Here is a 72,089-nt window from a genome sequence, read left to right as displayed (position 1 = left end):
TGGCTTATTAAAGAATTAAGGAAAAAAAGCTAGTCAACCATATTGTGTATGGAACTGGTTAAAAAGAAAAGAGATAGACTCCCTAAAAATTGTCTACGACCTCATCTCAAGGACGGGTAGAACGATTTAAAAGTAAGAAGAAATAATAAGCTAGATATAAACGAAAATGTGCGAGATAATCGGATCGATTGGAAGCACTTTAATTAAAAAAAATATATATATATTTCTGCAAGTTTATCTGAATAGGCCTTTACATAAATGTTATATCACATTGATAGATTTGCAATAAAGTTGGTACGACTTTGTCATTACAAAGTTGGCACGACTGAGTACTAGTAGGAATTAAGCGCCAAGCAGCACAAATTGGCGCCAATGCGAAGTGAGAGAATAATGGCGATTGCTGAATATTGCATAAAGCTAAAGCCAAAGATTGAATATATAGTGTTTATTTAATACGGTTATAGTGTTAATTTCAGTTCGGACTGTGTTCTCGCGAAGCTTATAACCAGGTTATAAGTTTATTGAATTATCAAGATTTTTATTACGTGCCGCCAGATATACGGTAATTTCGATATTGTGTCACGTGGCCATTATTTGCCGAATAATCGAGAAAGTTTCTATGTAAGTGTAACAATTAATTATAAGTAAATATGTCTACGCACACACACATACACACACATGCATATTTACATTTATGTGAAATCCAAATCTCAATACATGCATTTATATACAAGTGTTCTTATATATAGAATTTATATGTTCCAGTGCTCTACAATATTTATACTGCAGTCGCTACGTTGCATCTACTCTCTGCTGTGGACTATTAGAGACATCCCATTAATACATATTAATATCACGCCCATTCAGTCCTAATAATTCAACGAAAGCTATTCAACAGTGTCGACATCCTTTCTGTAAGAGTAACAATTATTAGTAAATATATACACATACATAAATACATAAACACAAATACATACACATATATACATTATACACATGCACGTGCATATTTACACTAACACACACATACACAGTAAATACAATTATAGTTAATGATAAATATTTTTATAACTTTCTAATATTAAATTCCGTAACATTATTTAAAGTTTACATATATAAAAAAATGCCGAAAGACATATGTAATTTGTCGAAACGGAGAAAAAATCAACTAATTCGTTCAAGAATTAATTTTTACAAAGAAAATATTAAATATAATAACGCTACTTCAATTACATGTCAAAAAGAGAACTCAAATAATAGAAAAGTGTTGCGTCGTCTCGATTGCACGATTCCTTTCTTCCACGGAACTTTAACACTAATCGTCTACACTACGACACTCACTAGAGCATACTGCCTCAACGACTCTCGCAGAGTCGTGGTAACAACCGAGCGCGCGATAACAACTTGTTATCATAAAAAACGGAAAAGGGCAGTACGACTCTAATCTATTAGAAAATTATAATAATGCACTTAATACCAAAGTGTTACAACTTAATGGATTAAACAAATATTTATTATACAAGAAGCACACATTGTGACTGTTACAAAAAGACAAAAAGTATTCAAAAGTATAAGTGACTCGGCAGTAATCGTTCACAAATAACGACAAGGAAGAAGTAACTATATCTAGAGAAGAAACAACATAACAAAAAAAAAAGACTTCGTAGTTTTAACACTGCCATCTAACTTAATTGTAGAGTAACATATCTATACTTCACAACAGGCTCCCTTACTCTTAATTAATTAGATTACATACGAATCAACTTTAAACAATATTTAAATCTTGGACCAGGAAGCGGCTTCGTTAGAATGTCTGCTAATTGTTCTTCCGTCGCCAAATATTGCACATTGATTATCTCATTCTGCTGCATATCCCGAATATAATGGTAGCGTACGTCTATATGTTTTGTTCTTTGGTGGTTTGTTGGATTCTGTATAATCTTTAAAGCTCCCTGATTGTCACAATTAATTTGAATTGCATTTTGATTCTGATTCAGATCAGCTAATAATTGTCTAAGCCACATAGATTGTTTTGCGGCTTCAGCCAACGAGATGTACTCAGCCTCCGTTGTTGATAAGGCTGTAATCCTTTGTAGTTTAGAACTCCAAGAAACTGCACCTCCATTCAGCATAAAAATAAAACCTGAGGTTGCCTTCCTTGTTTCTTGATCTCCAGCATAGAATCACAAAAACCTTGCAACTTATTTGTTCCATCTCCTCGGTAAGTAATTCCAAGGTCTAAAGTTTCCTTTAGATATCTTAAAATGTGTTTCACAGCAGTCCAATGGGTCTTATCATAGGCATCCATGAATTGACTCAATCTACCAACTGAGTAAGCTATGTCTGGACGACTACCAATCATTAAATAAATTAGACTGCCAACTGCTTCCTTATACGGATAATCCTTTTCATCTATTGATTCTTCAGTTGATTTAACTAATCTTGCATTAACATCCATCGGAGTTGATACTGTTTTACAATCTTCCATGTTGTACCTTTCCAATATCTTCTCTAAATAAGATCTATGATGTATCTTTAAGGTGTTGTTGGTAGTATCTTGTTCAATTTGAAGACCGACAAAACAATTCGCTTCTTCTATAGAGATTTCAAAATGTTTTTCTAAGTATTCCAGAATTTCTTTTGTCGCATCTTCGGAATTACTGCAAAGAAGTCCATCATCTACGTAGATTCCAAGGATAATAATAATTCCATCAGCCTCCATAAAGTAAACACATGGATCAGAGTTTATTCGCCGTAAACCAAAATCTTCCAGGAATTTATTTAGCTTTTTATTCCAAGATCTTGATGATTGCTTCAGACTGTAAAGTCCTTTCTTCAGTCTGCAAACTCGATCTGTACCATCATTGAAGCCTTCAGGTTGCATTAAATATAGTTTTTCCTTTAATTCCCTATATAAAAATGCAGTTTTAACGTCAAAATGTATTATATTTAGATTGTACTTAATCACAATGGATAGAATAATTCTGATAGAATCCATCTTCATTACAGGAACAAATGTCTCTCCATAGTCAATACCAGGTTTTTGAGCAAAACCCTTCGCCACTAATCCGGCTTGTATTTTGGACTTGTACAATTTGGACGTTCTTTTATAGTAAAAACCCATTTGCATTTTATTGGAGTTCGTCCTTGGGGTAGTTCCATCATTATCCAAGTTTCGTTACGTAACAGGCTCTCATATTCTTCTTTCATGGCATTTATCCAATGCTCTGAATCTTTTGATTTAATTGCTTCAGTATAATTTAATAGTGACGATTTGACCATAAAACATTGTTCACCATATCTCTTGGGAGCATTGAGTTTTGAACGATCACGTAATTTTCTTTAATCTTTTTCATATTTCTTGTTTTTTGATCCTATTGGTCTTCCAGCTTTTTGTGGTTGGATGTCAGTATCTTCATCATTTTCTTTATTTTCATTATCCTCTTCGTTTTCATACTTTTTTTCATCTAAATTTTCTTTTTCTTCTTGAAGATAAAATTTTGATAGTTTTTTATTTGAAGGTCCAGGATAATGAAGCAAATCTTCCTTATTTGGTATGTCTAGTGAAAAATTTGTTGTATTATTCAGTTTCGAAATGTCATCAAATTTAATATCTCTGTAGATATCAACACGTCCTTTTTCTTCATCCCAAATTCGAAAATTCTTGTCAGTGTCCGTGTAGCCTACTAGTTTACCTTTCTTTGATTTGGGTTCCCACTTCTTTCTTAATTGTTTCGGGATAAGGGTATAGCAAGTTGTTCGAAAAACTCTCATATGTTTTATTGAAGGCTTTTTACCAAACCATTTCTCATATGGCGTTTTATCTTCTTCTGTTACAGGTATTCGATTCAGGGTATAAACTGCTGTATTTACAGCCTCCGCCCATAATCCTTTTGGCAATGCCTTTGCATATAGCATACATCTCGATCAACTAAAGTCCTATTTTCTCTCTCTGCTCGACCATTTTGTTGTGGATTATAAGCAGCACTCATAACATGTTTAATTCCATGTTGCAAGAGAAAACGTTTAATCTTTTCATTATCAAACTCAGTTCCTCTGTTAGTAAAGAAGGTTTTCATTATCTTTCCAGTCTCAGATCGTTGATCAGCTACAAATTGTTTTAATTTCTCAAGCACTTGATCCTTCGTCCGTAAGAAATATATTTTAGTGTATCCACTAGCTTCGTCTTTTAATTCCAGGTAGTATAATGATCGGCTTAATGATTCAACTTCCATCTTGCCACATACGTCTGCATGAATCACAGCTCCAACTTCTTCAGTCTTGGTTAGTTTTGATTTGTATGGCTGTTTATGCATTTTTCCCATGGCGCATTCATCACAAAAATAGTTTTCATTTAGATCGATTTTTTTTAATCCATCAACTATATTTGATTTAACCATTTTTCCAATTGTCTTTGGAGATACATGGGCAAGGCGTTCATGCCATAATTTTAGGCTTTCTTTAGCAATATGGGCTACTTCATTGCTTACTTTAATCTTTAGGCTGTATAAATTATTAGGACCACGAACTCCAACTAAAATTATTTGATCCCCGTCAAATACGCTGAGCTTTCTTCTTTCCAATTCAACCTTGAATCCTCACTCAGTAAGTACTCCCAGACTGATCAAACCTTCCTCACATAAGTTCGGCACCCATAATACATTTAGTATTACCCTTTGAGTCCAGACTGCTCCATTGAATAATTCAGCAACAATAGTCCCGCGTCCTTTTGCTTCCATTTTTGAGTTATCTCCAACAGTCACATTCATCGCATGATCAAATTCAACCAGATCTGCAAACGAACTTTTATCTTTACACATGTGGCTTGAGCTTCCTGAATCGCCTTTCCATGATTTTTTACAATATTCGTCTACTTGCATTAAGAGCCCTTTTTGTTCATTACCTTTATTTTGTTTATTGAATTTACTTCTACAATTTACCTTTAATCCCTGTTTTCCACATAACCAGCACTTACGTTTTTCTGTATCAATATTTTTCTTTTCAGTTTGCTTCTTCGTTCTAGCTACTTTATTAATCAAAGCTTCTTCTGCTTCAATAGGATTTCCACGTTTATTATTAACATCCTGTTCAATTACCTGTAACTGTGCTTCAATATTGCATAAGATTAATACAGTTCCCGCAGCAGCAGCGATGCGATACGATTGTCTAAAGAAATCATAATCTTTTGGCAAATCATTAATTACTTTAGCAATAAGCGCAGCATCTGTAATCTTTTCTCCTATAGATTCTAATTTCTGTTTAATTATTAGAAGTCCAGAAAAATAACTCGACACAGTCATGCTTAAATCAAAACGATATTGATGAAACTCTTGATTCGCTAAATATTTGTTCGTTTCTGTATTTTGTTCACGTAGACTTACGATCGTATCCCATATCTGTTTTAAGGTTAAACAGGATCTTATCGCCGCATGATGTTCAGCATCCAGGCTTGATGATATTATTAAACGTGCTTTGGCATCACTCTTTTTCCATGCATTTACCATATCAATATTTAAGCTGTCTTCTTGAAGAACGGGACAAACTGCAGATCCATCGACGATTTCTAGAACTTCTATCGATTCTAATGTCGCTCGCATATCAAATTTCCATCTTTGATACGTGTCCTTTGTCAATATTGGCAAATTGAACAGCATTTTATCTGCCATCTTTGTCTCAAAAAGTCCACAAATTTAGTCACTTCGATTTGTCGAATATGTAATTCTACTTGGTTATCACGTATTTACCTCTCTGGGCCCATAACCTGTTACAACTTAATGGATTAAACAAATATTTATTATACAAAAAGCACACGTTGTGACTGTTACAAAAAGACAAAAAGTATTCAAAAGTATAAGTGACTCGGCAGTAATCGTTCACAAGTAACGACAAGGAAGAAGTAACTGTATATCTAGAGAGGAAACAACATAACACAAAAAAAAGACTTCGTAGTTTTAACACTGCCATCTAACTTAATTGTAGAGTAACATATCTATACTTCACAACACTAAGTCCTCTCACAAAATTATGAACGCGCGATAACAACTTGTTATCATAAAAAACGGTAAAGGGCAGAACGATTCTAATCTATTGAGAAATTATAATAATGCACTTAATACCAAAGTCCAAGTCCTCTCACAAAATCATGAATCACATCCTTTTCCATATGATTTCCAAATGCACCGGAAGCACGAAAAAACAGGAAACGGGTTCCTGACAACGTTAGAGGATTTTCTAATTGGAACCGATAGAACTATCAGCAGAGAACATACAAAATAATATGACTCAGAATCACATGAGCATAGAAAATAATATGACTCAAAATCACAAGAGCGATAATCTTGCTCCAAAAACCATATAAAAGAAGGGTTTTTGGAAGAAAAACAACACAAGCTCTTTCATCAGTCTATCTTAACCCGTCATTCTGTGAAAGTGAACGGTAAAAGTTTATCGGTGAACCACCAGGACCGATGAATCAACGACAACACTCCGACGGCAGTTGGATCACGGAGGATTTTCCAGACTCGCAGACGAAACCAACGCCATTCTGTTTGAACCCTGATCGCTCAATAGTAAGTCCACATTCATTTTATTTACTCTTCCTCTGTTGCTCTTTCCGTTTCTTTTCCTCCCCTATCTTTCCCTCATTTACTTATTATTTCTTGTATTTAAATTTGCATAGTGTCCAAACCTATAATTCGCCGGTCGTTATGCCTTAAAAGGCGGAAATATTTAAACCGTTGGAAGAAGTCAGTACCCAGGCGTCGGTCCCCGCGACTTATCAAACAATCAAAAAGGGTGAATAAATCGCAACCCTTGCGCCCTCGAACACACAAAATTCCCTGTCGAACACCTTCTCCTTCGCAACCTCCATCACTCCTACGTTTTCCATCATTGACGTCCATATCCTCAGAAGACCTTTGGAATATCGTCACGGAAATGTTCGAAGACTTTCATCTTCCTGCATATCCTTAAGATTACTAGGAATCTTCAATGTTTCCTTCGCCACACACTACACACACACACACACTCACACGCCCACGCACACGCACACACACACACACACACACGCGCACACACACACACACGGACAAAACCACACGACTCACGCGAACTTAAAATAGAATGATTATAATTTAATGTATACACATATTATATACACATATTTATAACCAAACTTAGCAATAATTTGATGTAATATATTTTCAAATTATGAATAAATTTATGTAATATTAAAACTCAATTCTCTCCGTGACTTCTAACCCCTCTATCAGTTGAAAGATCGCACTTGGTCCTATCCCGCGTAATAAGGATTAATTTCTTTTACCAAAAAGGATGAGTGGGAGTCATTTGACCACGTTGTTATTGACCACAAATACTTTTGACCATGTTGCATTTGACCACGTTGCTTTTAACCACGTTGCATTTGACCACGTTACGATTGACCACGCGTTGCATTTGACCACGTTGCGATTGATCACGCGTTGCAATTGACCACGTTGCAATTGACCACGTTGCTATTGACCACGTGTTGCGATTGACCACGTAAATATTGACGACACACACACACGGGGGGTGCAAGGGGGGCCTCCGGCCCTCCCCCTCCCGCACCCATCCCGTCCACTTCGTTTCGCGTAGAAAGTTGCAAACCCATGTGGTAAATCGCGACGTGGTCAATCGCGACGTGGTCAATCGCAACGTGGTCAATTGCGACGCGTGGTCAATTGCTACGTGGTCAATTGCGACGCGTGGTCAATCGCAACGTGGTCAATAGTAACATGGTCAATCACGACGTGGTCAATCGCGACGTGGTCAATTGTAAAGTGGTCAATTGCGGCGCGTGATCAATTGCAACATGGTCAATCGTAACGTGGTCAAATGCAACGTGGTCAACAACAACGTGGTCAAATGAGACACTCCTGAGGTCCGCTAAAGGACCTTTCGACGAATGTCCGAATAACAAATAATAGCAATATTCATTATCGTTGACTTGTTTTTGAACCTGATAATTCGTTCGACTCGAAACCTACATCCTGACCCGTACGGTTTCGAGAGCTGGCTGTTACGCCCTTCTTTTTAACTCATCCTTCTCGAGTCTGGACATAACAAAAAGCAACTTCTGCATTTTCGGAATACATTTTTCTAAACTGCCCACCAAATATAGAAGAGAATTGTCAAGAAAATCCATTAATTAATATTGAATAGGATGCTGTTTTTTTAAATTAAAGTTTTTCGGAAAATAAAAATTATGAAAATTATTTTTATAGTTATTTTTATAGTATGAAAATAGTACTTCACATAATTTAAGTAGTAAATTGCAATCGTGGATGATTGAAGAACAAATACCTCATAAATCTGGTAATGCCTTATTAAAAATACTTCGCGATTGTAATCATAATTCGCTATCTAAAGACACTTAAACGTTAATGCAAATACAGAGAAATGTTACGCAAGAAATTAAAGAAATGGATAATGGTTTTTATGTTCATTTCTGTCTTTTAAACGGTTTGCAACGTTCAATGGAAAGATATTTTGATGAATGTTCAGATTCTATTAAATTATTAATTGTGATGGCATGTCATTAACAAAAAGTTCTGGTAGCCAGTTTTGGCCTATTTTAGCATCAATATATACGGATATTCGTACAGAACCTTTTCTCGTCGGTGTATATCATGGTTTGTCGAAGCCGAAAAATGCAAATAATTATTTAAGTTCTTTTATAAATGAGATAACAGAGATTCTCAGAAATGGCGTTTTGTATAATAATAAGATGTATAAAGTATCGTTTGTGATGCCCTTGCAAGGACTTTTATTACATATACAAAGAGCCATTCTTTTAGTTATTTTAGTTGTAATAAATGCACTCAGGTAAGAGAATACATTAATTCTGTCGTTTTTCCGGATGTAAAATTTACATTGAGGACTAACGAATCATTTCGTAACAAAGAACAAGAAGAACATCATATAGGTGTATCTTCTTTGGAAAAATTAAAAATTGATATGGTTAATCAAATTGCATTAGACTATATACATCTTGTTTGTTTGGGAATAATGAAACGACTTCTCCTATTCTGGATAAAAGGTTCAAAGAATGTTCGTTTAAACACGGAAAAGCAAAAATATATTTCTAATGCATTATTAGCAGTAAGATCTGCAATTCCAGCAGAATTTGTACAATTGCCATGAACTTTAAATGAATTAGAAAAATGGAAAGCAACAGAATTTTATCTACTTTGACTATACCATATATAGGACCTGTTATTTTAAAATCAACAATGTCTAATGACTATTATATCCATTTCCTTACGCTTAGTATTGCTATAAGAATTTTATGTGATCCTGAGTTATGTATAACAATGAATAATTATGCCCATAATTTGTTGGTTTATTTTGTAGGTAATTTTAAAAATCTATATGGCTTAGAATACATGTCTTATAACGTTCACAATTTATTACATCTAACAAATGATGTTAAAAATTTCGGATTTTTGGACAAATTTTTTTTTTCTTTTGAGAACTGTTTACGAAATATAAGGGGAAAAATTAAACATTCAGGAAAACCTCTGGAACAATTATTTAATAGAATAAATGAAGAAAATAAACTTCCTGTCAAAAAGAAATCTGAAGAATTATATCCACGTGTTTATTATTCAAAATCAGGAAAAATTAAACACGTGGAATTTAAAGATTTTATTATTACAAAAAAAATCCGAATAATTGTTGTCTACTAAAAGATTATTCGGTTTTGATTGTAAAACAAATAATTTTTGTAAACAAACTATTGCATATTGTTGGTGATCAATTTATTAAAATTGAACCATTATTTCTATTTCCTTGCAATTCATCTAAATTGCAAATATTTGTAATAGATAAATATACTAAAAATGTTACTGTTTCAGTTTTGGAAATAAAAAATATATAAAAATAGCATACTTTGGATGCATAAAACCTATAATTGTACCATTAATTCATTACAATTAGTTGATTAAAATTAACTGTGAATAATTGATTATAACAATCAATTATGTAATTCAAAAAATAATTGTAAATAATTGTAAATAACGTGTAAATAGATTGTAAATGTAAATAAATAAATGTAAATAATTGACATTAATATAATTCTTTATTTCCATAACATATAAATGCATATTTATTGTATATATTACTTATATTTATTTTATTCTTATAATTTTTATTTAAAAAAGTTAGTGATTCTAAAATAAAAAAATATATGGTATTTAATTACCTATTATTTTGTTCTACATTAAAATAATTACAACAATTAAAGAATTACAATCAAAATACAAATAATTTATATTTTCCTATTTTAGATTTTCCACGGAAAATCTATTGCAACTATTAAAGGATTTTTAACAACTATTTTAAAATATACTTTAGATAAAGAGTTTAAAAAAGGTTTATATCATATATATTTTATATTTAGAATAAACAAACTGAATTTAATTTTTTTGTTATACCTATTTTAATTTTTTTCAAATAACATGTTTTATTATTAATAATAATGTAATATATTTATAAAAAGAAGATCTAAATTATTAACATAATATTAATTATATATAATATTAATTCTTATTTTAATTGTCAAAGTTCATATATGTTTGTTTTTCTTCAGATCATGGCTTATGCAGTAGTTTATTTTATTAATGATGATCTTACATCAGAGATTCCAACAAACTGGTTACATAAAGATGGAACTAACTATATGTGTTGGTAGCCACCACAAAATACAAAAAATACACAATCACTTATAGTGAAACGTGCAGAACCTGATGTAACAACTTGGATGTTACTTTCAGTAAAAGTAGAAAAATATTGTGGTAAAAATATTTTACATTTATCTTTTAATACATAATATGTATGGGTGTGTGTATATATATATATATACACCCTCTGTCCGGAAAATAACCAGAATAGATAAAGAAAAACCATAAATAATTAATTAATTTTGACAAAAATCATTTTATTTATTCGAAATACTCTCCCTCAACTGAAACACATCGATTTGCACGTTTAACAAGTGCACCAAATGACTTTTGTATGTCGCTGATTGGAATGTTGAGCGAAATGTGTATGGCGGTCGTTGACTGCTTAATGTCTTCAATTGATACAAAACAGTTTCCTTTCAACGCCAAATGAAGCTTAGGGAATAGAAAATAGTTACAGGGAGCTAAATCTGGCGAATACGGCGAATGTTCAAGCAAAAAAATTTGATTTTTAGTCAAAAAATCAGTGATAATTGCCGCACGATGAGAAGGTGCATTATCGTGAAATAATCGCCAACTGCATGGTTCTCGATATTCAGGACGAACACGACGAATACGACTTAGCAAATGCAAACTTTCAACTTTCTTGCAAACTTTCACGAAATCACGCACTTTTTGGATGTTTTCCTAATTTTCACGAACTCAACAACGATCAAAACAAGGCGGAGAAAAGATACCTTCGGACCAATCTCAATACGTGGTCCCGCTCAACACGCCTCAGAAAAATTATATAAAAAGGAAGAGTTTCGAGAACGCTGAGGAACATTATTCTTAACACTCTTCAAACTCTTAGAACTTTTCAAGTCAATCATCTCAGAAATTCGGGGACGATAGTCAGTAGTGTTATACCAGTAATTTCTCTCGGAAACTTGACTTTCGTTCGGGCTCTTCTTTTAACGCAAATTCAGTGCGTGATCCACGAGCACAATTCTCAACGCTCAGCTGCAGAACAACACCGAGACGAAGGGAACGAGACTACCGAATGTAAGACTTCATCAAAATAGTAAGGCGAGCTTAATTAGATAGAATTAGAAACGAACCCGAAACACACACACAGTTTTTCTTATTACAACAAAAATAAAATATGTAAACTTTCCACCCAGAACATAAAACTTTTGACTCTCACTTTCCCTCTCATTATTCTGGGTGATGACCTCCGTACTTATGTAACATCCGCGATTAACACACACGTACTCACGCGAACATAAATTAGAGAATGATTATAATTCAATTACAAACACATGTATGCACATATTATATACACACATTTATAACCAAACTTAACAATAATTTGATGTAATATACTTTCAAAACTATGAATAAATTTATGTACATAATATTAAAACTCAATTCTCTCCGTGACTTCTGACCCCTCTATCGATTGAAAGATCGCACTTGGTCCTATCCCGCGTAATAAGGATTAATTTCCTTTACCAAAAAGGACCTTTCGACGAATGTCCGAATCTTTTCAACTTACTCAGCTGTGTCTATTGTTCGGTTACAGAAGAGATTGATAATTTGTCGTTGGTCCCTTCTGTATTCGTTTAGAAATCATGCCTAAATATTTGAGTTACTGTGTGGCAAGAACGGTCTATTTATCACGCGACTTTTCCTTATTACTAATTGGGCGGTTATCATTTAATCTACGTAGTGACGAACATCGAACTGTAATGTATTTTTATCGTGTATTCATTGGGAAATCGTGTTGAAATGTTTAAGGTGTTGTGTAACAAGAACGGTCTATTTATCGCGCGACTTTTCCTTATTACTAATAGAGCGATTATCATCTAATCCTACGTAGTGACGAACCGTAATGTGTTTTATCATCGAGCCCTTCCGTATTCATTGAGAAATCGTGTTGTAATGTTTAAAGTGTTATTTGACAAGAACGGTCTGTTTGTCGAGTGACTTCTCTTAATTTATGTTAGAGGAAGAAACGTGGAGCCGACAGGACGTAACAATATTAAATATAAATATATATAACATATATATATAATTAATTCTAATTACATATACATTATCAGTTATTTTGCAGTTATATAATAAGAATTGATACTCATATATAACCGCAATATAATATGATATATTACATGTTACATCTATGAGTGAGAAATAATAACATTACAGTAACATATCAATAACTTTTATGCAATATTATCTGTTATAATCATTCCTATTGCAGTTATATAACATTGATGTACTGTGATGAACTGTGTTTGCTGGGATATGCATAGGACAATTCGGAACAACTCTTAGTTTTGCCAGAACAAATTTTTAAAAAACACTTTACTCCTGGAGGTAAACACATTTTTTGCTTTTTTTTGTCATTAAAAAATCATGATCGATTTCATACAATCGCCATCTTTTAAAAGACACGCGGTATACTCGTTTTCCGACGAACAAGAAAACGCCAATTAAACAAATAATTTTGCGACAACTAACACTCAAAATTAGACAGAAACGCGATATTGACTGTCGGCGGCTAATTAGAGAGCGAGAATCTATGCCCAATAACGACGGAACGATAGCCCCTCGCTAATCTCAAAACGGTACGGTATCTGCGGCCTTTGCACGTAACCGGAATATCTAATATTTCCTTTATTTTTGCAACAACTAATCTAAAACAATAACTCAGACAGGGCAACGTCCACCCAAATCGCACCAAATTACCGGGTTGGCGGCCTTACAATTCCCGCGACATCTGTCTTACCGGTGTATCCTCTCGATCATTTTGACAATAGTTCACATAAATCCTCACATTAGTAGATATCAGATTGAAAGGGAGACGGGTATACCTAGGCGTACTGTCCTAAGAATCTTAAAAAAACCGACATTATCACCCTATTACATTATTACATTAACGCAAGCCATCACACCAAATGATATGAGGATGTGTATGCAGTTTTGCCAATGGGCACAACAAATGATTAAAAATGATCCAGCTTTCTTTCGTTATGTTATGTTCTCGGATGAAGCTACGTTTAAGAATAATGGAGAGCTTAACAGACACAATTGTCATTATTGGTTAGATACTAATCCCTGTTGACATAGACAAATAGACAACCAACATCGTTAAAACATCAACGTGTGGTATAGTATCATCAATGGTTATCATATTGGTCCATACATTTTTTAAGAAAGTGTAAACGGAGAGAACTTCTTAGCTTTCCTGAAAGATGAACTTTCTGTATTACACGAAGAAGTTGATTTGTATACAAGACTAAGAATGTGGATTCAATTAGACGAAGCTGCACTACACTATTTCAGACATGTCAGAGCTTACCTAAATAGGCGCTTCAATGGATTCAAGTGGATTCGACGGGGTGGACCTGCTGCATGACCGACAAGATCTCCTGACATTACTTCTCCTGACTTTTATTTAGAGGGTTATTTGAAAAATGCTGCATTCGAACGAGCACCAACCACTAGAGAAGACATGGTAGAAAGAATTAAAACTGCTTGCAGAAACATACCACGAGCTGTATTATTGAAAACTATCAAACATTTTCATCAAAGGATACAATTATATATTCAAAAAAATGAAAACATTTTTGAGCATTTGTTGTAAGAATGTTTCTGACAATTCGTGAGAGACAAAGAGACTCACGTTAATCAAGCACCCCGAATCGTAAGAGGCAAGGGGACTCACGTTAATCAAGCAGCGCAAAAGGAACAGAATTCTATTACGTTCACGTCGTTGTTCCTGGATAGCGCTAAAAGTAGGATGATTTGAATTTTTTGAAACATGCATAACTACAGAGATTTGGGTGAAAAATTGATTTGATTTTGGAATGATCCCTAAGGGTCAACTTGACCCGCTAATATGCCAATAACATGATATCATATTTTAAGGTCAAAATATTGCTTTGAAGGTTTATAATTCGAAAAGTACACGAAAAAACATTTGATCATAGTGTTTTGGAAAGGTCTCGAAGTCAGCTACAAGAATATTCAATAAAAAGTATAGTGTTCCGTTTAAAAAATTAAATGTGACCTTCAAATAACTCTTCAAGGTCAAACCAATAGTATCCTCCAATGGCCCCCTCGAAACCATACAACTTTTGTCTAAAACATTTTTGTTTTAAACTTATAGGTTTTGAGATATTTCAATAGATAGATTAAAATGGCCTACCCTGTATATGTATATTTGAAATTTGAATGCTTTTCTTTGCTCTATATTTAATGTTTGAGCTCTGTGACTCTTTTTTTAGACTTTCATTACTTAATGTATCCTCGCTTTACTTTTATATTTATTCTTACTCAATTTTCCTTTATTATTATTCGGTCGAGTTACGACACATCCTTAAAAACTTTATTTCTAATTGGGAAGGTCCCGTTAGCACACATTCCGATAGCACACAACTCATATTGACCGATGCCTAGGGTAACCACAGGCAGTAATCTGTACTTCTTAACGACAAATGTCGGAATCGTTAATTGTACTTATCGATCTTTGATGGTATATACTTTTAGATCTGACCAATCAAGGATCGATAAGTACAGTTAATGATAGCGACATTCGTCGTTAAGATGTATAGAATACTGCTCCAGCACAGTTAACCCAGCAGAAGGTTCTAATGTTCACTGGCCAATTAGCATTGTATGCTATCGGATCCCGTCCTTCCTAGGCTGCGGTCCGAAATATGCTCACCGTATCATTAATGCTTACAACGCTCATGATTGATCTGAATCATAAACGTGCTAAGAGCGCTAACAACGCTTTCGTTTGTGGATAATCTAACATCTAATATCTAACATAACCTGCGTGTTATTGTGATCGAATATCAGTGAAATATAATATATGAATATTCAACGTAAGGCACTGTTATTATTGCAACTAATAGACTTGGCTTTTGAAAGTTCAGAAGACGAGAATAATAAATATATGAACTTCGTAATTCGTTCATCTTTATTGTAGTAGCTTCAAGTGGCGATGAAGAAAACAAGGCAATAATGCATACAATTTTAAATATAAATAAATCTAGAAAATTAAATAAAATACCTCGACTTGAAGGCTTTGTGGAAAGAGTTGTTCCCATATATACTGCGCAAGAATTCAAAAAATATTTTCAGTATGTTATTTTTATTTTGATTAATATACAACTTATCGCAATAAATATTTAGAAAATTTTTCTAATTACCTCTTTTAAAATAGATTGCTCCTGATAACCTTTGAATTTATTTTGGGGATAATAGGACCAAATTTGGATTCCACAAACTCAATAAGTAGAAAACATATTCCAGCAGAAAAACAATTACTTATGGCTCTATGGAGGATGGGCACACCAGATTCATATAGGTTTGCAGATTAGAATCATATTAGATTTTATTAGATACTTTTTTTCATGATTATTGGATGAAAACATTGAAACAAATCATGTCTTTCAGATCTGTATGAAATTTGACATAGGAAAAGCAACAGCAATTCATGCTATGAGGCGAGTTACATATGCCTTACATAGCATAGCTTCTCGATTCATTCAATGGCCTGACGGGGAAAGGGCTGTTGAAGTAATAGCAGCATTTCAGTGTGCAAGCGCATTTCCAGGTGTGATAACCAGGTGAGGAGCCATAGATGGCACCCATGTAAAAATACGATCTTCTAAAGATGATGAACATCAAGCGTATATAAACAGAAAGGGATATGCATCAGTACATTTCTCTCATGAAAATTTGTTAAGTGCAACATAAATAATCTATAGATTTATAATAAGACTCTCAATTTTGTTTTCAGACTGTATGTACCCATGACTTATTGTTTACAAGTGTGTTTGTCGGAAATGCTGGGTCTGTGCATGATGCTCGAGTTTTTAGAATCTCACCAGTAGCTCGCTATATTGAGGATCTAGAGACCTTTTTTCCAAATGATAGTCATCTTGTTGGTGATGCTACCTACGATATTCATCCAACTATAATGATTCCATTTAAGAACAATGGACATTTGAGTCCTAGACAAAGAAACTTCAATTTTTGCCAGTCTTCAGCCAGAATTGTTATTGAAAGGGCCTTTGGTGTCTGGAAAGTGCGTTGGAGAAGTATTTTGGATTATTTTCCAATGACTACCTTAGAGAAAATATCGGAATATGTAGTAGCAATTATGGTCTTGCATAATGTTTGCATTTTAAATGGAGATTTAATTGATGATAATATACCAAATCAACATGGGATCAATATCATCGAACGTGGTAGATTAACTCCAGGTAGAGTAGAGGAAGGCAATTCAAAAAGACAAAGAATAATGAAAGATTTAATTATTAACAATTGATTGACAAAATGTAATTTTTTTATCAAATGTATATTTTTTAAATAAACATACATAAATATTTTTATTAAACTAAATTTTAACTCCCAAAAGTTTTATTTTTACATACTAGTTTAATAATAAAGCGCTTATATTAAGTACAACATTTTAAAAATATAAACATTACATTTAAATAAATTTAATAATCATATCACTATGTTGTTTACGTATTCAGTCTAATAAAATAATGATGACTATTACATTTATAAAGAGTAATAGAATCACAATAAAACTAATGAAATTGTAATGAGTTAGTACAACAATCACTGAACAGTTTAACATTGTATGTATAAAAATTAAAATTAAAATTAGCTATTTGATAATGCAACTGAATATAAAGTAATATAATTCTTTTTATGACTCATTTACAAAGAAAAGAAGTAGATTCTTTTCAAAATAATATATGTTTATATTTTATATATACATATATACTCATTACACTACTTATATTGCTCGTTTAACTTTGTTGATAACAATAAATAAACAAAAAAATAACATAGAATATAATACACACATATATAGGGACTCAACATAAATTAAATTTGTAATTTCAAGCTAAATGAGTATCACATGTAAATAATAACAAAAAAAAATCTTTTATGATGAGGAAAGTTACAGTTTAGAACAACAATGAAAATAATTAATCAAATAATTTCTTGCCTGCAATGGCTTCACAAAATTTTTTCATGATGTCCATTTTTTCCTGATGATGTTTCTTTTTCTGATTCTTCAATTGTTGTAATGCAACTAGTTTTTCTTCTTCTCTTATTTTTTATTTCTCTTGCCTATCTTGTTTCATTTGTGCCAGAAACTCATGTAAAGCTCTTTCAGTTTTTAATTTCTTAGTGAATGGTTCTTTATCCTTGTTATTTTCTTTATCTGAATTAGAATTTTCAGAAGATAAAGGCTCAGCTTCTGATGCAAGTGCTTTTGGATTTGCTCATTTATTTGCCAAATATTTCGTGCATTCTCTAAAAGTAGAAAAATATAATTTACATATGTATATCTATTCGTATATAAAAGAAGACTTTCAAGCAAATATATGTATTATCGATATATCATATATATATGAATATACCTCAAAATATGGTCACAACTTTCGATCATTTTCAGAAATGTTATTATGACCTAAAACTTTTTTGTACATTTTTTTAAGACATTCAATTTTGACTGACCCTGCGTGCCTGTCACTGCAACCTGAGTAACCTTATTCATGTCACTTGCAATATTATCCCAAATTTTTGAGTGACGTTTAGAGAAGAGAACTCTGTGATTCGTTCCTCATAATTTTATAACAGTAAATATACAGGGTGTCCGGTAATAATCGCCCCATTTAGGGCAAATAGAGCAGGCCAAACTGAATATGAAAGTCGTCTACCATTTTGCGACCATTTCTCGATAATAATTATCGAGAAATTAATTAACAAAGATTGACAAATCCGGGCGAGTACAAACGCGCGGCGAGAAGGCCCATCCTATTGCTACGCGGTTCCTAAGCGCTCATTGAATGATAGGAGGAGCGGTCTATGACTGGAAATGGATGCGTATGAGTAGCGCGCCTAGTAACCGCGTAGCAGTGGGATGGGCCTTCTCACCGCGCGCTTATACTATACGCGGATTTGTCAATCTTTGTTAATTAATTTCTCGATAATTATTACGAAGATCGCAAAATGGTAAACGACTTTTATATTCAGTTTGGCCTGCTCTATCTGGCCTAGAGAGGTGGGGCAATTATTACCGGACACCCTGTACACATTTTGAAGGTCATATAAATTTATCACTCTCTGTAAGAAATTCAAGAAATTATTTGGTTAGAAATAATAACAATGACAACAAAATTTCTTAACATTAATAGTTGCATTTATTGAGTCGTCAATACCTGAATTTGCAGATGATTCCGTAATCGTAAATGATGCAACAGGAGATGAAACTTCTTTAATTGTAGTTTGTGCCTTATTTTGCTTTGCGTATTCTCTTTGAACGAGATTTGATGCAAATGCATCGTCTATATTTTTCAATGAAAAAAAGCAAAAATGAAATAATAAGGTCTGACTTTTTTATTTTGGTTACTTTACACACAAATTAATGTTAAATTACTTGTGCAAAAATAATTAAACTTAAAAATCAGTGCTTATCTTATTTTTTCTTACCTTCAGCTGCTCTTATAGCTTATGCTGGTGTTACAAGAATTTTTAATATTTCCCCAGCACTTCAATATAAATTTCTTGATGTTCTTTAGTTAAGTTGGATATTTTGAAAGATATTTTTGTTTTCGGCTACGGTTCAAAATATGCTAATAGTGCTTTCGTCTTTCACGCCCGACTTAACCTAACGCTCACCACTGCTCATAGTGACCCATCTTCGGATTATGGTTACAGTGAACACGTCTCGGGCATGGATTCATGACGTCATATTGCTCACGAAAAACGCTCACGAAGTAATTCGGATCGACCGTGAACGCGCTAATAGCGCTGTGAGCATATTTCGAACCGCAGCCCTAGTTCAATGATCTTTACTAACTCCAAAAGTGTCTTGAACACTTTGTTCTTTCCTAATTTTGGACATTTTCTTAATTATATCATATACCTAATCAGACCAAACTGTTAGAAATTGAAAAGGTCGGATTTTTCACACTCATTTGGATCCCCGCTTATTGTGGAATCTTAGGCAATGAAACTACTAACCGATTAGCTAATGGCGCGGTCCCATGGTGCGGAACGTATGCGCAATGCGAAATTGGCGGAACAAAGTTCATCCAATCGCAGACATTCCGTCAATTGCATTCCGCTGAAATATATTTTCTAATGTCCCATGGAGCGGAACTCGCGAAAACGCAATTGGCGCTTGCCAATCAGAAGATTCTTTCCTATAGATCCCTTTGTTGTATCTATCGGAACAGTGTATATGATTGGCACGCGCAGATTACGCTTCTATGTTTTCCGCTGCATGGGACAGTAGAAACACAAATTTATGCGGATTGGAATCACACATATGCACTAGTCAAAAAATTCGTACATAACCTTCAAAGCTGATAACAATTGTTGATATTCATAATATTGGTTTAGAAAAATTGTTTGTCATTATTTGCGGGTTATTAAATAAATTAATTCAAAGTTGGTGTATATTTCAAAAAAATGAATTACGCCGCAAGATTGAAAAATTATATTCGTTGTATATTATTATAAAAAAAAAATATTAAAAAAAGACGAAAATATTGGGTGCGGCCTATATTTAGTATAGAAAAAAAATTTCAACAAGAAGTAAGTGAGAATCTTATGAAGGAAATGCTGGCCGAAGACACAGAAAAATGCTTGGATTATTTTAGAATAGCACTTCAATTATTTGACGCATTATTAGCATTGGTTGGACCATTCATCATTAATGAATATGTTGTTAGCAAACAAATTTCCCCTGACACTCGGCTCCAGATTTACACTGCGTTTTCTAGCATCAGGAGATAGTGTTACGTCAAGCGGGGTCGCAGCTCCTAAGAGTGCTCGGACCTTTCGCCTGACCGGTCGCTTATTTTCAGAAGCTAAGTGTTAGAACTTTGTACAAGTATCAAAATGAAAAATAAATGCTTATAAATCAACTATCTATTTAAATGTGAACGCAAATAGGATTTATGGTATTCCTTATTTAACTTGTTTCAGCGTGTAGTTATAAAGTAATAGTTAATCTAATTTATTTAAAGTATAAATTAAAATACTTTTCCTTTAAATATGCTATTCTTATAATATTAATATAAATGTCAATATATTTCAAAAAAACTATATTATAATATGTATATTAGTCTTAGAATAAATTACTAACTAAAGTTAAATATAATTAATCAGACGGAGGCTCAGTTTCATTTTACATCTTAGTACAATAGCGACACATATATTATACAAGAAAGGTATTATAGCAAAACATAAAATATACAAAAAAATGTTTCATATACCAGATAATAATAAATAATAATAATAATCTTTTCCAATAATCATAAAAATATATGAGACAAATAAAGAAATGACACAAACAAGGTTATGCTCTCAAATCAGAAAGAAAATAAAACAACATACCATAAAGTCCAAAGAAAAGGGTATCAAGTTACCAAGTTCTCGCTGCGTAGCTAAAGAAAATACGCATATAGCCTTTAATTGTGTCCAAGCTTTAACAGAATAGTAGGCTTTATTCTCTCAAAACCTTGCAGGCGGTTTTTCCAGGTAGTATGAGCTGCCTTGTCTCCCTAATTAGTAAGCCGTCAGCCTCCTTTTGTTAGCTTACTAATCGAACGTGCGTCCACGTTCTCTTTATTAAGGTAACGCTTGTTACCGTTCACCGTACCTTGGCTTGCGGTGAATCTAGTGTATGCTGTAAAGCATCTAAGTATGCTGCTGAACATCTATGTGCAAAGCACCTGTATGCCCTAATAAGATTGTGCACAAAGAGACCGGATAACGATAAATAACGAGACTGGAAACTGCGCAACTTCGACAAAACTATGGCGGACGTACTATCTCGACTCGACAAGGAACAATGGCTGCAAGCCTCTCGTTTCTCCCTCTTTTATGCGATCAGTAGGGCCCTCTCAATGTCCCTCTACTGCTTAGTGGCGCCGCCACACAGCCCCTGAATACGGCAACATTCAAGCCGCGCTGCGCGCTTGAACACTAAGCTTCTGGGGATTCCTCACGACTAGAGCTATCCAAACACCGCCTTTGGTAAATGAATATTTTCCTTTACCAAAGGCGGTGTATTAGGAGTATATTGGTGCGTTGCGTTATGTTTTTTCTTTGTCGGCGATGGTGTTACCAGATGCCGTATATATGATGATACGGCAGTGACAAGAAATGGCGATTACCGATTAAGGGAAGTCTTGCGATGCGAATCTCTCGGGGATAGTTCCGCTAACGAATACTTTAACAGGGTCTGCTAACGAATAATAGGAAATATTTCTATCTCTTAAACCTTTGAGGAAGTCGGCGTAGGCGTAGGCGTTGACACACCGTTCGTAGTCGAACGGGAAAAACTCTGCTAAGTTACGGAGGCAAGCCGTGCAATATACACCGGTATAGCGCGTACTGTCGATCGCGAGGTGTACGTCAAAGTACGCGTAAGAATCTCTATCGGTGTTATTGGAATTTACGAAGCAAGATGCGCAATACGAGGTGAGCTCTGAATTGTGAGCGAATCCTGAGATATAAGTACAACGGATGTTTTCTAATCGGTGGCGCGCTTTGACGGCAGGAGGGGAGGAGTGGCGCTCCTGTGCGGTGCGCTGTCGCCCGTAACACATGTAGATGTGTTTTTAATGGGCTATAATTAAATATTATTATTATTATCCGTATAAAACGTGGTTGTTAGTAGCGATCGGGATAGGGGAAGGAGTAGCTAGGGCTACAAATAATTAAATAACGAAAATAAGTTTCTTGTATTTATTCAAGTTTGGGTGTTGGTTATTTACAAATTAGTGGATAAAGCAGAGCGCGCGTTGTACATTATTTGAAGTGAATATTATTTTGGAGTCAAATATTATTTTCGGAGAACCTGGTCGACAGAGAGACTGGTCAACGCGAAACACAGAAAATAAAAAAAAGGGTTGGTCGTAAACCGAACTCGGCAGCGCGAAGCGAAAATACTATTTCAAAAGGGTTTAGCCAAGAGCGAGCTGGCCCAAGTGAAACGTAGGAAGCAAAAAAAAGGGTCGGTCGTAAAAAGTGTCGGCACGAGAAAATCTGCGTTTTCCAAGTTTCGTATTTTACGTAATGCTACTATAAAATATTATTATGTTTCGTTCCGTGTAGTGTTAATCTATTATTATCGGTTGTTCCGCGGAACCCCAGTGCTCGGGGGTAGAACATCCGTAGTTTAAGTATAATATCTCGTCGCATATCTGGAGGTAGCGGGTCCTCCTCGAGTCTCCCGATACGTAATCCGCGGGCGGCAGAGAAGGAAACAGTAGCTGCGTGTCTAGCGGTATTAGTTTGCGCCGCCACCGAAAGTATCCTATGGATTTCACGCGGATGTCCTTCCTCAGAGGTTTGGCCTGTTTCGCTCGCAAAGCCGGGTTGCAATACGCCTCGTACTCTAAGTCGAAGTAGAGACGTTCCGTCCCGAGAAACTCGCTATCCGCTTCGCTGACGGGGGCGTACTTAAATTCATAGTATAAACGCCGCGCGTGGTATTTATGTCCGTCTCTTCTTATTTTTGGCATCTACAAAAAGATTGAATTAGTTACGCGTGCTCGCTGGGTTCGACCATTGGTTTTAAGATAGGGAGATGACATGTGCAGAATATTAGCACGATGCTATCAGGAAGAGGTGCAAACTTTGGTCTTAAGATAGGAGTGCCGTATGTGCAGAATATTAGCACAATATCGGCAGGGTGGGGGTAGTAACGAGCGTGCAATCGTTCGCACCGCTACGTTATCGGTTTTTATTAATGGTCGAAACCAGGTTTTGTTAAGGGGTCGGATCAGAGCTTAGTATGACGCCGAATGTAGAAAATGCGGACTGGCTTTAGGTAGGTTTCGGTTAGTAATGCACAATGAGGTTTCACGAAAATATGTATATTTTAACTACACTTACATTTGATGGTTTACAGAGGTAACGCGTGAGTATAAACCTGAGAGCTATCGGCACGGAGAACTGACGCAGAGTGTACAGGCGTAGTATAACGAGGTGACGGTATGCTCGCGTGGTAGAATTAAGGTTGAAGTGGAACCGTATGAACTAGGATCGCGTATTGAAATGGAAACGAATATGGATATGGAAAATCGTGTTGACTTGGAACGGTACTTGGAAATGGAATCGCGTGTCGAAATAGTATTACAAGAATAAGGAGCACTTCTAGAGAGAGAAGTGTATCGCTCAGAGTCTCGAGTTAATGTGTCGATTTTTGGGACTTTCGAGGTCCTTCGGTTTGTGCGGGTCAAGGTTGAAGAGTGGGGTGGATGCGTAGAAAGGGTTATCTAAGGGTTCGGAATAGCGGGGGAGTCCCGTGGTGATGGGAAGGCGGCTATTTTATGATTAACGTTCGGACTGTCGGCTAGAGTCGGTAACAATTATAATGGGTAACTTGTCTAGTGAGTAACTTATCGGCTAAAATGTAGTCGGTAACTTATTGTTTGGATTATATTATAAGTTTGGTGTTTCTTAAAAGGTAATGGAAAAATTTTTGGTGCTGGGACGTAACAATAGTATGAAATCACTATCATATGTTGTTTAATATAATATAAAAAATTGCAATAATATAAAATTATTAATTTAAGATTTAATTTTTTATTTAAAATTCAAATAGTTTTTAATAATATTCTTACGGGTGTCTGCTCAACTGTCGACATTTTTGCCTTTTTGACACACACATATACACAAGTAATTCCATACACTAAATGCGCATAAAATAAAAACTTACGGACAAAAATTGGTGGAACAAACGTAAAAAAAGATAGAACTAATCACGAGCGTTCCGCTAATTCCGCATTGCGCATACGTTCCGCACCATGGGACCGTGCCATAAAAACGCTATCTCTAAAAGACAGCAAACATACGATTCAATTCCATATTCGGATTTCTTTACTATTCCATACAATAACTATCTAGAAGATTCTTCTAGTTTTTTACTAAGCCAGATATAAAAGAAAAAGATATTTCGATTTTTATCAATTTTTATTGACTCTCAAAGCACTATTAACATAATTTTTTCCAAAAAAGTCGACAGAGACTAAAATTATCTTGTAATAACTTAAAAAAATAAACTTACAATCAGATCAACTTTCTTTCAGGAAATTCATATTGTCTTGACATGGACATGTCCCAGCTCATGTGAGAATTTCAACAAAACAGCAGATTTCTTGCCAAAAAAGTAATAATAACAGAAGATAAATCCTCAAATTATCTTTATACTAATTTCAATTCCAAAATCCGTGAAAATTTTACTTCCACGAACAATCTTTTTTCGAACAATCTAGACTGAAAGAATCACAGTATTTCCAACCTTATCCTTCTTTTTCCTTTAAAGCTTAGTGCTCTGATCTTAATCTTCGCAATAATAACAGTCTGTCGAAAATCAAACTACTACAATTGAGTTGTAGTCTGTATAGATTCAACATTGTCGAATTCCCGATACGTGACTGCGAAGTTCCCCATTAAGACATTAATCATATTTTATGGTCTTGTTCTCTCTACAATGAACATTACTCTCTACAATGAACATTACTTTCTTCTCTTGAACAAAGAATAGAATCCCCTTGTCTTTACAACTTACATCTTTGACACCGTTGTAAGGTACTTAAGTCGATTAATCTCGAACTTGCGATTTAATGATTGTAACAAACTTTATTCAATAATAAATAAAACGAGTTTAAAATGTAAGTGCTTTGTTCAATATTACTTTCCAGATTATTAAGTGACTCCCGAAATCTACTAGTGTTTTGCTGACTTCTCGAAAGAGAGTGCCGTCGTCGGCCCACTCTCTGAGGATCGAGCTCTTTCCTCGAAGCTTCTCGATCCTCCCCTCTCTCATCCCTATGCACGCGTAATCAGAACCGCTGGTGTTAGCTACTGCTACCTCCTTACATCTCGGCCCTCCTAGCTATATGCTTCGTCTCGAAGCCTCGTAAGCGCGTTATTTAGGTGTTCACAATTCTTTTTTTTTTTATAAATACGTAATTACAATTAAGGTAAGAGTTTGATTACAATATGTTTTCTCCGCAATTAACCTTAAATCTAAACTTAACTTATTATTTTTATTTACAATTTTACAAAGTTTAATTATTCATTTCTATTTCTTTTATCCAGAATTTGATCCTGTCCGATGACAGGACTGTATTTAGAGGTGAAAAGGTGTGTGGAAGAGAATAAAATTGATTAATCTTGAATTAAAATAAGAAAAGTATAATAAACTTTATTTAAAGCAAACTAAATTACAAAAATTCTAAACTCGAATACAAATTCTCCCGACTATTCCTCGAACCGAATAAGACTCCCGAAATCTATCAACCGTCTCTGATTCCTTCACGATGGAGAGTCGCTTCGTCGATCCCTACTCCGAAGATCGAGCTCTCTCGTCAAAGCTTCTCGATCCTCCCCTCTCCTACAGTCATGTACATACAACGCGCACAAACTACACCTTTAGTGTCGTCTATCCTGGCCTAAGCTTTGTCTCGAAACTCTACAAGTGCGTTGTTTAAGTGTTAATAAATCTTTTCTTTTTTTTTACATACTTAATTCCTAAGTAAAATACAATCTACGTAACATAATTTTCTCGCTATTAACCTTAAAATTAATCTTAAACTAATATTTTTTTTACAGAGTTACAGTCTTTTAATTTTATTTTATTTCTTTACCCACGGTTTAATTCTATCCGACAATAGAACCGTATCCAAAGGTTTGGGGCCCTGATTGAATCCAGGTATGTCCTTTACCACGTATCTGTCGCTACCTAGAATTTTATCTATTACTATAATATTATTATAAGTCCTCTTGTAATTACGTTTTAATTTTCTATTAACGCCTGGTTTTACATTTTTATCTCTTATAATAACGTATTGACCTTCTTTATACATAGTCAGTTTAGTTTTTTTCTTATTTTTATAAGCCTTATTATATTGTCTAATTTTATCTGTAATATTCTCAACTGTCTCTCTGATTTGATCCCTTTCTTTTTGCAGATCTTTATCTACCTTTACAAGATCTTGCGTAAATTGAGCAAATGAGTGATCGGCATGACTTCTTTGCTCGTAGCCCAGCATTAGTTTGGATGAAGTGGATTTGATCGCAGAATGGTAAGTGTTATTAATTATATATTATTTATGTTATTAATTATACTGCATCTTTCCTAAACTTGATTTCCAATCTGAAGGAGAGTCAATTAATTTAGTTAACGAGCTTTTTAAAAACCTATTGATTCTTTCCACTAACCCGTTAGCCCATGGTGCCGCTACTGCTACTTGTCTATACTGAATATTATTTCGTTCAAAAAAATTTTTGAATTCTAACGAGGTAAAAGCAGTACCCCTTTCTGAAACTAGTTTTCTCGGATTTCCAAAAGTATTAAAAATTTCTTGCAAGTATTCTATTGATTCTTTACTCCCCGTTGATCTAGTAGGACAAAGCCATGTGAACTAAGTAAAGGCATCTACGACAACTAAAATGTGTTTGAAATTATCTGCGGTTTCTTGTAGCGGACCAAAGTGATCTATGTGAAGGATTTCAAGTGGTGATTTTGGCAACAGAAAAAGATGAATTTCCCCCTCCAATCTGTCAACTGAACTATTAGCCATAATACAAGTGAAGCAATTTTCAACATAATCGTACACTCCCCTTCTGAGCTGTGGAAGTCAATAATTTTGTTTAATCCTTTCTATCGTTTTTTCAGACCCGCAATGTCTCATGTCATCATGATGAACCTGCAATATATTAGTCACCACGGATTCAGCCAATTTCAAAGTACCCTCATCTTTTTTATACACCAATTCATCCACTAATGCGAACTTATCACTATCTACAAATTCTAATTCTTTACTAATTTCCTGCAACCTAGAATCCACAAGTTGCCGATATTCTAGCTCTCTTTTCAACGAAAGAGCGTTTACATGCGTGACGCTTCGGCTAATCCACGTGGCTCATCCGCTTCCCAGATCGATGTGCAACGGTAAAATAGTAATTTTGAAGGGTAAGCGTCCATCTAGCAATTCTTAGATTCAAATTTGCTGTGTTAATCGCGTGTACTAACGCGTGACAATCAGTTATAATTTTGAATGTTATTCCGTATAAGTACAAATGAAACCGTTCTACTGCTCTGACTATTGCTAACATTTCCAATTCAAATGAATGGTATTTCTTTTCAGCTTGATTCGTTGACTGGCTGAAATACGCCGGAGCCCACACATTATTTTTCTGCTTCTGCAATAAGATCGCCGAGGCCCATACTGCATGCATCAGTATGCAGCTCGGTGTCTGCAGCCGGATTATACAATCTTAACACCGGTAGCGATGTAAATTCTCAAAAGCGTCTTTGCAAGATTCGTTTAAATTCAACCGATTTTCTTAATAAGTCCTGTAATGGGCGAGCAATTAGCGCGTAATCCTTGATAAACTTTCTAAAATAATTCGTTAATCCTAAAACCGTTGTACCTCCGTGACATTCGTCGGTTGTCGGAACTCGTTTATTGCCTTCGTATGCCGCGGGCTTAATATTATACCGTCCTCCGAAATAATATAGCCTAGAAATTCAATGTTTTTCCTACAAAATTTACATTTATTGAAGTTCAATTTAAATCGATATGTTTTTTAAATGATCAAGACTTCACGAAATATTTCTAAATTTTCTTCTACTGTTCGCAATTTTATTAATACGTCGTCCATGTAAACTATGATTTTATCCTGACGGATTAGCGGACTTAGAATTTAACGAAGCCTTTTTTGAAACTCCGCCTGTGCTTCCGAATATCCAAATGGCAAGTATTTGTACTCGTATTATCCGTCAGGCGTAGTGAATGCAAAGTACTTGGTCTAATCTTTGTGAACTTTAATCTGGTGAAAACTATCTTTTAGATCTAATAACGTAAAAACTGTTCTGTCATTTAACTGTAATAGGCAATCTTCTATAAGAGGAAACGGATATTTTTGCTTTTCTACCCGGCTATTTAGCGGTCTCAGATCTACGCATAATCTAATCTGCCTATTTTTCTTTTTTGCAGGAACTACCCATGCGCAATAAGGAGAGATACTTGATTAAATAATTCCGCGTTGCAAAAGGTCATCAACGATCTTTCGAATTTCTATTCGCTTGGCATATGCAAAACGCCTCGGAGCATATGCATATATGAAAGGATCACACAATCGCACCTCTACGGTATAGTCATCTTCTATCAGTAACATCTCTTTATTATTGATTTCGAAAATGATTTCCTTCAGACGATCTTTGACGTTATTATCAAAATTTATTTCAATATTGTTTGTTATTTGTTCCAGATTGTTTTCCGAAACATCGTCAACACAATACGGCAAAATTGAAAACAAGTTGACCTCTTCTCCTTGAGATCTCAGATTAAAGATTAAAGTGAGTTTTTCGTTATTAAAAAAGTCACAAGCTATGATGATCATTCTTGAAAAAATTTTCTTCCAGAACAAAAAATTTAACTGTGAAATTTGAATTTTTTATGTTCTCTATCGATATTTTCAATTCGACCATTCCCGCAATTTTTAATATCTGCTTACTCAAATTTTTTAGTTGTTTTTCTGCCGGCATTAATTCCCGATCTGGTAGAAACTTTTTATATATTGCAAACTTTACAAAAGAAACCGGACTTCCCGTATCTATTAATGCTAATAAATTACAGTTTTCGCAATTCAATTTCTCTATTCTAACAAATGGAGTTGCCAATTCTAAAGTACGGCCTACCTCCTGTACCGCCGCTATTGAACCCGATGCTACCTCCGTTGATGGGCCCGCCGTCGTCGCCGACGATGCCTCCAATGATATTGCTGCCGCCGTGCGAACCGTTGTAGGCTGACTCGATGCTGCTGCCTTGGTCCCTTTTTTCAGGCTGGGGCAGTCGAACTTCCTGTAATCCCTTTCCTTGCAATAGAAACAGGTGAGCTCGCCTCTGCATATCCTGTGGGTGTGTCCTCGCTTTCCACAATTTCTGCACTTCTCCGTCTCCTTATCCTTGGACGCCTTACCGCCCGTTGCCTGCTTCCGCTCTACATCTGAAATACCGTCTGTTATTTTCCTCATAGAATCCAAAAACTCCTCTAACGTCTACACATTAATTGATAGTGCAACTGCTCGGAGGAAACTCTGTGTAATGCCGCCTATTATTAAATTGGAGTCTTTTACTGACAGGTTGCGTAAGAGCCACCTTATCCACCACGTACTGGTCAAAAATTTCTTCCCTTTGATTCCATTTCTTTACCTCAATCTTCTGCATTGTTTTATAGAAGGGCACCTTTCGCTCGAACATCCTGGTAAGCGCTTGGCGAAGACCGATTCAAGACTCCATGGCTGCGCCTGTCTGGACCTCGTACCACTTCCGTGCCGGATTCACGAGTCTACTCGATGCTGCCAGAAGGGTCACGCTGTCCGATGCTCCATGGATGCCTTCTCCACCCTGCGTATCTAGGTAAGCACGTTCTCCTTTTCCGTTCCCCCAAATTCCAGAATCTGCGACGCCAACCATTGAATACTGTTTCCCGTGTGAAGGCCATCTGAACGACCCTGGGATGGAGAGGTCCCGGACGACGAACCTTGCCGGACCGCCGCCTGTTACTTCGGAACCCTCTACTCTACCGCGATCGTGCCGTTTCTCCCCGATCTCAACAGCTGAATCAGTTGTTCAAATTGCTGCTGATGGAGGAATTGTTGCTGCTGTCTCACCATCTCCTGGTATTGTTCCTGGAGGATCTGCTGTTGTTGTTGCATCGTCAACTGCTGCCAACTAATGTCTACTGTCACCGCGGTGAGTACCTGACGAAGCCTCTGTGTCGTCACTGGTTGCTCGTCCTCATCATCCGACAAATTTTCCTGTGGCTGTTCCTGCTCCAATTCTGCCGCTTCTTCTCCTATCGCCTGGTCTATCTCTAATAGATCAGCTACCGGACCGAACCTTTGTAGATGCGCCAAAATCGAATCGATCAATTTCTTTTTATTCTCGTAAACAGGTAACCTGGTACTAAATCGCTTCCTGTTTTAACTGCTCTAGTGTTAAATTTTGCAACCTCTGCTTCTGAATATCCATCCTTTTCTTCTTCCAATTCCGACCGTTAAATTCAAAAGAATCGATCTTTGTTTTTTCGTCCCGCCAAAGGTCAAACACGAGCGATAACACGCGCGTCTTTTATCCCACTTCTGAGTTGAAAAGATGTGTAGAAGAGAATAAAATCGATTAATCTTGAATTAAAATAAAAAAAGTGTAATAAACTTTATTTAAAGCAAACTAAATTACAAGAGTTCTAAACTCGAATACAAATTCTCCCGACTATTCTTCTCGAACCGAATAAGACTCTCGAAATCTAACAACCGTCTTTGATTTTTTCACGATGGAGAGTCGCTTCGTCGATCCCTGCTCCGAAGGATTCATCAAAAGGTCCGCATACATCAATAAACATCAGCTCTCCTGGTTTAATTGCTTTCTTCCTAGTGCCGAAAGGTAAACGATGTATTTTTCCGTACATACACGGTTTGCAGAGCTCTTTATCCGTTTTAACTTTAATACCTAACTCCTGTTCGAGCATCGCTTTGACATGACGTTTATCTTGATGTCCGCATCTTTCATACAGTTGTAACATTGAATTACTCGCAATTGTGACATTTATTTTTGCCTCTTCTTCTGGAACAAACAGTTTTATAGCTGCTTTGTATAATGTTCCACATACTTCATGAATACCACATAATACTTTACTGCCGTTCACCTCAAGCCAGCAGTTAGTTGCCGTAGACTTAAACTTACTAGTAGGATTTCTGTCTTGAGTTGCTAAAATTGAAAATAAATTTTTTGAAATTCCTGGAACGTACCACACATCCTCTAGTGTCAACTTCTTGCTTTCATGATTAACATCCGATAACATGTGAATAGTTTCTTTTCCGAGTGCCTACAGAGTTTCTTTTCCGGCAGCTTGAATAATACATGGATTTTCGAACTCCTTAAAATCAACGAATAGCTCTAAGCAATTAGTTACATGTTTAGTTGCACCATTATCCAACTACCGTTGCAGTTGTTTCAACTGCACATATTTCACTAACAGTAACAAGAGCTATGTTGGTATCAACTGCATTTGATTTTGCATTAGTTTCTGTTTTACCTTTTGGTGGTCGTCCATTAGCTATCCACTTTCTGCATTCAGATATCCAATGACCTTTTTTCTTGCAATAATGACAGATGTCTTCTTTTCTTGATAATTTGTTGTTTATCCTTGGTTGACCTTCTCTCTTCGACTTTATTGTTTTTGCTACTAAAGCTTCTTGCGTAGACTTTTCGCTATCTTCAGTTTTTCTGAAATTTCTCTCAAAATGCATAATTGCATTGTTAACTCATCGAATGTTTTAACTTCATCTTTAATAAGTAACATCCAACTTGAGCGAAAAGTTTCAAACTTACTTGGCAATATGTGTAGAGTTTTACATACCACCAATAGGTCTGGCAGCGCATTTTCATTTTTAACTGTAAGGCCATTATTTAACTCATTCCATAGGCTCCTTAACTTTGCTATGTGTGTGGAAACATCTTCGCCGGACAGCCAGCTGAATACAAAGAATTCAGTACAAATCTTAAATAGCTGATCTTTGGACGTTACTTCAAATTGCTGCTTTAATGCTTCCCACGCATCATGAGCTGTCTCTTTGGCCATAATTTTCTGGTACACTGCATCTGTAACTGAACTTGTAATCATAGACTTTGCATAACTATTAGCCTTACGATACAAATCACTTTTCTCTTTGTGTGCTTTAATTTGTGCTTCTATAGGTGTGTCTGGTAAAGGTTCTGGCTTTATCAGTCTATTGTCGATTACATCTAATGCACCTTCATGATAATCAACCAAGTCTCGAATTTTTCGTTTCCACATAGGCCAATCTGTTTCACCGGTCAGTAGCTTAATATGTTTTGCTAAATCCATTTTTAACATTCAATTTTTGAGCATAACTGGGTCCATAACCTATTAATTAATGTTTTTTTCTTTTATTGTTGTGTCACATACATAAAAAAAGGCTAACTAACTCATTAATTTGAAGCACAAAGTAAGTAAAAAGAAAAACTAAAAACTAGAAAGTGTAAGCGCAACAAAAATTGTATCGATATAATCGCGATCGATCCCCCATCTGTCAACACCGATAACCAAAACCTCGAGATTCAAAAATTGACAGAAGACGTAGCAATTGGCAAAGGATCGTCTTAAGAATATATACGTGCGAACTAACGAAGGACCGTCTATCTTGAAAAATCGTGAGCAAAGGACTGCTTCACTTATTTAATTTGTTATTAAATTTGTGTAGAAGTTCATTAATTACCGAGTGTCTCAATTTACTTTTATTTTATATTTTTTTGTAATATCGTGTGTTAAATATATATATATATATATATATATATATCTGTTTTGCGTTAAACGAACATCTCATTTATATAAAAACCAGCCTCATAGAGAATTGCTTACAGACTCATTTTATATCAGAAGTGGAATTAGTAAAACGCGTCATATATTAAGGCGGGTATTTTAATAAGTAAAAAGAGTAGTAGTAGTTTATTCGATCGATCTCCTTAGGGTTACAATCATTTTACATGTACAAGCTTCCAACCTTATTAATAAATTACCCTCCCCCCCCCCGAAGACCCTCGTGGCTTCCTTCAGCCGCCTCGTCCCACGGGGTTCACACACACATACATATCCTCCTACATTCTCCCTCCTCCTCGAACTGTCACTCCGGCACACATACAGATTTATGTTTAACATCTCTCCAGACGATCTTGGCCTTGAGCGACCTCACTTTTTAAAAACCCCTCTTCCTACCCCACGCCTCGTCCTGTTTCTCTCCCTCTTCCGGTCCTCTCTCCTCCCCTCCCCCTACATTACCCGTTTCTCTACCAGAAAATCTCTCTCTCTCTCTCTCTTTCTCCCCCTTTTGCCCTAGCTCATCCATACGTTCACCTATCATGCCTGGCCCTTTTTCGACCTTACATACTGATCCCCTCTCTCTCCCTCCGGCCCACCCTTTCTCTTTCGTCTCTCTATCCCTTCCCTTCTCCCTTCCTCCTTTCTCCTGCTTCTCCTCTTCTTTCTTCTTTCCTCTTTTCTCCTTTTCTTCCCGCTTTCTCCGTCTCTTCATCTCTGGTCCTCTATCCTTTTCTTCCTTTCTCTCCGATTTCCTCCTTTTCTCTCCTCCCTTTTACCTCTCCCCCTTTTCCTTCTCCCTTATTTTTCCTCTTCTCCTCTTCTATCTCCCATCTCTTTCCCTCTTCCACCCATCTCCATAATCTCCCCTCTACCTTCATTTCTCTATTCGTCACCACCACGCTCCTTCCTCTTGCCGTCTCCCTCCTTTCTGCTTCCATGATCCTCCATCTCATTCTTTTTTCCTCTATGGTCAAATCCTCGTCTATTCCAACTCCCCATCTTCTCCTTATCTCCCCCTCACACTCCAAAACTTCCTCCTTATCTCCCCTCTCTTCCATCTCTACCAGTAAGTTTCATGTTCCATCTTCCCTTTTTCTTTCTTCCACTTTCCTTATCCTAGCCTCGCTGTCTAGTACTCTCCGCATGATCCCTTCACCAAGCTCTTCCTCTCTTCCTGATCCTCTCCATATCACATTTCTCTCTCTTCTTTTTCTCCTTTCCTCCTCTTTCCTCCTTTCTTTTTCCCTTCTCTCCTACTCTCTCCTCTCCTTTCTCTTCTTACTCTCTCAGCTCTCTCCTCCATCTTCCTCCACGCCCTCTCTTTTCTCCTTCTTCTTTCTATCTCCCCCTTCTTTCTCTCCTCTCCCCACTCATCCTCTTCTTCCTCTTCAATTTCCACCAGTCGTTGTTCCCTTCCTCTTCTCCTCTTTCTCTTCTCTCCTCGCAACTCTCTCTCTTTCTCCTCCCTTGTCCTCCGTCCTCTTCTCCTTCCCTATTCTCTCCCTCCTCTCTGTTCCTCCCTCCCCCTCTCTTTCCCTTCCCCTCTGTCCCTCTTCTTGCCAATTCTAATCTTTCTTTCAGTCCACTCATTCCCATCTTTCCGCTCTCCACTTTCTCTCCCTTGTCCTTCTTCCTTTCTTCTCTTCTCTTCTTTCTCTTTTCCTTTTCTCTTCCACATTTAACCGCTTCTTCTCCCTTCCCTTCTTTTCTTCCTTCTTCCTTGCCTCTACTTCGCCCTTTCTTATCTCTCCTCTCTTTTCCTTGCTCGTTCCTCTTCTCTCCCCTTCCTGCACCCTCTCCTTTCTTCCATCTGTTTTCCCTACCTCTCTCTCTCCTGCTTTCTCTTTCTTCTTCTCTTCTCTCTCCTTATTTCATTCCTTTTTCTCCCCTCTTGCCTCTTCTCTCTTCCTCCTTCTTCTTTCTCCTCCTCTTCTTTCTCCTTTCTTTTCCGTCTTCCTCTTTCTCTCCTTTCACCTGTCTTCCACTTAAGTCTCCTTTCGCTTCGCCTTACCACTTTCCTCTTATACTATCGTTCCTCCTAACCTTTCTACCATGGGCTTCCTACCACGTCTGTCACCCTCTATCGATTCGTTATACCGACGTTCTCCATTATCGTTATCGATTTGACATCCTTCCGTCTTCGGCGGAATATCTCCTTTTCCTTACTCTTACCGCCATCTACCGCTGACTCCCCACACTCCTTCCTCTCTGTCGCCCGCTCCAACTCCCGATATCGATCTATCGATCACGTTCTACTGCCTTTTCCCTTCCCCTTCCATCCCTTCTCCCTTACTTGTATTTTCTTGCACCTCTTTCACCTTTGAATTCTCGTCCTTTCCTCGCTACCTCCTCAGTCTCACCATCTTCTCCTCCACTTTCATTACTCCGCTTCCTGTCTTCATATCTCTTTCCTCCTTTTCACCTCACTTCCTCGTCCTTCTTCAGCCATTAAATCTGCTATGTCACCTTCTTCTTTCTTCCCACCCGGATTTCAGTTCCTTGTATTCCTCGTCCTCACTCACGCTCTTCCTTCTCTCCATCCTCCCGCCTTCCACTGTTCCTCCATTTTAACCTCCACTCACACTCTCCACTCCAAACCTCCCTTTTCCTCTCAAAAAACTCCACATCTCCTCTCTCGTCAAAACTGTCAACCTTCCCCACCCGCCATCGTTTCCCCTCCTCAATAAGTGAAAAGAGATAAAGAAGAAGTGCAAGCCTCAGGTGGAGTACAGTAGGAGCGTTTAAGGAGATTCAAGAGGAAACAAAAGGACCGGTAACGGTGACGTAGCTCAAAAAAAAGGAGACCTTGTCAGCCGTTGTTAAAAGGTCGAGGTAACGAACGTTTTGAAAATAAAAAAATAAATACATTGTCAACGACTCCTGAGGTCACCGCTATATATAGATTTATATATATAAATAGAAATTGAAACGGTTAGAATTACCGACGGTATAAAAAATTCGGAGTATTTATCATTAATTGAATTTTGAGAAAAATATATTAGTTACCAGAAATCAATATGAATCGCGAGATATTAGAAAATTTAACCATTAATGAATTGAGAGAATTGGCGGGTCAGCATAGAATGGATACTAGAGACAGTCGAACGAGTCTATTTGAGCGATTATTAAGTCATTTTGAAAGAAACGGTTGGCCAGAACAAGGAATCTCCGGAGCGGGTGGAAGTGGAGAAGAAGAAGAACCAAGCCACAGAGTAATCATGAACTTGGAGTCAGGGCCGGCTTTTCAGGAGGCAAGAACAGACATGCCTGCAAATAACGGAGCGCTAACGGGGCTAAATATGAATGACATAGTGCAATCGGTGATGCAAGTGTTGCAGAAAAGACAACGGACGGCATCAGTAGCCACGGCCGGAAGTACACACGCGAACGGACAAGCTACTCCATCGAGACCTACGGAACTGAATTCTTCATAGAATTGGCATCAAGTGAAATGTGCGGGAAAATTAATTCCGAGTTTTCCCCGGCTAAAGACGAGGAAAATGTAACTCGGTGGTTGGAAAGAGTAATCGGCATTGCACGTATGTACCAATTTGAGGACAATGTTATTAGCTGCTGTCGGCCAGTTAAAAGGGCGAGCTAGACTGGTATAATTGTCAACCATTAGAATCAGTCTCTACCTAGGAGGAGTTTAAATTTCAAATTAGAAGATATTTTGAACGCAAGAAGTCATACACAAGAACATTGGCGAGAAGAAGCGCCCGGATATGGAAATCGCACACGGAAAAATTCGTAGATTATGTTAAGCCAAGTTAAATCTAATGCAATTCTTATTATTAACGGAAAAGGAAAAGATTGAATTATTAGCAGATGGAGTGCGGGATTATACACTACAAATTAGTTCTTAATACATGGATTGATAATATTCCAGACTTCGTAGATCATGTGAGGAAAATTACTGAGGATAATGTAATGGTCAGAAAAGGAGAGTCGACTAATAAGCAGCCGTTTAAGAAAACTAATTCTTATGGAAAGAATATGGAAGAAGGGAAAACTTGTACCGTTTATAGCAAGCCAGGTCATGTCGCAGCCGACTGCAGGATGAAAAAAATCTCTTACTTCAAATATGCGGTCAACTCGGACACTATATTCAAAGTGTCCTAAAACAGAGGCAGGTCAAGATTCGCTGAATCATGTGGAAGAACAAAAACAAGAGGGGTCCAATACGGTAGCACCGCACAAGAAGGATGTTGAACAGATCGACAAATACGCGGAGTGCAGGGAGCTAAATCATATATTAATATTTTTAGATTAAGCAATAATAAGGAGAAAATCCGCGTATTGTTAGATACGGGTAGTCAAGTTAATTTAATAAAAAAATCGGTTTACAAAAAATTATTTAACAACCAGGAATTATTTAGAGTTAATAAAAATGTTAATTACACAGGCGTTAATGAATCACCGGTAATGATATACAGAAAGATTTATGATCAAATTGTTATTGAAAATGTAACTGATGCGTGGTTTGATATTGCATTTTTAGTCGTTGATGACAAAACAATACATTATGATGTAATTATAAGTAGGGAATTTTTCGATAGTTCAGATGTGAAATTAACGTATTATAATAATAATTTTGAGGTTGAACGAGTAAATGCATGTAATACGACAGTTGATATTCTAACGATAAACGCGATAGAAGCAGCGGAGAAATATGATATTATAACGGCCAAATTAGACAAGAAATTACATTTAAAAGATAAACAGGATTTGTTAAATGTATGTAAAGAAACAGATGAAGAAGTAATTGAAAAGGAAAAAAAATATCATAGCCATGAGTTGGAAACGTTAGCTATTGTTAAAGCAATAGAGCGCTTCCATGTTTATCTGCAAGGTGTGAAATTTCGCGTCCTCACTGATTGCAACTCATTAGTGTTAACAATGAAAAAAATCAATATCAATCCGAGAATTGCGCGTTGGAGTCTTATACTTCAAAATTATAAATTTGAATTGATACACAGAGGTTCTAACAAAATGTTACATGTACATTGTTTGAGTCGCAATATTATGACAATAAACTTAGTTACGTTAGAAGATGAAATTATGTACAAACAATTAACTGATCAAAAGCTCAAAAAATTAGCAGAAGAATTAGAGTCAAAAAATCACAAATATTTTGCATTAATAGATGGCCTTATATTTAGAAAATACAAAGATAAACATTTATTTGTTCCGGATAACATGATTAATAATGTGATTAGAATTTATCGCGACGACATGGGGCATGTAGGAATAGACAAAACGGACTTATGGGGCATTATTGGTTTCCTTGTCTAAAATTGCGAGTCAAGCAACACATAGAAAATTGCGTCAAATGTTTAAGCTATGAGTTAATAGGAGGAAAGCCTGAGAGTGAGATGGAGATTTTTGAAAAGGTTGCTATGCCGTTTCATATTCTTCATTTAGATCATTTCGGATCCCTTGAAATTACCAGAGATGGTTATAAATATATACTTGCTATTGTAGATGCGTTTACAAAGTTTACGTGGCTTTTCGCTATTAAATCTACAACAACTGAGGAAGTAATAGAGAATCTAACGATGTTATTTGACCTTTTTGGTTTTCCGAAACGTATAATCAGTGATCGAGAAACCGCGTTCACATCTAAAAAATTTACTCAATTTTTAAATGACAAACATGTAGATCACTCGATGACAGCGGTAGCCTCACCGTGGGCAAACGGATAAATTGAAAGGGTCAATCGATTTCTCAAATCAACTTTGTCAAAGATCGCGGAGAGTCCAGAAGAATGGAAAGAGGTGTTAGGTAAAACACAGTTTGTAATAAATAATACTCTACATAAAGCGATTAACACGAGTCCAGGCAAAATGTTGCTGGAATATGAACAGTGTCAAAATTAGGATGCAGAATTGGCAACGCTAATCGAAAAATTAACACAAATAGATAGTGACATAGAGAAAACGCGAATCAAAATTCGAGACTCAGCTCAAGCCGTAAACCGCGCATTGCAAGAATACAATAAAGTACAATACGATAAAAGACATAAAAAGCCTACTAAATATAAAGAGGGAGACCTAGTTTTTGTTAAAATATTGCAAAATAAACCTGGTATAAACCAAAAATTGTTACTGAAATTTAAGGGTCCGTACAGAATTAAAGCCGTGTTAAAGAAAAATAGGTTTGTTGTTATTGATGTACCGGGATATAATTTAACACAAAAACCTTTTAATACAATATTATCGTCCGATAAAATAAAACCGTGGATATGAGTAACCGAAAAAGAAGATAGCGAAGAAGAATAATTAAAAGTAATATAAAAAATTAGCATGTAGTTTTTTTATTATTAAGCAATTAGATTAAGTTTATATAAAATGTTAGAGCAAATAATTTTCATAATAACATAGGTATTTGCTTTATTTTTGTTTGTTTATATTAGAAAATAAAATTAATAGAGCATTAGAATTAAGTAAATTGTAATAATTGCGAAATTTGTATAACAAGAAAAATTAGCGTTCGAGAATGAACGATAAGGTCAGAATGGCCGAGAACTGTAAGCGCAACAAAAATTGTATCGATATAATCGCGATCGATCCCCCATCTGTCAACGTCGATAATCAAAACCTCGAGATTCAAAAATTGACAGAAGACGTGGCAGTTGGCAAAGGATCGTCTAAGAGTGTATACATACGAGCTAGCGAAGGACCGTCTATCTCGAAAAATCGTGAACGAAGGACTGCTTCACTTATTTGAATTTGCGTAGAAGCATTAATTATCGAGTGTCTCAATTTACTTTTATTTTATATTTTTTTTGTAATATCGCGTGTTAAATATATACAGGGTGTCCCGAAATAACTGGTAAATGTTTTAATAGCAGGTTCTTTAAAACATTTTAAGGCAAAAAATTTAATACAAAAATGTCGAGACTACAATAGTTTTCATACTGGCAGCGATTATATTTTACTGAATGATAGGGCTGAGATTTTACGCATTCAGGTACGGCAAAATAACAAGTGATAAAAGAATTAGATAAATTAGATAAATTCATAGAAGCACTTTTATCACTTGTTATTTTGCCGTACCTGAGCGCGCGAAATTCTAGTCTTGTCATTCGTGATCTTTAAATCTTTCTAATTTGAAAACTATTGTAGCCTCGACATTTTTGTATTAAACTTTTTGTTTTAAAATGTTCTAAGGAACCTGCCATTAGAATATTTACCGGTCATTTTGGAACACCCTGTATGTCCCGAAATGACCGGTGAACCGATCATGAACCTAACCTAACCCTGTATATCTGTTTTGCATTAAACGAACATCTCATTTATATAAAAACCAGCCTCATAGAGAGTTGCTTATAAAAGTAAACTCTGTTCAGTGACTATACAATCAGCGCCACCTAAGACTAAAGCGGAAAGCATTAAACATAAAATAACAATCTTAATAGTAAGTTCCTTCTTTAAATTTTCAAAAGAGTCTACACAAGATTCTAAAATTGAATTCTATTACTTTTTTTAACAAGTCTTGTAACGGACGAGTGATTAGAGCGTAATCTTAAATGAATTTCCTTTAAAATTTAAAATAGTTAGTCAAGCCTAAAAACCGTTGTACTTCCGTGACGTTTGTAGGTTATTTAAATCCGTTTATCGCTTTTGTATGCCGCGGGCTTAAAGTTATACTATTTTCCGAAATTATATATCCTAAAAATTCGATACTTTTCTTTAAAAATTGACACTTGTTGAAATTTAATTTAAATTTATATTTCTTTAAAGTAATCATAACTTCTTTAAATGTTTCTAAATTTTCTTCTACTGTTTCAGATACTATTAATATGTCGTCCATATATACAATTATCCTATCCTGGCGGATCAATGAATTTAAAATTTGGCAAAGCCTCTTTTGAAAAATCCGAATATCCAAATGATAAGTGTTTATATTCATAATTTCCATCAGGTGTAGCGAATGAAAAATATTTCGTATGATCTTTATGAACTTTAATTTGGTGAAAGCTATCTTTTAAATCGAGTAACGTGAATACAGTGCTATCATGTAATTGTAACAAGCAATCTTCAATAAGCGGAAAAGGATACTTTTGTTTTTCTATTCTGCTATTTAGTGGTCTCAAATCAACGCATAATCTAATTTGCCCATTTTTTCTTTTTTACAGGAACTACTCGTGCACAATACGGAGAAATACTGGATTGTATAATTCCGCGCTGCAGAAGATCATCAACAATCTTTTGTATTTCTATACGGTCGGCATATGCAAAACGCCTCGGAGCATATGCATGTATAGACGGATCACACAATCAAACCTCTACTGTATAATCATCTTCTATCGGTAATATTTTTTTATTATTGATTTCTAAAATGACCTCTTTTAAGCGATCTTTAACATTATTCTCAAAATCTATCTCAATACTGTTTATTATTTGTTCCAAGTTGTTTTTAGAAATGTCCTCAACACAATAAGACAATTGAAAACAGATTGATCTTCTCTCCTTGAGATTTTGGATTATATACTAAGGTAAGTTTTTCATTATTGTACGTGAAAAAGTCACGACCTATTATGAAGTCATTTTCAAAAACGATTTCTTCCAATATATAAAATTTAACCAAAAAATTTGAATCTTTTATATTTTCTATCGATATTCTTATTTCAATTATTCTAGCGATTTTTAATATTTGTCTACTTAAATTTTTAAGCCGTTTTCCGCCAGCATTAACTTCTGATCCTGAAGCAAATTTTTTATACACATCATACTTTATAAATGAAACCGGACTTCCCGTATCAACTAATGCTAACAAATTACAAATTTCGTTATTTAGTTTTTCTATTTTTACAAATAGAGTTGCTATTTCTAACGTACGTCCTATCTCCTGGACCGCCGCTACTGAGCTTGACGCCGTCTCCGTCGATGAGTTCGCCGCTGTTCCTGACGATGCTTCTGACACTATCACCGCCACCGTGTGCTGTAAATTGCCGCGATGCCGTTGCCTTGGTCCCCTTTTTTAGGCTGGGGCAATCAAATGTCCGGTGGCCTCGTTCTTTGCAGTAAAAGCAGATAAGCTCGCCTCTGCATACCTTGTGTGAGTGCCCTCGCCTCCCACAGTTCTTGCAGGTCTCCGCCTTCTTGTCCTTGGATGTCTTACTGCTCGGTAGCTGCCAGCGGTTCCGCTCTACATATGAAATTCCTTCAGTTATTTTTCTTATCCTATCCAGGAATTCCTCTAAAGTCTCCGCATTTATAGAAAGGGCAACTGCTGGGAGGGAGCTCTGGATAATGCCGTCTATTACTAGATTAATAGTATCTAACAGGTCTAATCGCTGCGTGAGTGCCACTTTGCCCACTACGTATTGGTCAAAGGTCTCCTTCCCTTGGCTCCATTTTCTTGCCTCGATCTTTTGCATCATCTTGTAAAAAGGCACCTGGCGCTCGAACATCCTGATAAGCGCCTGGCGAAGGCCCAATCAGGACTCCATGGGTGCTCCGGTCTGGACCTCATATCATTTCCGTGCTGGATTCACGAGTCGACTCAAGGCTGCTAAAAGTGTCATGACTGTCCGATGCCGCATGAATGAGAGACACCTTTTCTACCCTACGGATCCAGGTGAGCACGTTCTCCTCCTCCGTTCCTCTGAACTCCGGAATCTGCGACGCTAACCATTGTATGCTGTTTCCCGGATATAGGCTCTCGGAGTAACCCTGAGTTGAAGATGACCCGGACAACAAACCTTGTCGGGCCGCCGCCTGTTGCTTCGGGACTCTCTGCTCTGACCGCGCCGTCTCTTCCCAGTCTCAACAGCTGGATCAGCTGCTCAAATTGCTGCTGCTGCTATTAGAGGAACTGTTGCTGCTGCCTCATCATCTCCTGTTACTGTTCCTGGAGGAACTCCTGCTGCTGCTGTTGCATTGCCAACTGTTGCCGGCTGATGTCTACAGTCACTGTGGTGAGTACCTGTCGCAGTCTCTGAGTCGTTACCGGTCGCTCGTCCTCATCACCCGAAGAATTCGGTTGTGACCGCTCTTGCTCCTTTTCGGCCGCTCCTTCTCCTATCGCCTAATCTATCTCTAACAGATCGCCGATTAGATCAAATCTTTGTTGGTGCGATAAGATGGAATCGATCAATTTCTTTTTATTCCCAAAGACAGGTAGCCGATATTGAATCGCTTCCTGTTTAAGCAGTTCGAACGTTAAATTTTGCAATCTTTATCTGTGCAGATCCATCTTTTACTCTTCTCAAAGTTTTTAAACCGTTAAATTCAATAAGATCGAATTTGTTTTTCGACCCACCAAAGGTCAAAACACGAACGATAACACGCGCGTCTTTTATCCCACTTCTGATAGTTGTAAGGTACTTAACTTAATTAATCTCGAACTTGCGATTTAATGATTGTAACAAACTTTATTCAACAATAAATGAATACGAGTTTATAATGTAAGTGTGTAGGTTTATTCAATATTACTTCCCAGATTACTAAATGATTCCCGAAATGTAAGTGTTCCGCTGATTTCTTCTCGAAAGAGAGTGCCGTCGTCGACCCGCTCTCCGAGGATCGAGCTCTCTCATCGAAGCTCCTCGATCCTCCCCTCTCTCATCCCTATGTGCTCTTGAACAGAGGATGGCGAAAGCTGTTCTCGTCGCTCATTGGCTACCACGAATTTCAGCCTAAATTATAGCTCTGTTTTGCTATTGCGACTGCACCGGCAGTTGCTATTATTTACAAGAGAAGAAAAAAAGGATTTTCTTTGCAAAGCAAGGTAAGATAATTTTTTAAATATTATTTTTATTAAAGATGCGATATACTTTCCAACGTGCCACGCACTTCCACAAGTTCTCTTTCAACGATTTATATTCATGAGGATAAAACAAAGGTAGTTGGGCAACAACAAATAAAGAGAAGAAATAAATGCAGTCAGTCTTCTCCAGCAAAAATATGGGGTCACGATACCTTGCAGAAAATTTTGTCATTTCCGGAAAACATAAGAAATAATAGTCAAACTATTATAATGTGATATAGAATGTGATATTGAACTTTAAAATTTAATGTATTTCTATGTTATGAATTTTATGTTTATGAATTTTACTTTATTTTATGTTTATATGTGATTGTATAGACAAATATATATATCTATATATTTTAATATATTATACATTTTATTCTAATACATATATATATATATATACAAAGTGTCCGGTAATAATCGCTCCACCTTTCTAGGGCTAATAGAGCAAGTCAAACATAAAAGTCCTCTATCATTTTGCGCAATAATTATTAAAATATTAATTAAAAACGCTCAGCATATGCTGAGTGCTATATACGGCGCGCGCTCACATGTTGAGCGTTTTTAATTAATATTTTAATAATTATTGCGCAAATCGCAAAATGGTAGAGGACTTTTATGTTCAGTTTGACCTATTCTATCTGCCCTTGAGCTATGGGACGGTCGCGACCGGACATTCTGTATACAGGGTGTCCCAGACCTACCAAATCACCTGTTAATGGTGGATTCCTGAGGTCATTTGGAAACGAAAATTCTAATATCAAAATATCGAGGCTATAATAGTTTTCAAATGGGAAGAGTTTAAAGTTGACCAATTAGCTTGTCAAAACTTCGCGCGCTCAGGCGCGTCGCATATTGAAAGCGCCCTCACTATAACTAATTAATGATATTGATATAATATTTATAATTTACGTAGTTAATTTATTGTTAATTTATTATTATCTAACTTTTTGTTATTAAAATAATGTTATAAATTTATCTTCTTCAGATTAATAATTTTAATATTAGAATTTTCAATAGCAGACAGAAAATCCGTGTAATTTCGTACGCAATATTGATATTGATTTAATTGGGTGATTTAATTTGTTTGATATTATAAAAGAAATGCAACACATTTAAAATGTAGTTGAAATTTTATTGTATGAACGCAATTATTTTTTTTTGGAATTGTTTTATATCACAATAAATGTTCAAAATGACCACCGTTGCACTGAAGGCACAATCGCGCGCGTCGTAACAAACTAGACTGTGCGTTACGTATCATCTCCGAATTTATACTGACGAACGCCTCAACGATTTTGTCGTGTAAATCTATTTGATTGTTAATACGCTCCCGATACACATATTCTTTTACAGTACCCCATAGAAAAAAATCTAGTGGAGTCAAGTCGGGAGATCTCGCCGGCTAGTCTATTGGACCACCGCGGCCTATCCATCTATTTGGATAACGCTCGTTCAACAAGCGACGCACTTCCAGAGACCTATGAGGCGGTGCTCCGTCTTGCTGAAAATACATATTATGTCTCCATTCTAATGGTACATCTTCTAATAATTCTTGCAAGTTATCTCGCAGGAAGTTGGAGTAAACAGGGCCCGTTAATCGCGGGCATCTCGAACGGACCAATCTAAAGAAGAAAAAGTCAAGTATGAAAGAACGAACAAGTGTAATTGCAAAAAATTGTTTGAGACTAAACTTACTACAGTGTCGTGCAATATACCGGCCCATAGGTTCACGCTGAATCGACGCTGATAATTTCTCACATAATAAGTATACAGATTTTGATCCGACCATAAATGAGCATTGTGCGTATTAAACACTCCTTCACGTGTGAAACAAGATTCATCCGTAAACATGATGTAGCCCGTAAATCCAGATCGATTCATTTCTTGATCCAACAACCATGTACAGAATCGTCGTCTTACTTCGTAATCACCTGGCAACAACTCTTGCACTTTCGTAAAATGATACGCGTGATATTTTTCATCGCGCAGTACTCGGTGAACCGTGTTTTTCGATATCCCAAGCTCTCTGCTCACCTCACGTTAACTCATGTTCGGAGCATCGTTTATCATTTGCAGAATTGTTTCCTCATTATGAACTGTACGAACTTCACGTTCCACGACGGCATTTTGTTGTCTATTTGATAACAAATTGCCCCTTTCTCGCGCACAATGCAACAATCGTAGAATTACGCCGTAAACAATTTGTCGACGTTCGGGAAAACGAGCATTATACTCGCGTGCAGCATGACGAGCATTTTGACCACACTCTCCGTAAATGATAAACATATCACAATATTCAGCAGCTGTGTAATCCATATTTTAAAGAAAAATAATCTACGAACTGTCTAAATAAAAAATGGATTATTTCTTATTCGCGTTACAAGAAGAAATCCAGCGAAAAACAATTAAAAATAAAAACAATCGTTGTTTCTGAACGTCGACGATTGTTTGCTTAATTCTATGTATGATTTTTGCATCGCGAAAAATGGATAATTTATTATCAAATAGACGACGAAATATTATGGAACATCATGTTCGATTCGTACGATTCATAATGAAAAGGCAATTATGCGAATGATAAACGACGCTTCGAACATGAGTACATGAAGCGAGCATCTTTGCTTGATGCATCGAAAAGTATGGTTCACCGCGTACTGCGCGATGAAAAATATCACGCGTATTATTTTACGAGAGTGCAAGATTTGATACCAGGCGACTACGAAACGAGACGGCAATTTTACATGTGTTTGCTGAATCAAGAAACAAATCGATCTGGATTACGAACCACGAACCACATGTTTACGAGTCTTGTTTCACACATAAAAGAATGTTTAATACACACAATGTTCATCTATGGTCGGATGAAAATTCATACGCTTATCACGTGAGAAACTATCAGCGTCGATTCATTATGAACCTGTGGGCCGGTGTACATATTGCACGACGTAGTAAGTCAGATGCACACGATTTTTTTTGCAATTATATTTGTTCGTCCCTTCATGCTTGACTTCTTCTTTAGATTCGTCCATTCGAGATGCCCGCGCGATTAACGGGTCATGTCCACGCCAATTTCCTGCGAGATAACTTACAATTAGCAGAATTATTAAATGTACCATTAGAACAAAGATTGGCCAGTAAAATCTCCCGACTCTACTATACATATTTCCTGTGGGAAACTGTAAATGAATTATTAAATGTACCATTAGAACAAAGATTGGCCAGTAAAATCTCCCGACTTCACTCTACTATACATATTTCCTGTGGGAAACTGTAAATGTATCAAGAGCATGTTGACAATCAAATAAATTTACGCGATCGGATCGTGATCGCTCGTACTGTGATAAAATTTCAGGTACGTTTGAATGTGTTACATTTTTTTTAATATCAAACAAATTTAATCATCCAATTAAATCAATATCGATATTGCGTACGAAATTACTCGAATTTTCTGTCTTTGCTATCATTTGAAAATTCTAATATTAAAATTATTAATCTGAAGAAGATAAATTTATAACATTATTTTAATAACAAAAAGTTAGATAACAATAAATTAACTACGTAAATTATAAATATTATATCAATATCATTAATTAGTTATAGTGAGGGCGCTTTTAATATGCGACGCGCCTGAGCGCGCGAAGTTTTGACAAGCTAATTGGTCAACTTTAAACTCTTCCCATTTGAAAACTATTGTAGCTTCGATATTTTGGTATTAGGATTTTCGTTTCCAAATGACCTCAGGAATCCACCATTAACAGGTGATTCGGTAGGTCTGGGACATCTTGTATATAGGGTGTCCCAGAACAACCTTCTGTCCGTAAAATGACGTATTCCTGACACAATTTTAAGACAATTTTTCCTTTACAAAAATTTGATTTAAACCGTAGTTTTTGAGTTATAAGCAAAAATACAATAATTAGCAAATCACATGTCAAGTACAGAAGGCAGGCAGGAGCGGCGCGGCGCACCGCGAGCGCGGGCACAGCTGACCGTCCGACGAGTGATTACTGCCGCATGAGTCGCTAACTATTTTATCTTATAACATAAAATTATGCTTTAAATAAAATTTTGGTAAAGAAAAAAATGTCTAATAATTACGTCAGGAATAAGTGTTCCTTAAAATAACGTCGGACGCTGCGATCAGCTGATTACTACACGCGATGTGTCTCTCAGCTGAGCCGGAAAATCAATATATCGATCGGTCTGAAGTCGTCGACGACAATGTCGATGACAATCGAGGGAGCGTCGCCGTCGCGGAGACGGTTATTTCTCTCTCTCTCTTTCTTTCACTTACTCTGTCCCTTTCTTTTACGCACACACTCAGACATACATACATCGCGTGTAGCAATCAGCTAATTGCAGCGTCCGACGGTCGACGATCCGGAACAACTTTTGGTCATTAAAGTAACGTTATTTTAAGGAACACTTATTCCTGACGTAATTATAAGACATTTTCTTCTTTATCAAAATTTTATTTAAAGCATAATTTTATGTTATAAGATAAAATAGTTAGCGACTCATGCGGCGATAATTACTCGTCAGACGGTCAGTTGCGCCCGCGCTCGCGATGCGCCGCGCCGCTCCTGCCTGCCTTCTATACTCGACGTGTGATTTGCTAACTATTTTTGCTTATAACTCAAAAACTACGCTTCAAATTAAATTTTGGTAAAGGAAAAATTATCTTAAAATTGTGTCAGAAATACGTCATTTTACGGACGAAAGGTTGCTTTGGAACACCCTGTATATGTATATATGTATATATATATATATATATATATATATATATATATATATATATATACAGGGTGGACCATTTTAATCCATCCAGTTGAATAGGGAGCGTCTCGTTTGACCACGTCACGATTGACAGCCACTTATATCGACCGATGCCTAGGGTCATCAGCAACGATTAACCAATCAGAGAGCCTCATTTTAAACTGGCCAATTGGCGACGTGGTCAATAGACTCCCACCCGTCGAATATCTCAAAAACCAAGCCCGGGAGAGAAAAATGTTTCAGACAAAAGTTGTTTGGTTTCGAGGGGGCCATAAGATGGTACCATTGGTTTGACCTTGAAGAATTATTTGAAGGTCACATGAAGGTCATCTCAATTTTTTTAAATGGCATCCCCTATTTTTTATTACATATTCTTGTAGCTGACCTCGAGAGCTTTCCAAAACACAATAATCAAATGTTTATTCATTGAGTACTTTTTGAGTTATAAAACTCCAAAGTTGCAGTTTGAAAAAATTCAAAATATCTCGTAAAATATTCACTTTTTGATAGTCTTATCTTACATGATTCAACTAGTCAAGGCAAGATCTGGACATGATCTAACCAGTGAAGGTAAGATCTAGGCATGATGTAGCCAGTGAAGGTAAGATTCGAGTATGATCCAGCCAGTCAAGGCAAGATCTAGGCATGATCCAACCAGTGAAGGTAAGATCTAGGCATGATGTAGCCAGTGAAAGTAAGATTCGAGTATGATCCAGCCAGTCAAGGCATGATCCAACCAGTAAAGATAAAATCGGAGTATGATCCAACCGGTCAAGATAAGATCTTTATCAAAGGAACTGTTCAAAATTATCTCCATTGGCTTGAATACATAATTCCAACCTATTTTCGAAGTTCCTGACCGTTTTGAATAAGATAGCTCGCGGTATATTTGCGCGAGCTACTTTTATTCTCTCTATCATATCTTCTCTAGTTGTAGGCGCATGCTCATAAACCACATTTTTAATATACCCTCATAAATAAAAATCAAGTGAAGTTAGATCAAGTGATCGTGGAGGCCATGCGATGACCCCTCGTCGCCCAATCCATCTGCCATTGTATTCTCGAGCTAGATAAATTCTCACTATTGCCGCATAATGAGGTGGCGCCCCGTCCATTTGTATCCACATTCTTTGACGTGTATGAAAATCAACATCTTCAAGCAATTGTGGTAAATGATCCCTGAGAAGTTCCAAAAAATTTACACTATTAACATTTCCTTCAAAGAAATAAGGACCAATCAAGAAACCATTTATAATACCACACCAAACATTCACACTCCAGCGATGTTGATTATCTTCTTGTCTATGCCAATGTGGGTTATCACCCGACCAATAATGGCTATTATGTCTATTCAATTCACCATTATTTTTGAACATCGATTCATCAGAGAACATAATATAATAGAAGAAATTCGGATCAGCTCGGATCATCTGTTGTGCCCATTGACAAAATTGTACACGCAACGGCATATCTGCTTGAGGAAGAGCTTGTGTTAACGTGATATGGGTAAGGATGGTACTTTATTTTCTTCAAAATTCTTAAGATCGTTGTTCTCGGGATATCAATTTCTCTAGCCATAATAATACGACTACTTGTATGAGGATTAAGATGAATGAATGCCAAGATAACGTGCACACGCACATCATCTTCATCATACTCATGATGTGCTCTTTGACGGCCTTTTCTAAACGGCCTTGGCGAACTCTTAGTTCGAGGTCCCGGATTGTAGTATGATTCGGATGTTGTTCTCTTTCGGGGTAACGATTCCGGTAAACTCGCGAAGCTTCATGATAATTTAGTTGACATTCTCCGAGAATAAGGAGAATATCAACAATCTCTGAGGGACAATAATCAGCCATGAGTATTGTCGGCAGATGTAAGCCTCTGATTGTGAGTAATAAAGTTTGATACTCCGATCAACAGTGGAGGAGATTTTCGTAATCAATTGATTCCTAAATAGTGACAAATAAATTTTCTTTGGAAACAATAGAAGGTATGTTATTTAAAAAATAGACTATTTGAGATGAGTAGAACATCAAGAACAATCAAGGGATCAATCAGGTTTGTATTTCTGCGAACAGGATTTGTAGCAATCGTCTACATGGGCTGTTTATCTGTGTGTGTGTAAATGTGGGATGTGTATGTATAAGTGTGTGTAAGGTATGTGTATGTGTGTATAGGTTATGTGTGAATGTATGCGGAATGTGTGTGTGTATGTGTGTGGAGTGTTCGTGTGGTGTGTGTAAGAGCATGTAAAATGTGTGTACATGCGTGTAGGTTATGTCACATAACCTATGTGTGAGTGTGTGTGGAATATGTGTGTAGGGTGTGTGCAAGTGTATGTAAAGTGTGTGTAGGGTATGGAGCATGTTCGAATCTTACCTTTACTGGCTGCATCATGCTCAGATCTTGCTTTCACTGGCTGGATCATGTTCCGGTCTTGCCTTGACCGGTTAGATCATGTCCAAATCTTGCCTTGACTAGTTGAATCATGTAAGATAAGACTATCGGAAAGTGAATATTTTACGAGATATTTTGAATTTTTTCAAACTGCAACTTTGGAGCTTTATAACTCGAAAAGTACTCAATGAAGAAACATTTGATTATAGTGTTTTGGAAAGCTCTCGAGGTCAGCTACAAGAATATGTAATGAAAAATAGAGGATGCCATTTAACAAAATTGAGGTGACCTTCATGTGACAAATAATTTTTCAAGGTCAAACCAATGGTATCATCTTATGGCCCCCTCGAAACCAAACAACCTTTGTCTAAAACATTTTTCTCTCCCGGGCTTGGTTTTCGAGATATTCGACTGAATGGATTAAAATGGTCCACCCTGTATATATACAGGGTGTCCAGTAATAATCGCCCAACCTTTTATGGGCAGATAGAGCAAGTCAAACCGAATAGTAAAGTCCTTTACCATTTTGCAATCTTCGTAATAATTACTGAGAAATTAATTAACAAAGATTGACAAATCCGAGCGAGTACAAGCGCGCCGCAAAAAAGATGGCGAGAAGAACGGCCCACCGCTAGGCCGGTCGCTAAATAATAATCGCTAATCTATTATCAACGCTTTTCGTCTATGCCCCTGGTAACAGCGAGGCAATGGCGCCAATTTACACCGCGCGCGCTTAGCGACCGTCCTTAGGGCCGTCCTTCTCGCCATCTTTTTTGCAGCCGGCTGATACTCGCGCTGGATTTGCCGATCTTTGTAAATTAATTTCTCAATAATTATTCTGAAAATTCGCAAAATGGTATAGGACTTTACTATTCGGTTTGACTTGCTCTATCTGCCCATGAAAGATTGGGCGATTATTACCGGACACCCTGTATATGTATATATATATAGATATATATATATATATATATATATCCAGACAAATACATAAATATATTCTAATATACATATATACATTTTATTTTAATATATATATTGTTGTGCCTCCGCGAAGGGGTACGGGATTTGTCGGGATCGTTTTGGGAATGCCGGGGATGCGTCGGGCGGTTCCTCCCTTTTGTGTTACACTTTTTTGAAAATAATCTCTTTATTCTAATAATTTTACAACTTGTATAATCCTTTTATATCTCGCCAAAATATATGACAGTTTAATTAAAGTCAATGGTGTGATATTTTGTCACTGCTCCTAGCGAACGTTATACTACTCGCGCTTGCTATCGGTTAGAGTGAAAGAGCGGTATCTCTCGTATACACCGTCGTACAGGTAGTCTGATACGCGTCGGCTTATCTCAGGCGCGCGTATATCTCTTAGTCATGCGTGTATGACTCTGTTGAATCTGGTCAACAGCTGCTCGTGGCGATTATTACTCGTTCGGTTCTAATTAACGACTGCCCGTCGCTTCATCGCGACAGGTGCTGTTCTTCCCTTCGAACTGCATGGTTCTTCGGAGGGGATCCCTTAGCAACATGACCAAATATGGTTATGTTGCTGAATTCGCGTTTTAGTGCAGGCGAGGAAGTTTAAAGTCGAATTTCCTCGCTTGTACTTTAGCAATTCGGCGACACCTTTCCCGGTGCGTCTCCGAGAGCGCTTTCCGGCTTCGCGTTCGCGCTCGGTTTCGGGCGCGCGTGGCTCGCTGCGTCAACGGCTCGCGCGATTATCGCTTCGGTCGCGATGCATTCCTGCATTAATATAATTATATGTATATGTATATATATATATATATATATATATATATATATATATATATATATATACTAACCTAATCTATGATCTGTGACGTCACGATCTCAGCCTAAAAGAGCTTTCTAAAGAGATTTTCGCGACCCTCTGTTCAAGAGCCCCTCTAGTGTTAGCCGCTGCTAACCCCTTACACCGTAAAATATCCATCTCTAAAAATCATCACCCGTGTGCCATCTTTGCATCGAAGCTAGTTGGACGTGCTATAGAGTGCCTTCGTGATATTTGCTATTAAATCAGCTCATTTTGGAGCTACTCAACAGTGAAACTTTACGAAAAGTCTCTTTTACTTGAGTGCTACATCGGACATTGTGGGTTTTGAGCGCCAGGCTATACTTTGTGCAAACACCACAGATTTCAACCGGGCGAAACACCGTTAGTCTTGATCTTTCGAGAACGGCCATCTTAGGCCTTAGGCTTTTGTTATTTTTTTCTTCTTTTTTTCTCACACCTTTATCTCCACTATCACTCATTTTTTATTTCTCATTCAATCTCTTATTCCAACATTTTCTATTCCCTCTCATTATGACCTCCGAGGGTAAGTACAACCCCTCAGAAGACAATGACATGGAATACCAGGATGACTCCCTTCTCTCTTAAACTCTCATGTCTCTCATAAATGAGTCCGGATTGACCGAGCAAGTAAGTCCAAACAATAACATCATCAAAAATACATCGCCCCTCACAGGCACTCCTTTCAAGCACCTGCGAAAAAGGAAGCAGACTATTCTGCCAACTCCCTAACCTCAAACAAAATCCACATATCGTACGTCAATTCTCCCCCCCACGACACACACACCGTCTATATCAGGCTCTTTAATCTCTATTAACGACTCTATTTTAAGAAATAGATACTCTGACAATAATCATGGTCTGTATGACATCCACATTCAATGGATTAGCAACCCTTCAGTCCCGCTGCATCCCATCACAGTTGGCAGAACAATTTCCAAACTTAACATTAATGGAATTCTGGTAATCAAAAAGGTGAGATATTCTAAAGTTTCGGTTTTTCTCAAATCAGGACAGGCTGCCAACTCATCCCTCATTGAAGACTCTCGCCTGAAAGGTAATGACTTAATAGCATTCATGGTGCGGTTTCATGGTGCGGAACGTATACGCAATGCGGAATTGGCGGAACGAAGTTTGTCCAATCACAGACATTCCGTCAATTGCGTTCCGCTGAAATATATTTTCTTATGTCCCATGGAGCTGAAAACGCGGAAGCGCAATTGGTGTTGGCCAATCACAAGATTCTTTCCCATAGATTTTTTTGTTGTCTATATCGGAACAGTGTACATTATTGGCTCGCACAAATTACGCTTCCGTATTTTCCGCTGCATGTGACATAGGAAATACAAATTTATGCGGATCGGATTCACACATATATGTGTGGGATATGGGGGACAGAAAGATGTTATTAACTAAGAAAAGGATTTATTGAGAATATAGAGTATAATATAATGGTGTACGCACAGAATGACGGCTGGATACAGACTGCCCTGAGAGACTGCACTGATTCATCGTGCTCTCTCAATATCTTATACTAATGATTCATCGTGCTTTCTCAATATTTTAATCTGTTATAAACAATGCTAGATACTCGTGTCGTATGATCTAGCCGCTATCGCCTGCAACGTCGCACGGGCGCACATAAAACTTATCTTCTAATAACAGTGCTCTGAGGAATGCAGTATGTTAAATAATGCGTTTTTAATCTTACATTTCGGCCATCCTGCAACACATTCGCCCTCGAATGTTCGCGTCACTAATCATGATTTTTCTCGATTTCCTCTTCATCTTCGCTTTCCATTTCTTCTGTATCATCGAACTACAACCAAGGCTTCATATAATCGGCTGATATAAATGTTTCTTGCGGACCTTCATGTTCGCCTACTTTTACAACAACATAACGATTATTACGCTTTATTTTACTTACATGATACGGATCTAAAAATTTACTACGAAATTTAAGCCCTGGACTAAATTGAGTTCGTTTAATCGCAATGAGATCTCCATCCATGTATTTTAACGCGGTTTTCCGCTTTTTGTTAAAACCTCTTAAATTTTCTTTTTGAATCGCAGCAATTTTTTCTTTAGCTTCTTGTCTGATATCATCGCGTTCTTCTTCAAACATTTGCGTCCATTCTTTTTCAATTATTTCGCGAATTTGTGAATCTTCTTTTAAACGCATGTGAGTACCGAACATTAATTGAAACGGTGTCCTACCTGTGCTCCTATGTGATGTAGCATTCAAAAATTTCTGAGCAGTATCGAGAAATTTAAACCAATCTTCTGGTTTTGGAGCTGATAGCTTTGTTAAAAGAGGTATAATGATACGATTTACCCTTTCGACTTGTCCATTACCTCTGGGTATTCCCGTAGTAACAAGGCAATGCTGGATTTTTTCGTCAATACAATATTCTTTAAACGCATTGGACGTGAATGCCGTGCCGCGATTTGATATAATCCTATGCGGGTTTCCAAATATACTTGATTGTTTACGCAAGCGATCAAGTATCTCGGCAGTATCAGTCGATTTTGTAGCATATAGCCACACAAACTTGCTAAACACGTCAATCACGACAAAAATATGACGGTAATTCTTTTTTGTGCTCGACATTGGACCTAAGTGATCGACATGATAAGTATGTAACGGAATATCTTCTTTATCAATTACATTTAAAAATCCTTCTTGTTTGCCTTGTTTTTGTTCTGCTAGAATACAACTTACACAACTCATTATGACTTTTTCGACTTTTGATCGCATATTCTTAAACCAGTAGTCTCTTTGTACAAGCATCTCTGTCTTATTAATACCAAAGTGACCTTGCTCGTGCGCCTGTCTAATTATCGAAGTCTGTAATATCTTAGGCACTACTAACAATAATTCGCCGTTTCTATCACGATACAGTAAATCATTTCTTAATATATAACTATCGACTTTATTAAGTCTTGCTAACTTGATAATTTTCTGCAGATCTTGATCTATACTCTGAGCTTTCTTAAATCTAGCAATTAGACCGTCATTATTGCTTATTAGTAGGGTTTCCGGAAGGGGATATCTACTTAATGCGTCTACATGCATCATGTTTCGTCCCGGTCTGTGTTGAATCTCATAATCATATTCTTCTAATGCGAGAGCCCATCGGGCTACACGAACACATAAATCTCGTTTGTTCATCGTTAAAGCAAACGCTTTACAATCAATAACAATTTTGAAATGAATACCCAACAGATATACTCTGAATTTTTTTTAGTGACCTAATGATTGCGAGTACTTCTAACTCGTAACTAGTATATTTTTCTTCTGCTGGAGTAGTTTTTCCGCTTGCATAGTAAACTGGATGAAAAGCATTATCTGAATAATCTTTTTGCATTAAAATCACACTGTAACCAAATTTTGAAGCGTCTGTGTGCAATTCTGTTTCGGCACCAGTTTTATATAATTTTAAAACAGGCTTATTACTTAACGCTAGTTTTAAACTTTGAAATGCGTGTTCTTCATCTTTTCCGAATCGAAATTCTACGTTATTTCTTAAAAGATTCGTTAATGGTCGCGTTATCATTGAATATTGATAAATAAATTTACGAAAGTAACTTGTAAGACCGACAAAACTTTGCACGTCTCTGATGCATTTTGGAACTGGAAATTTCATCACTGCATTAGTTTTGCATTCCGCGAGTTTTATAGTTCCATTCGTCACAATATGTCCTAAATATATAATCTCTGTTTGGATAAATTTACATTTTTGCCAGTTAACATACAGTCCAGCTTGACTCGATACTTCTATCACACGCTTTAAATTATTAATTGCTTGCTCAAATCATATCTTGTGGGTATAATTAAATCGTCCATGTAAGTTAATACGACTCCATCAGACATTAAATCTTTAAAGACAGCATTTATAAATTTTTGGAACACTGCAGGGGAATTGCAAAGTCCAAACGGCATTCGCATAAATTCATATTGACCTGTGGGAACAATAAAAGAAGTGTACTTCCTACTTTCTTCAGCTATTTCAACGTGAAAGAATTCGTTTTTTAGATCGAGTGTACTGAAAATTTTCGCGTCTTGTAAACGATCTAATTGATCCTCAATCAATGATAATGGGTAACGGTCTTTTATAATTTTCTTATTTAATTTTCGGAAGTCAACACAAATTCTTGTATCACTATTTTTCTTTTTTACTAACACGACAAGACTTGCGTACTCAGAATTAGAAGGTCTTATGATACCATCATCTATCCATGTTTTTAATTGGTTATCAACTTCTTGCTTTTCCGACTGAGATAATCTACGTGGTCTTTGATAAACTGGAATATCATCTTTCAAAATTAATGTCATTTTAACATTGACTTCACGCGTTTTCTTGGGCATAATTTTTTGCAATGACTTCTATTTCTTGTCGTGTGCTTTTATATTTTAATATATGAAAAATCAAATAGATTCGAGTCTTCTATTATATCAACTTTTACCTCGGGTAATTCTGAATTATTCGCATAAATTTATTTTTCAGGAATTTTTTGGATAGTTATTTGACCTCCTACCGCATGTAATTCTACCTGATTCAAAAAGTCAGCACCAATCAAGATTGCATGCTTCATTATTTTATCGTCGACAACATGAAATATGATCTTATATGTTTCGCCGTCAATAATAACATTTATTTCAAATGAACCGTACGTGCTATTGTTTAATGAGCCTAAACCGTCAGAGTTTATCTTATTATTTAAATTCGGACGACCTATTTTTAACATTCTCGATTCATCAAGCTCAGATCACTACCCGTATCTATTATACTAATAAAGCATTGATTCACAACTTCTACCTGTTTTATCTGCTTCTGTTGCGGATTTTTAGCATTTACACATGCGGCTTCTTTCTGCGCCCTTCTGTCCCTCTACATGATTTCGCGATATGTCCATATTGATTGCATTTAAAGCACTTGGCACCTTTGTCTTTCGTCGGACACACTTTACCCAAATGATCTCTGCTACCGCAGTTGAAACATCTTCTTGTCTCCGTCGAACTTGTGTCTCCTCGTGTCATCTTTTTCTTTTCCTCCCACTTCGACTGCTTCGTCTTTGATTTGCCTTCCCCTTTTATCGCTTCGTATTGCACGAACTTTTCTTTTAATTCACGTATTGTTTTTGCTCCATGTAATATTGTTTTATTAACTGCGTCGTCTTGAATACCTTCAATAATATATCGAATTACCGATGGCGTATCAATATTAGCTTGTGCAGCGATCTCGAGCATTTTATATATGTATGCTTGATATGATTCGTCAATTTTCTTTCGCCGCGATAACTCTTGATGCACTGCATGACTGTCCACAACATTGGCAAATTCTTCTTTTAATGCGCACCGTAATTTCTTCCACGTCTTTGTGCATCTTTCATAATTTACGAACAGCTTCGCTGATCCACGAAGAAGGCGTTTCGCATATGCTACCTTCTGGGCGTCGGACCATTCGCACAATTCAGCCATTTCCTCAAAGTCTTTAATCCATATTTTCACGTCGACCTTGTCATCTCCGTTGAACGTCTCTAAGGATTCTTCAACATCTCTGAATGTCAGTAACTGATTTACTCGAACTTTTCTTGTTTTATTTTGTCTTCTTTCAACAAGTGATGCTTCATCTTTGTCACTCGAATGTGTATCATTTTCACCATCATCTTCTTGCTCTTTCGTGTGTCTTCCTTGTGCGTTTTCGTAGTCACTTTCATCCTCACTGTCGTGATATTCCATTTCACCATGCTGAAATTCGAGTTGCATAAATGGTAACAGTCTTAGGATGAGCTCATTTTTCGGTCCCGTCGTTTTCAACTTTCGTCTTTTTAATTCTTGTTTCAACTTAACCATCGTCATATTCGTGAGCTTCATATGCAGATTGTCGTTTTCTGTGCTAGCGCCTGGTTCCGACAATGTTTAAATTACGTCTTAACTTCTTAATTTTACGCCTCAACGTCTTAACGTCTTAACGTCTTGAATTTTTCACGAACTTCTTTAAATTACGTCTTGAGATTCGTGACCGCCTTGAACTTCTTAAACTTTACGCCTTAACGTCTTAACGTCTTGAACTTTTCATGATCTTCTTTAAATTACGTCTTGAGATTCGTGAACGTCTTGAACTTCTTCAACTTCTTTTGGCACTGCACTCTAAGCCTCGATCCTGATCTCTGTCCCTATTCCGGACGAGCCTCCAAAAATATGTGGGATATGGGGGACAGAAAGATGTTATTAACTAAGAAAAGGATTTATTGAGGATATAGAGTATAATATAATGGTGTACGCACAGAATGACGACTGGATACAGACTGCCCTGAGAGACTGCACTGATTCATCGTGCTTTCTCAATATTTTAATCTGTTATAAACAATGCTTGATACTCGCACCGTATGATCTAGCCGCTAATGACGCAACGGTGAACCGATACTTTTCTGTTATAAACAATGCTAGATACTCATGTCGTATGATCTAGCCGCTATTGCCTGCAACATCGCACGCGCGCACATAAAACTTATCTTTTAATAACAGTGCTCTGAGGAATGCAGTATGTTAAATAATACGTTTTTAATCCTACATATGTACCGGTCAAAAAATTCATGAATTTCATATATAACCTTCGAAACTGACAACAACTTAATATTAAATATGGATTCAAAAAAATTGTTTATTATTATTTGCGGATTGTTAAATAAATTAAAACAAAGTTGGTGTATATTTAAAAAGAATGAATTACGCCGTAAGATTGTAAAATTATATTCGTTGTATATAATTGTAAAAAGAAATGAAAATATTAAAAAACGACGAAAATATTGGGTGCGACCTATATTTAGCTTAGAAAAAAGATTCCAACAAGAAACAAGTGAGAATCTTGTAAAGGAAATGCTGACCGAAGACACAGAAAAATATATGGATTATTTTAGAATGGCACCTCAATTATTTGACGCATTATTAGCATTAGTTGGATCATTCCTTGTTAAAGAATATGTTCGTGAACCAATTTCGCCTGACTCGGCTCCAGATTACACTGCGTTATTTAGCATCAGGAGATAGTATGAAATCCCTATCATATGCTTTCAGAGTTGCACATAACACAATATCAAAAATTATATGTGAGACTTGTGAAATTATTTGGAATTGTTTAAAAGATTCAGTTTTTCTTACGGACAACGAAGAGAATTGGAAATCTGTAGCTGACGAATTTCAACGATTATGGAATTTTCCTAATTGTATAGGCGCCATCGATGGAAAACATGTTCAAATCCAGGTATATTTTAAATGAAATTCTGAGTTTATTTATATAATTTTAAAACTTTATTAATAAGAGATAAAAGGCTTTGTTAAATGTAAAAAATTGTTTTATATATATTCAATACATAATATAAATTATGATAAAAAGACAATGTCTATATGTTCTTGTTACAGGCTCCGCCAAATAACGGATCAACGTATTACAATTACAAAGGCCATCACAGCATTAATCTTCTTCGAATCAGTGATGCAAATTATTGCTTTACAATAGTTGACATTGGTGCCGAAGGCAGACAAAGTGACGGAGGAATTTTCCGCAACAGCGAAATTGGGAAACTCTTTGAAGCTAATTCTTTCAAACTGCCAATTCCGAGACAGATCGAAATTGATGGATCAGAATTACCATATGTATTAGTAGCGGATGAAGCTTTCCCATTATCAATGCACATAATGAGGCCATATCCGCGCAGTGGAAAACATGATATTAAAAAAAAAATTTTTAATTATAGACTCAGCTGTGCAAGAAGAGTTGTAGAGAACGCTTTCGGCATATTAGTTGCTCGATGGAGAATATACCGAAGGTCAATTATCGCGAATGTCAGAAATGCACATAAAATTATACAAGCAACTGTAACACTGCACAATTTTATTATTAAAAACGAAGAGAAATTAACTGGAAATAAATTATATTTACATATAACTCCAAGTGATACGCGTACAAGTCATGGCATTCGTAATATACTACTTTGTCGAAGCCGAGGCAATAAAAACGCTGTTGCAGTTAAAGAAGCGTATTCAACCTATTTTCAAGATACTGCATTATCTTACTAGTGGGCAAAAGCGTTGCAAAACCATTTTTAATTTATTTGTTTTAATGAATTTTTTTACTAAAAAATTATAAATAGTACTGTTATTAGTGTTATAAATAAAATACTGTAAATAGATGTAAGTTTATAAGCATAAGTATACTTATAAATAAATATGATTATAAAATAAAACTTATTTATCAGATAATTGTGTGTAATGATAAAAATATTTTGTTTGAAAATAATTCTATTTAAGATTATTATAATGTAAGCAAGAATAATTTAATACAATTTATCATAATAATATTACAATTTCATAATAAATCTTTTAGAATAAATCTTTTAATACTAATATGATAAAAAATAAAATAACGAATAGAGATAATAATAATGATAATATATATATATAAGCTTATATCTTATATTGGCAGATCATGCAACTTATCTTGTTCCTCCATCAGCATTGCAAGAAATTTCATTTCTAATTTAGTTCGGTCTCTATAAGGCAATTTTCTTAATCCTTCGCCTAGTAACAACAAAAACCCGTCAACACCATCAGGTTCCTTAGTTTCTCTTAATGCATTTATAACAGTGTCATGAAACTCTTCGTTTAACTCTTTGCTCGATCTGTCAGCTTTTCTTTCTGAAATATCATTAATTTTTTGAATATGAGATAAATTTATTAAAATTTCTAATAATTGAATACTAATAATAGGAACATACTTCTATTTGAATTAAAATTACTTTCTTCAGAACTTGATGCAATGACGCTGCTGCTTGTTAGTGGGGACACTAACATTGAAGAGCTTCTGGCTTCAGCTGAGATATTTTCATCATCGTCATCATTCTGAATGTTTAATGGTAGACTAGTACTTGTTCTAGAAAGAAAAACGATACTTAGCGTTTTCGTATAAAGCTGAAAAACTCAATAACAAAGTCAAGTCTGAAATGTTTCTCTATTTTAAATTAACCTTTTTCAATATTATATATTATTAAACTTACGGAACTTTTCCCATGACGTCGTTTAAAAACTTCATTTGTTCATAAAAGCGGAAGGAATTTTTTTTACTGTTTAATGCTTCAGCAGCAGATCCACTTGGGATATAAGTATGTTCCTTTTTTTTTGCCTTTAAAAAACAATCACGTAGATATCGCCGCCTTTTTTTAATTTCGGTTACACTCAATGCGCCTATAAATACACATTACAATTAAATAAAATGTCTGAACTTCAATAATATCATCATACATGGCTAAAATATAGATATTAACCTCCTAATAAGTTGCATATTTCTCGCCACAATGCATTTTTTTAAGTGCTTCTTTCACTTGCTGGTATCCGATGATCGAATAATGCTCGCTTCTGCGATACATGATATATTAATAATTCATCTTTCTCAATTTCTTGTGGATTATTTAATTCTTCTTGTGAATTATTTAATTCTTTATTTGGTAAATTAGATTCATTGAACTCTTCTATGCGAGATACTAAAATAAGAAGAACAATTATAACAGTGGCAAACGGAAATTTGTCAGCATCATTGCCAAACAGTATAATTTTTCAATAAATAATTCAATAGATAATGGCATACTTTGTCAAAAAATATGCTTCAGTTACTAAAATAATACTTACAGACTACTAAATTTTCATCCACATTTATACAATCATTGTCCTTGTTAAATGGTTGAAAACAAGAGTGGTCTAATAAATTAAAATTAAAATATTGTGGGAGAATGTATCCACAATATCCACATTTATTCTATAAAAAAATAATAAACAATCATAACCTCCAACTCCCGTACAAATAATAAACTTATATTTTGTAAAGAAGTTGTTTAATATAATATTGCAATAATATGAAATTATTAATTTAAAATTTAATTTGTTATTTAAAATATTTTTTAATAATATTCTTACGGATATTTGCTGTTTTTCACACATATACACAATTTCGAAGTTCCGCACAAAATGCGCATAAAATGGAAACTTACGGATAGAAATCGGCGGAACGGACGTAAAACAGGTTAAACCAATCACAAGCGTTCCGCCAATTCCGCATTGCGCATACGTTCCGTATCATGGGACCGCACCATCATTCCTCCCTTTCGCACATCCAGAAAAGGGGTGATTAGAAATATGCTACTTGACTTAAGCGAAGAGCATATCCTCAACGGTGTCAGGAGCCCCATCAAGATCATCTCTGCTAGAAGACTGAATCGCAAGGTCTCTAATCATAACAAGAGATCTTCTCAAGATCAAAACTTAAATAACGCTGATTCTTCATCTGAGGACATCCTTACGCCCTCATATTCAGTGGTTCTGACATTTGAAGGCCAGAAATTTCCTAGTTACATCACTCTGTTTTATGTGAACCATCTAGTTTCGCCATATGTCTCCAGAGTCTCTATGTACCATGCCTGTTTTAGATTCGGCCACATAAAAGCCTCCTGCAAGGGGTCCCCAAGGTGTTCACACTACGGAGAGAAAGGACATACAGCGAATAAGGATGATTGTCCTCTCTGGCAAAATTCGCTTATCTGTGTTAACTGTAAGGGAGAACACCGTGCAACCGATACCAAATGCCTTGAGTTGCAAATTCAAAAAGACATTAGAGAATACGCAGCGTTTAGAAATATCTCCATTGCTGACGCAACAGCATTATAAGAGGTAAGAAATCACCGCTTCCCTTCTCCTCATCCTCTGATGAATTTCCCCCGCTTCCTTCTCGGGACGTCAACACTTCCTCATACTAAACCAACAGACACCTCGTTTGCTTCACGATTTTCTCAGCGCTCATAGGCTAATTCCACTTCTCACCTTCATTCAAGCAAATCTTTCCCTTCTCCTTTATCCAAGTCCAAATTTTTCCTCTTGCCATCCTCCAACCTTCAGAAAACTATCCACAATAGTCTCCACTCAATCATCTTCCTCACGCTCTACGTCTAACCCATCATTATCGTCCTCATCTGTTTCCTTTTCTATCCCACTTCAAAAGTCGCACAGTTATACCAATAACAACCAACTTTGCTACCAGCATTCCCCCCAACCTTCTCAAAACATTTCTAATTCTGCAAAAATTTCTTCCAATTGATATTAATCAATTCATTCAAAAATTTTTCTCACTTATCACAACTCCTAACATCCCCGCAGAATCAATAGCCAACTCAATGAAGTTTATAGAAATTCTTTTAAAATCGCAAGGTTCTCTCACACTTTCAGTTCAAGATGGCGATCAACCATCCAACTAATGGCCTTACAATTTTGCAATGGAATTACCGCGGCGTCCTTAATAAGAGGGAACTTTTGGTTAACCTCTTGGATCACTACAACATTCTTGCTTTTTTAAAACATGGCTAATTCCAACCTAAAAATTTTTTCTCAATAATTATCACATTATCAGACAAGATGGTCCCTCCAACCATTCAGGTGAAACTCTACTAGCTATCAGAAAAAATATCCCGTTTCAGAAAATTAATAACACTCCATCCTTCTTAGGAATTCTAGAAACAGCATGCATTGAAATCCCATCTATTCCCAAACCTTTACTCATTGTTTCTATTTACAAACATCCTGGCCACTCTGACTCATGTCTGTGGGAAAACTTCTTTTCTTTTTTTATTCTTATTTACACGCCCACATTATTTTTACTGGTGACTTCAACGCCCATCACACCTCGTGAGGTTGTCGTCTCTCCAATCTAGCAGGCAAACTCCTTCTTGAAGCAACATAAGAGCACCATCTCTTTCCTATTAACGATGGTACTCCCACTCGCCTTTGTTATCCTCACACTTCTTCAGTCTTAGGCCTCACTTTTGTCTCATCCTCCTTTTTTCCTTTCTTAACTTGAGAATCGTACGATGACTCCTTAAACAGTGACCACATTCCCTCCGTTATCCGTATCAACCATTCACTCAAAGTTATTTCTTCCTATTCTCATAAACTCAACATTTCTAAACTGGACTGGAAGTCATTCCATTCTCTCCTAATTACCCAAGCATCAGAATTATTGCTTCCACTCCAGGTCTCAAACGCCTCTCACCTAGATAAATATGAAATCCTTATCAACTTTATTAAAAACACAGCCTTATCCCTCATTCCTCAAAAACATAAGAAGTCAATCCAAACTTCTCCCCCCCCCCCCCAGAAAAATAGTAATTCTTCTCTTCCAAAGAAACGTTTTTCCCCTCTTCTTCCTGGTAAAATATGAAATGCACTGAGGCTGTCGTACTTAAAAAACTAGCTTTTCGCCAATTCAAAATGAAACCTACCCAAGAAAATTACTTTAACTTTAAAAGACAAGAAGCTTCCACAAAGAAAATCCTTCGCTTCAAAAAACGCAAAATTTGAAGATCCTTTTGCGAGGAAATCTCGTCTTTTATTCAGATTAACACTCTCTGGAAACTTATTAAGAGATATAAGAATAAATATCTCATCTCAACTTCCTCCACTTCCTCCCCCTCTACCAATTATGGTGTTACCAATGACATGGAGAAAACTATGAATTCTCTATGCCCTTCGTCTTGCTTGGCACCCCCTTTAGACTTCAATTCCAACATCCCTGTTCAATCTGTGATCTTTTTGACTCCCCGTTTTCATTAACGGAAATCCACTTCGTCATTAACTTTATGAAGAAAAAAAAGACCTCACCCGGCCTAGACCAAATTACCTATTCCATGATTTCACATATTCCCAAGGTCTATTTTCTTAGAAATACTGAATGGCATTTTCTCCTCCAAAAATCTCCCAGATTCACGGAAGTATTCTCTAGTATTTTTAATTCCAAAATCAACCCCTGGCATATTCCGTCCAATTTCTCTGAGGGTGAAAACACACGGTACGGAATAGAGCGTACGGAAGGCAGAGTGCGTCGAAGAACAGCCAATCAGTGCTTTTCCGGACGTTTCTGTACTTTTTCATGTCACCTGCGAATGCGTCATTGAGTTTGTTTGTCATCACCGTTAAAGTTTAAACGGAAAGTTTGTTATATTAAAATAGACATAAATAGTGATCAAGTGCCAAGTGATATTAGCAGCATGAGTGAAGCACAATCTAGTGTAAGTGAATAAAAAATGTGCAATATTTTTCAAAAAATGCGAATTTTTATAGATGTAATAACATTTCTTGTATTTTGTTTTACAGTATTATGAGTGCATGCACTGTCATTTCAAGCTACCAAAGCAAAATTTTAATCTGATAGAACATTCGTGCTTTGCTAATTTAAATAATTTAACAGAAGCTATTTATATCCTTGAAACAGACCGTGTATTCAGAGGTTAGTTTACTTATTTACTTGTAATTTTATAACTTAATTTTTACTGCAATTAATATGAAATGACTAGATTTGCTATATTATGAATATAATTATTGCTATAGAGACAGTAGGTACAAGACAGGTACAAAAAAATATTGAACATGGCACAGAAGATCTATACAGAAGTTAGTTTATATTATTTACTTGTAATTTTATTACTTAACTTTTACTGTAATCAATATAAAATGATTAGATTTGCTATATTATGAATATAATTATCACTATAGAGACAGAAGATCAAGAAAATGTTGAACATGGCACAGAAGATCACGAACAATCTTCCTCGACTTCTGATAATAAAAAAAGGGACATTATAACAAGGAAGATAAACAGTGGACTAACTATGACGAATTGCTAATAGATGCTGTGATGAGAAGACCTTATCTGTGGAACCATACTATTCCAGTAAAACAAAGAGGTCCTTTAATTGTCAAAGAAGCTGGGATTGAAATTACCAGTGAATTAAATGATAATAAACTTTATTTTTTAAAATAAAATGTTCTGCTAAATATTACATATTATTTTATAGGCAAATTTGAAATAGATGTGATCAAAAAGCGCTGGAGAAGCCTTCGTGACAGTTATAAAAAAGCCAAGAATAAAGTTACTGCATATATATCAAGTGGTTCAGCAGCTCCATCAAGTAGTAAAAAGAAAGATGGGTTTCGTTATTATGAACAGATGGAATTTTTAAATGATACAATGATTACAAGGCCGTAAACATAAATTCTAAATTTATCAATTCTTAAAAATATTTAAATTAACGGATATATAACAGATATATCCATTTATTTATTATTTACAGAGAGCTTACCATTTATTTTTTTTATATGTTAAAAATATTTATAAAATAAAAGATAATTTTGAAATAAATATTTTTTAGCTGTCATAGTAACATTTCAAGAGATACATCGGATTCATTTTCAACCACCAATTTAGATGAAACTAACAATGTAGATAGTGAGATGACAGATGAACAAAATGACACAACCTCTTGCATATTCACCAGTGTATCTGAAGAAAACAATTTTACAGAGCATACCAAAAGTAAATATTTATTTAACATTTACATGAAATAAAAATGGTTTTTATAAATTATAAAATATTATGTTTTAGAGCGAAAACGATCAACTGATAATGAATTTAAGAATGATTTATTAAAAGTCTTATCAGAAACAAATAAGCCTGCAGACGGCGTCGATGGATTTTTAATTCAAGTAGGAGAGATTTTAAGGAAACTTCCATATAAAAATAGAAGATTGCTTCAAAATAAAATTATGAATGATTTATTAGAAGCAGAACAAGAAGCTGGACTTTTATAACATCATAGAAAAAGATACTAAGATAACACTTGTTTTATCATGTATTAACTATGTATTATTTTATATAATTTATCAACTATGTATATGTAACGTTTTTTATATTATTCTAAATAAATCGAAGTATTAAAAACAAAATGTTTACTTATTAATTAATTTATATTTATTAATGTAATAAATGAAAAACAATGTTTAAAACAATAAGAAATGAAAGACTCCTATGATAATAAAATATATATAGGCTTAAGGAGCCTATTAAATATTAACTTAATTAAAATATTAACTTAATTTAGAAAAGTGGTGACAATTACTACATAATTATAAATTTAATAATATAATTAAAAATAAATACAAAGAAATATAAAATTAATATGCTAATATAATTACAAATAACAATGTTTAAAATTCATTATTTTCAGCTTTTTCCCATTGCCACTGCACAGCACCTTCCGTACAAAAATATTCAGCAAATCTTTCTCGATACACACTAGGCAAATTACGAGAAGTCACATCTTCTATTATCTCATCAATATCTCGTATGCCAAATGATATCAGCTGATTGTCACTTTCATTTAAAAATAAGTATCTTCTTTCTTGAGAAGTTTCTGTAGTTCTTTATTAATAATATAATTATGCAAACAAATTGTTGCCATTTTTTCAGCTTTGGAGACGTATGTATTAATTGGCCTTCGAAAAATTTTCCACCTTGCCACCAAAATTCCAAAAGCACTTTCGATTACTCGTCTTGCTCTGTTGTGTCGATAATTGTATATCTTTTTTTTTCAAATCTAAGACATCTTTTTGGATATGGTCGCATTAAATATCTAGTCTAATGGATATGCCTCATCCCCAACAAAAACATATGATAATACACTTTGTCCGACTGTAGAAGGTGCTGGTATATTTAAGGAATCAGTTTCTAATCTAGCTTTTATAGAACTGGCAGCAAACACACCAGCATCACTACGACGGCCTTCTGCTCCAACATCAATTAATATGAACCGATAATGTGCATCTGCTATTCCAGTCAAATTAAAGTTGTGGAATTTTTTGTAATTGTAGTACACTGACCCACTATGAGGAGGAGCCTAAAATATTAATTTTTTAAATTATTGTTTTTTACTAAAGGTAACATTTCATGAGTAGTAAAAAGCAGCAGCACAAATATGTGATTTGCTTATTCTAGTAAGTAACTAGTGTAAATAACGCTACTTACTTAAGAATGAGCAAATTACATATTTTTGCTGCTACTTTTTACTGCTCATAAAATGTTACTTTAATATTTAAAAGAAGAATCTTAATTGACCATATTAATATTCATCACGATTACTCATATCAATCGGTACCGGGAATTTTTTGTGCTTTAACTAATGGGAGGACTTTGTGATCAATATTAACGTGCTCAAACGGGTGCCACTCATATTTAAATAAACATGTTTAAATAATAAATTACTTCTATAGCAATGTGCTTTCCATCAATAGCGCCAAGACAATGTGGGAAATTCCAAATTGATTCGAAATCTGCTGCAACTTTCATCCATGCGTCTTGACTTGGAATTGGCAAAACAATATCTTTTAATCTCTCCTAAATCACATTACAAGTTTCATGAATGATTATTGAAATAGTATTTGGAAAAACTCGAAATGCATATCCGATGAATCTCATGCTATCTCCAGTAGCCAAATATCTCAAGTTTGTAGCCTTGTATAAGATGCAATTGGTTCTCAAATATTTACTTGTTTTTCAAGATAAGAGCCCACCAGCAAAAACAATTCTTCAAATATCGTTGAATCTACTCGTAAGTAATTGAAATGCAAAGGTTCATCTGTTGTCTTTAACATAGGAATCAAATTATCACTGTCATCTTGAAGTAAACGTTGTTCCACAGTGTAAATTGGTCTTACCCAGATACTTCTTCTTTTCGATTTCTTTTCTGAGAGACTCTTGTATAATGCTAATAGTTTTATTAACGTTTGTCTCATTTTTTCTTTACGATGATATAGCATCGGACTTCTGATATATATTTTCATTAAATACTTCATTGTTTCACTCACTATAAACATCTTATCCATTATTTTGAAAAAGTTAAAAGTTTGTATATAATAAAAAATATAAAACAAAACAGACGATCCAATTGCTCCAAAATCAAAATCTGTAGATATCAAGATCCGCGATGTCAAGAATAACATACGCATTCCGCATCACGCACGATTTCAGTGTGCTCTGTTCACATGGTACGTCATAGAAGGTTTATTGACATATTTAAAACAGATATAATTTAGAAAATAAATTTTTATTTTAAAAGATTGCTTATCTTTATGACATATTGTGTCTCAAATTTCATAAAAGATTATTTTTGTTACAATACTTCATGCATTCTAATCAATTTTTTCAATTTTTAAAACATATTTCAAATTTTTTTCAATCTTTCGAGTCATTTTTACGTACCATGTGAACAGAGGACATCAAAGCGTACGTAATGCGTAATACGGAATAGCGCTGATTGGCTGTTCTTCGACGCACTCTGCCTTCCATACGCTCTATTCCGTACCGTGTGTTTTCACCCTGACATCTTGCGTTTTAAAGACACTAGAGAGACTCATTCTCATGAGACTAGACTAGTGGCTTGAAAGATACTCAAAACTCCCTAACACTCAATTTGGCTTTAGAATTTGTTCCTGCCTGGAGCAGTATTCTATACATCTTAACGACGAATGTCGCTATCGTTAACTGTACTTATCGATCCTTGATTGATTAGATCTAAAAGTATATACCAATCAGAAATCGATAAGTACAGTTAACAATAGCAACATTCGTCGTTAAGGCCGGGTCTATAATAGCTGTAGTAAACCTTAAGTCGTAAGAAATGAACCAATCATATTTATTATTCTTCTCTAAAGTCAATTGTAATTGGTTAATTTCTTACGGCTTAAGGCTTACTACATCTATTGTAGACCCGTCCAAAGATGTATAAAACACTGCTCTTGGACAATCTCTTCATTCTCACTATCAAAATTCACGTCAGCTTTATAAGAAGAAGTATTACGGCATGCCTCTTTCTTGACCTGTCAAATGCCTTTGATGACGTCATCCCAAACATACTTATTGAAGATTTTAAAGATATTGGTCTATCCACTAAATTTAACAAATTTATCTACAATCTTATTTATTCAAGGATTGTACAATTCTTCATTAACGGAGAACTTTTCAAAGATTATTATTTGCGCAAAGGAGTTCCGCAAGGATTAATCCTTTTTTTTACGTCAAGAAATGCTTTACACATCCCCCGGGGAGCGGAAACTGTATATGGGACTCTCCCTATTTAACGGGGTACACCCACTAAAACCTGACTAGTAGTCACTTCCCGGCGGTTAACGTGGGTGGGCCCTGGGATCGCTCTCGCATTCAACCAGGAACCCACCCCCGCGGATCCCCCCAGATGGTCAAAGGAGATTTTCTTCTTTGGTGCGCCGCTGAGAAAACTCAATGATGCACTATTGGCGGTGCACAAAGCACACCTGGGTGTCCCACCACATCCCCTCATGAGGTGACCGGGGGACCCACACCGGTAACACCGGTTATCCCGGTACATCTCATCCGTACAGGTCGCGCCGATGTGCCCCACCCGCAGGGGACGGGATCCGATAGCGCACAATACTAATTGGCCAATGAACATTAGAACCTTCTTTGGCTACCGCTAACCGTGTTAGTTATCTTAGGCATCAGTCAATATGTATGGTTGTGTGCTATCGGGATGTGTGCTAACAGGACCTTCCCCCCGCAGGCACCTAAAGCACCTCGGGATGGGGATACTGGCGCCACCTCTCCTTCCTTTCCTCCTCTCCCTAGAGGAGGAGGGTGGTTGCAGGAGGCCGTCCTCCTGCAACCACCCTCCTGTAATCACCATCAAACGATTTTCTATCATGTAAGACCAATTTGAACAAAATTGCTTAATAAATAATATATTGGTTTGGCTAATTTTACAGTCATCGTCGTCATTTTACATGATTTTTTTCATTTTTCGGATAAACTATGGACCACCAAACATTGTAAAGAATTTATTCGTGACGACCTAACGATTCTGCATTGAATAAGCTCTTATTAATTAGCTTTTGTTTCTCGATTGGACGAAAAATAAAAATGTTCGGCAAACTTTACATCGAATTTTAATTATTTAATTTAAAAAAAAACGATGAACCACCAAACGTTTTAATTGGACTACCAATCATCACCAAAGGATTACCAAACGATTAGTTAATTTTAATTATAAAAAATCAAAGTGGTTTGGCTAACTTGACGGAGGTGAGGGTTGCGCCCTATCCCTTTACTCAAGTACTTTTCTAATAGAGTACTATACTAAAAAAAATCCCCATCAAAATCAGTGACCCGAAGTTTGCGCTTTCTCCTTGTAAGATTCTGCATGGGCCTCAGAAGAACCACCCCGACTAATGTAATACTTAATGATATAGTAGG

At 36.0% G+C, this 72,089-nt stretch overlaps 2 protein-coding genes and 2 pseudogenes across 2 annotated transcripts; 1 reads left to right on the top strand and 3 right to left on the bottom strand.

Annotated features, from left to right (window-relative positions):
* Window positions 1–26,028: 26,028 nt before the first annotated feature.
* Window positions 26,029–32,090, bottom strand: LOC140675549 (uncharacterized). The gene is made up of 4 exons (XM_072910137.1): window positions 31,872–32,090; window positions 31,585–31,712; window positions 29,473–29,780; window positions 26,029–26,508 (listed from the first exon to the last, which is right to left on the bottom strand). Exons 2-4 carry the CDS (start codon window positions 31,589–31,591, stop codon window positions 26,488–26,490), a joined length of 336 nt encoding a protein of 111 aa, XP_072766238.1. The 5' UTR covers window positions 31,592–31,712; window positions 31,872–32,090; the 3' UTR covers window positions 26,029–26,487.
* Window positions 32,091–49,504: 17,414 nt separating this feature from the next.
* LOC140675609 (uncharacterized) lies at window positions 49,505–50,185 on the bottom strand (annotated as a pseudogene).
* A 3,338-nt stretch (window positions 50,186–53,523) lies between these two features.
* On the top strand, window positions 53,524–63,649 carry LOC140675590 (uncharacterized). The gene is made up of 3 exons (XM_072910174.1): window positions 53,524–53,559; window positions 53,701–54,002; window positions 63,076–63,649. Exons 1-3 carry the CDS (start codon window positions 53,524–53,526, stop codon window positions 63,647–63,649), a joined length of 912 nt encoding a protein of 303 aa, XP_072766275.1.
* Window positions 61,407–62,926, bottom strand: LOC140675566 (uncharacterized; annotated as a pseudogene).
* Window positions 63,650–72,089: the final 8,440 nt, after the last annotated feature.

This window comes from Anoplolepis gracilipes, unplaced genomic scaffold (genome assembly GCF_047496725.1).
Source record: "Anoplolepis gracilipes unplaced genomic scaffold, ASM4749672v1 Contig19, whole genome shotgun sequence".
NCBI lineage: Eukaryota > Metazoa > Arthropoda > Insecta > Hymenoptera > Formicidae > Anoplolepis > Anoplolepis gracilipes.
The sequence above is the reverse complement of the archived record's forward strand: the minus strand, read 5'-3'. Positions and strand labels throughout refer to the sequence as shown.

Coding starts and splice junctions, on each gene's coding strand:
- LOC140675549 (XM_072910137.1), bottom strand. Junction 26,509..29,472: donor CAATAGCGGCGGTACAGGAG/GTAGGCCGTACT, acceptor ATAAAATTCTAG/GTAGCGACAGATACGTGGTA.
- LOC140675590 (XM_072910174.1), top strand. CDS start 53,524: ATGTCTCTCATAAATGAGTCCGGATTGACCGAGCAA. Junction 53,560..53,700: donor AGTCCGGATTGACCGAGCAA/GTAAGTCCAAAC, acceptor TCAATTCTCCCC/CCCACGACACACACACCGTC. Junction 54,003..63,075: donor AAAGGTAATGACTTAATAGC/ATTCATGGTGCG, acceptor ATGGGACCGCAC/CATCATTCCTCCCTTTCGCA.